We start from the raw sequence: 60,948 nt of genomic DNA, 5'->3' as shown, positions 1-60,948 counted from the left end.
CAGTGTACAGTCCATATAAGGTGCCTGGTTAGGTGCTCAGGTATGTCCAGGCCTCCGGTGCAGGTTACATCATACTCCGCCCACCAGCTGGGGGAAGGGAGGATCTATGTAGCACTCTAAAATACACTAAAGCAAAACATTAACTGAGTAACTTGAAAAATTTTGGTATAACTCAAAAGTTATTCTGGAATTTGTGTTTGAGTCACTTTTCAACACCACTTGACTATTATATATTACTGATGTGGAAAAGGCTTTAGGAACTGGACTGAGTATACACTCAACCTATTTCATATCCTTAAAGGTTTTTCTGAATACTTGGTTACTTGCCTGCTTGCACATTTCTCCTTTTATGTCTTCCTCTCATTAAATGCTGCACAATATTCATTCAGTTTGTGATTTTTCAATGTTTGAATTTCAAATAAATAGGTATTTACTTGGGTTTACCTAACTTAAAAAGAATGTGAAAAATCACTCCAGTGGGGGAAAACTATTCTAAATTGCTTATATCAATCACAACTTTTAGTGTTTGAAGTCTACTAACTTACTGTAAATCAATAAAGGGCAAAAGCTGAATATAGTGAAAACTATTTTTTTATTGCCTTTTATTTTCAACAACGATTACTTGAACTTAGAAAATAAAGTATTAACTAATGGTTATTGAAAAGCCAAACCTTTCCAGCCCACTTCATGTTCTCTTTCAACCATTTCAGGGCAGAACAATGCTCCAAACTATAAACCTGCTCCTTATTAACATTGACCGTCATGTGCTTAATGAATAGCTTTGGGTCTGATAAACGAACAGCCATCATTAATCTTTCCACTGCAGCTTGATAATCATCCTTGCTCCGAGACTTGTTTTCTTCACATCTATAAAGCAAAGACCTCACAGAGTCAGAAACTTGAAAGGAAGCAAGATAGTTTCTTCAAGATATTTACATTTATTATTACTAGTCATGGCAGACTTTTTACTAATTCTTCTACCAGTGGCTTTCAAAGTGTTTTGACCAGACGATGACATGATAAAGATGTTTTGTGTTGGAACCCAGTAAGACATCCTCATACATAAAAATGGAAAAGTTTCAGCAAACAAGATTCATCCTTACGACAATGTACTCTATTTTCTATAGTCTCAATTTTAATTATGTGATTGCAACCCCCTGATTACACCACACAAATGGGCTACAATCGTGATCTGAAAAACACCGATCTAGCACACTGCTAATAACCTCAATCTTCAAAGTTAAAAATTAATAATATTGAATTTAATCAGGTTTGGAGTTACTGACATGTTTTACCTTGACACTGCCTATTTTACTGTAAACATACTATACATGTTTGGTAGCATTTGGTAACAGAAATTATAGTGTTCCTTTATTAAATTTCTGGTTATTTTTTCTTCAGCCCTGATTTAAGGTACTTCACAAATTGCTAAAATTTATTTTTCAAAAAACTTTTCTACTAGTCTCCAAATTTCATAAAATTCATACCTAACAGCTTTTCCCGCTAGGGATAGGGAGTGGGAAGTATTTAAAATAGAGATGTGGTTGTTATAGCAAGCATCACTTTTTCTTTGTGTTTGCTACATCCTGCTCTTGGCAACTATAGGGTCCAGCAGCAAGGCTCCAGAATGAGCCTACCTGATTAACGCACAGTGGTCCACAGAGTGGTGGTAGTGAGGAACAGGAACCCCAAGGGTCACAGAGAGGAAAGACTGGTCAAGAGCTTTCTAGTGCCTTCTTAAGAATTAGTGCCTAGAACCTGGTAGATTTGGCATGTGCCGACTGGGTGCAGTTTAAGGATAAAATTCATTTCTTATAGAGGTTTGTAACAAGATGGGGCTCTGTATGATAAGAGAATATTGGCTTGGACAAAATCAAAGATGGATCACAAATATCCCTAAAATCCAACAATGAGTACAGAGGCTGCATATGTGCGGAGAATGAGAAGCTATGAGAAAACTACATCCTCAGGATGATGGGGAGCCCGATGCCTCAGCCACTGCAGTGCACAGGGAAAATAAGGAAGCCCTCAGAAAAGTACAGAGCTAAAACGAAGAAAAACCACCACCAATTTTAGTTGGTTTAAAAAAGAAGATGGCCCTAGCCCTAATCAACTGTTGAACAAAACAGAAAGAGGTATGGGTACATGGAACAGAATGACAGCTGTCAGAGGGGAGAGGCACTGGGTGAAAGAAGGTGAAGGGATTAGCCACAACATATATGCATGACACACAGACACAATGCCAGTGTGGTGATGGCCAGAGGGTAGGGGAGTGGGGGCTGAGTGGAGGTGGGCTAAGGCGGGGAGGGGGATGGGAACACTTGTTAATAGTGCCAACAACAAAAATGGCCCTAAAATTATTTCCTAATTTGTTTTACGTATGGGCGAGATGAAATGCTTATCACAAATAGAATAAAGCAGACATGACACTGTACAACTCTGGACACTAGGTCGTTAAATAATAATTTTCCACGGGTCCCTTGCATTTCCCGAAGTTTTGAGAGGGGAAACACTGACTACCGCTTCTTCTGGATTTCAATGATGTTTATATAATGAACAGTCTTGTGGGAGGGGAAGGGGGAAGAGTTTCTCCTTCTGGAGCAAAGGGCAGGTTTGTTACAGCCTTTCAGGCAGAGCAGAGAAGCGGCATGCTTATTACCTATGATTTGGGTTTTCTAAGTTCAGGATTCCTCTGCTATAATAAAACCTGCATGTGCAGGTAGCCTCTGGGCCCATCTGTGGGCCTGGGGGACAAGAGAAAGAGATACAGATAGGCAGATAACCATGCTGCTTGCTGTACTAGAAGTAGTAAAAGTCCTCTGTTTCCAACCCGGGAGTCTGGTGTCATGCTAGAGTCCATGAAACAGTTTGTAGCCTGCAAATACGGTAAAATCTCAGTCTTCAGAGTTCTTGACATAGATCATAGAAAACACAGCTTCTTTCTTGCCTTTTCTCTCCTGGATTGCTCACTCTGAGAGCAGTTAGCTGTTATGTCATGAAGATACTCAAGGGACTTACGGAAGGGCCTATGTGGCAAGGAACTGAGGCTTCCTGCCAACAAACAGCCCCATGAGCGAGCCATCTAGGGAACGGGTGCTCTGGCCCCAGGCAAGCCATCAGGTGGGTGACTGCAGCTCCTGATCACATCCTGACTCCGTGACAGACCCGGAGCCAGAATCATCCTGCTTAAGCTACTCCAAAATTCCTGACCCATAGAAACTAAAATAATATTTGCTGTTTTAAGCCACTAAGTTTTGGGATAATTTATACACAGTGATAGCTGAAAGAATATTCAATCTGAGGATCTGGTTGTGACACCAATAAACTGAAGCAAAATTCTTGTCAGCTCTAAAAGAGGAGTCCCATGAGATCTTCATATTACAAGTTTCCTGGGTAAGACTGACAAGAAATGGTATAAGCCTAAATTCTGGGATTTTGAACAAAATTACTTGAAGGAATACTAGTCTGGTTCAATAGTTACACAATACTATTTATGCATTTATAACATTTTAAAATATAGAAACAAGGCTAATTGAATCTAATAAACTATTAAATATTTCCCTTTTAGATCTTTGTGTTGACCAAAAAGATAAATAACTTAGCCATCTAAAAACTACAAAGACATGAAAAAGATTGATACCTAAAGAGGACTCATCTCTTGAACCATTTACAGCATCTCTGAAGTTGTTAATGTTTTTATTGAATGCTTTGGTTTTAAGTCCCAAATAGGTCACATTCTTTTTTAATTTAAATGTTACCACAGTTTGTGAATAATATATAATACACTACACAATTATATAAATATATAAATCATTTATATCCTAGGGAATATGTAGGAAGTCACGATTTGCTTTCAGGATGCAACTATAAGTTAGATCAACCAACCTTTTCAAAACTATCTGCAGAATCTGGGTAGGAGTACCAGGACTCTGAATATTACTAGCATTGGATACTATGAAGATTTCAATAGCTAAAAGCATTTCAACCTCAGATAAGTAAGAAGGAATCCGTAGAAGTTTTCGGTATAAATTTCCCTCTAATGGTGGATAGCAACTCAATGAAAGAGCACCTGAAAATCAAATAATAGATCAAACTTTACTATAGGTAAAGTAATTATAGGTGATAATTACTTATAGTATAGAATAACTTTACATTAGAAGCAGATTTATCTCACAAATTATATGGTAGTGATCTTATCCTGGTACATTTAAAATGAAGCTTTGTACAGCGTTTTCAAACATTAAGTATGAAGTGAGAAATGTTTAAAAAACTCTGAAAAATGACTTTTGAGGCTCATCATGACATCCATATATTTGAAGCTATAGTCAACACAACATAATTTCAGAATAACTAAAAAACCAGAATAGCTACTTGGACCACTGTCTTTGAATGTGTATCATCTGCTCTTTGTAATATTTGAATGTCTGGTAGTAAATATTGTATAAGGATTCAAGGTTAGAAAATCAAAGTAAAAAACAATATATATATAAAAACATTGTTTAAAAACACAACTTACTTTTGTAGTGTGTTCTGGCTTTGAGCCATAAACAACTCCTTCCTAAAGAAGTAATTAATCTTCTAAGAGAGGAAAAATCAATAGGGATACTCTTTGAAATCATGAATTCTGCTACGGAGGATGAAATACCAAGACTATTGCTTTCTACACAGGCATCTAGAAGTTTATTAAAAAGAAGGCTGTACTGTGAGACCTCCACAATTTCTGAAAAGAAAAAAAAAAGATACAATAAAATGGAGCTATTTTAGCCTCTCAAACTTCTCCCTTTTACTAATACTTTCCTTTTTCCTTTGTTCCTCTTTGCATTTTAGGAGCCAGTCACTCAAAGCAATCATCTTACATACTCTCTAAGTAACAAAAAAGCACTCAACCAAAGCAAACTGTTAATTTATTTTACAATGAAGAATATGAAAGGAAGCATGACAATGATTTCAGAAGCTGCCTGAACACCTCTATGACCCCATCAGCTGTGTCTCAGATAGATGATTGCATGGTTTGCATTCTCTCTATAGTTTAGACCTCATATATTTATCGTGAGTAAAAATAAATCATCCCCTTAGAAATATTCACTTTCAAATAAAAGAAAATTCTTGTTGGATAATTCTATTCCTTTCTATTCTTCACTTAGAAGAAAGTGAAGTCACTTTGGAGATTTCCAAGTCTCTTATTCCCTATATTCAGTTAATTCAATCTATAACCTAGAATCCAGGTCTTCAATCACTTTAGGATCTTTTAGTGTCCAGACCTCACTAGAAAATTAATATCATTACCTTTAGTCTCTTCCTAATCATAACCACCAGAGGAGCTCTCCTAAAACACCAACTTTGATTGATGAAGCACTAAGGGGAGGCCCTCAAGTTAACATTTTCATTAAATGCTGTCATTCCTGGACTCCCTCTTCCCGTGCATGCATGATCTGAGCTTTAGAATTCAAGAGCACCACCTGCCACTGCCCACATTGGTACTCTCTTTCTTTGAACTTGTCATCTGCTTAATTTCCTCTACTTATTCCATGTTTACCTATGTTATAAGGTAATAGAAATCAAGTCCATATTTGTTAAATAATAAAAGAAAAAAGTATTCATTATTCCAATGCAATGAATTATTATAAGATGAAAAGCTTGCTGGGGACACTTGACAGAGGTAGGGAAAGGGGAATGATGATCTGCTAACTCCTTAGAGATAAGCATTTCTGCTATTCTTTTAAAAAATATATTTCATTGATTTTTTTTTTTTAACAGAGAGGAAGGGAGAGCGATAGTAACATCGATCAGCTGCTTCCTGCACACCCCCTACTGGGGATGTGCCCACAACTGAGGTACATGTCCTTGACTGGAATCAAACCTGGGACCATTTAGTCCCCAGGCTGACGCTCTAGCCACTGAGCTAAACTGGTTAGGGCTGCTTTTCTTTTTTAAAACCATCAGGAAAGCATATTCAATTTGCAGAAAACAGATTTTACACAAAACAACTAAAAATATATGCTGGAATATAAAACTTAATGAAGTGGAGAACTGTTTCTTATTAACAGTTAAATATCAGATGTGCAAGATATAATTAAGCTGGACTTGTAAAAAACATACCTTGAAAATTATGAAAACCTGGTAAATTTTGCAAAACTTCAAATGTCTGTCTGTAAAGGCTCTTGGCTAAGATTTCATGTGCGATTGTACAGAGCAGATTGTGTCGATTGAGTATATCCAGTCTATCACAAGGCCATTGTGAATCGATTATCCAGTCTGACTCTTTAAAAAAGAAAAAAGTACTAACACTTTATTTACACTATGAAAAATTACACTTACAATCACAACTAATGTTTTTACCTTTTGGAAAGTGACAAAACTAAAATATGTGTACTCAAAAAAGATAATCGTGGCTCAAATTTATTAGGAACATGTATACTTATGTTTTAATTCTTTATTTTCTTAATATACTAATCAGTTATTGATTCAGAAGTTAATGTTTATTTTTTATAGGACAAAAATATTCACATAACATACTTGTAATAATGTAAAATAATATTTGTGTTAACTTCAAAAATTTTATAATAAAGAATACATAATTAGTTTTGCTATTCTTGGGGAACAGCTTTTCCTCCCAATTTAAAGATAATTTTTATCATAAAATATTTGATAAGTATAGAAGAATGTCTAACATATGTAAGTTAAATAAAATGAACTCTTAGGTGCCCATCACACAACTTAAAAAAAGAGATTATCACCTATAATGCTGAAGTTCCTTATTTTTTCTTAGATCTGATGGATATATGACACAAAAAATATATTATGGTCTTCTTTTCATAAAAATTGCATTGTTTATTTAGTACTCATTGTTTATTGTTAAGGTAGAATAATGCATTTTTGAAAGACTAATATATATTTTAGGAGATTCATTTTGAAATCTTACCAAATTGTGTAGGTATATAAAAAATCTGAATCAGTTTATTGTTTTATAGCAAAGTCTAATGTTCCAACCAATAGTTGGAAAGTCATTTGGAAATTAATAAGCTTAATTCAATCAGTTCACAACTTTATCAACATACTTTTATGCCAATTTTATAAGAACATTTATAACAACATATTCTCAAGAATAAAAGCCAGTTTATGGTGTACTTAATACTAGTTTTATGGTGACGAAAGTTCTTACTGCATTAATCCTCATGTTTTCCTGTGTTCCATAGTTGGGAAATATTTCCATTTGTCTAAAAATCTGAGTAAAGGCAATCAAATTTTCTATAATAGATATTCTTGATCCACTTACCTTCCAACATATGCATATTTAGTCAATACCATGAATGTAGGCACTGAGAATGAAAGACTATTAAGACAGTCTGCATTGAACGAATTTCCAGGTTAGTCCGTGAGACAAGCAAATAACTATACTACGGTGAATACTGTAATTGGGGGGAGGGAGGGAAAGAGGTGAGAGATATCCAAACATATCCATTCTTGCCCTAACTGGTTTGGCTCAGTGAATAGAGCGTCAGCCTATTTTGATTCCATCAAGGGCACATGCTGAGACTGTGGGGTTGATCTCTAGTGTGGAGCATGCAGGATATTGGCAGCCGATCAATGATTCTTTCTCATCATTGATATTTCTATCTCTCCTTCTCCTTTCCTCTCTGAAATTAATAAAAATATTAAAAAACCCCAAAACAATAAAACATATCTATTCTCTAAATGTATACATTTATTATAAACCTGACCAAATTTTAAACAAAACTGATTCAATACATCCCAAAGGTAAAACAGTTGAGAATAGTAAAAAATAGTATGGAAAAAGATATATGCACCCCTATGTTCAGAGCAGCATAATTTATAATAGCTAAGATTTGGAAACAGCCTAGGTGCCTATCAACAGATGACTGGATCAGAAACTACGGTATATCCATACAATGGAATACTATGTTGCCATAAAAAAGAAGGAATTCTTACCATTTGCAGCAACCTGGATGGAACTGGAAAACATTATGTTAAGTGAAATAAGCCAGTCAATGAAAGAAAAATACCACATGATCTCACTCATTTATGAATAATAAAGAACATTATAAAGTGATGAAAAAGTAGTATGGAAAAGATAAATATTATTACCTATTCGAAAGCTATATTAACTAAGAAGAATATGGTGCTAGCATAGAAAATGAGATCTCTGGGAGAGAAGTACAGAAACTGACACAAGCAGATATAAGATTCTAATCTATAATAATCTATAGTAATCAAAGCATAATATGCTAATTAGACTGAATAGTCGCTATGATGTGTTCTGATTATTAAGGGGCAGACACTCAATTCAGGACCTGCTCCTTGGTGGTCAGTGTGCTTTCACAGCCAACCTCCCAAGAACCCTCCCCCAGCCAACCTCCCCTGGTCCCTCCTCCCAGCCAACCTTCCTCGCCCTGATCAGCCCCTATCGCTGGCCAGGCCAAGTGACCCCACCTGTGCATAAATTTGTGCACCAGGCCTCTAGTATATGACAAAAGCAACATTTCAAATAAGTGAGTAAAGAATGATTTGAAACATTTGGAGAAAAGAGATAAAGTTAGGTTCCCACCTCATATCAAAATTTAAAAGTAACAATAAAAAAATTTGAAAACCATATGGATGAATATATAATTTTGAGGTAGCCAAGAACTGCCTAAAGCATGATATAAAAACTATTAAAGATTTAAAAAGCAGTTTATGTTAAACAGAAAATGTCAGTTGGGCAAAAGAAAACAAAAATACAAAAAAAAATCATAACTTTTCCTAAGTGTGATATATATTGTACATCATGTGATATATACATCATGAGCTAATTTTAGATGTTACACTGTAACTTTAATAATTTATTTGTGTATTATACAAATTCTAAAAATAAAAGGATCACATTAAATATAAAAATCAAATTAAACCAGTGATTTCATATAATATATTATCGGGTCTAGTAATAATGTCGTTTTAAAACATTCGTTTAAAATCTTGCTTGGCGTTGACTTGTATTGATATAACCTTCAAACACGTGGTATCTACAGAACGTGTGAAGTACAATTAACAAGTTTTGCTTGAAAAAGTTTGTGTTTGGTTTGGTTTTTGTTGCAAAACTAGGGCTAAGAAGATGGCGGATGAAGAGCATATTCGGCACTGCATGCTTTACGAGTTCCAATTAGGAAGAAAAGCAAGTGAGGCTGCAAAAAACATCTGTAGTGCTCTTGGTCAAGATGCAGTTAGCGCCAGAAAATGCCAGCGTTGGTTTGAGAAATTTCGCGAGGGAAATTTTTCGTTAGATGACAAGAGTGGTCGAGGCCGTGTGTCCAATTTTGATCAAGAAGCTCTTCAAGCTCTTTTGGTGCAAAATCTTCCAATTACCCAACAAGAGCTTGCGACAACTTTAAATTGTTCACAAAAAACAATTTCCAATCAATTGCGTGCACTGGGCAAAGTCCAAAAGTTTGGAAAATGGGTTCCTCATGAGTTGACCGACAACAACCGTAATCAAAGAGTCACAATTTGCAGTTTGCTCCTCTCTCGTCAAAACCATTTGCCGTTTTTAGAGCAAATAGTTACCGGAGATGAAGAATGGGTGCTGTATGTTAATCTGAAAAGGCGGCCTCAATGGTTGGACAAAAATGAGGCTCTGCAACCCACGCCAAAACCTGACTTGCATGCGAAAAAAGTGATGTTGTGTGTTTGGTGGAATTTTAAAGGAATTCTTCATTATGAACTTTTACCATCTAACCAAACCATTACAAGTGCAGTGTATAGTGCCCAATTGGAAAGGTTAGCCCAAGCTTTAAGAGAAAAAGAACCCACGCTGATTAATCGGAAGGGCGTAATTCTTCACCACGATAACGCACGACCGCATACTGCAAGAATCACTGCTGAAAAACTGCGCCAGTTGGAATGGGAAGTTCTCCCTCAATATGCATATTCTCCTGATATTGCCCCTTCCGATTACCATTTGTTTCGTTCTTTGCAAAACTTTCTTCTTGGAAAAAAATTTAATAATGAAGAATGCCTCAAAAATGCATTGACCGAATTTTTTGCATCAAAATCACAAGAATTTTACAACAGAGGGATTAAAATGCTTCCTGAGCGTTGGGCACAAGTAGTAGAAAACAACGGCAACTATATTGTTGATTAAATTTTGTTGTATTGTTTAAATAAATTCGATTTAAAAAAAGTATTAGAAAACGACATTAATTATTACTAGACCTAATATTACTTATGATGAGAACATGTTGGTTGATTTACTTTTAAAATAATGTTTACTTTTAAATATAAACTATCCCTATATGCATTTTCAATTTTGATGGATATTTTGCCAAAAAGCTCCTAAACAATGCATGTGAATGCCAGTTTCTATATGCACTCACAAAAAGCAAATCATCAAACTCTGCTCTTTGCTAGACTGACAGGTGTTCTGTTATTTCAATGTATACTTCTAAGTCTTACTACAAGTGAGATTCAGCCATTTGTAGTTCTTTTAAAAAAATATATATTTTATTGATTTTTCACAGAGAGGAAGAGAGAGGGATAGAGACTTAGAAACATCGATGAGAGAGAATCATCGATCAGCTGCCTCTTGCACACCCCCTACTGGGGATGTGCCCGCAACCAAGGTACATGCCCTTGACCGGAATCGAACCTGGGACCTTTCAGTCCGCAGGCTGACGCTCTGTCCTAGGAGTGTCGAACTCAATCAGAGAAGGGGCCAAAATCTAAAATCCAGCCTAAATCGCGGGCCGAATGGTTTACTGAACAGTCATAAACTGTCATTGTGATGGAAACGCAGCGGAGTGCAGTGATGACAGCGCGGTTCGGGCCACATTGCAAGGCCTGGCGGACGGATTTGGCCCGCGGGCCTTGTGTTTTTGACACATGTGCTCTATCCACTGAGCCAAACCGGTCCCGGCCAGCCATTTGTATTTCTTTCTTGAGAAGGGCCTGTTCCCTGCAGAACCCTTTTAAGACAAAAAAAATTCTGGGAAGAACTTAGCATACTGCTGTGGGCTCCTTTTTTGAAGCAAGAATATTCTACATATGAAAATGACTTTCAATTAAAATGCTCATTGCAAAAGAGCATCTTGTACTTAAACTTATAAAAAATTTAAAGATAATCTCAAAATTGAAACATCAAAGTAAAAATTTAAAATCTCCTCAGACCACTCCACATCTCTACCACAAACTTTCCCTCATTCTCTTGTTTGAGAAAAACTAGTTGTGCCAGAAACTTTCAGGCTGAAATTTCCTATCATGGAATGACCCAAGCCCATTTTTATCAACTATTTTAATCTTTCCATTTCTTGCCACATTTCTTCTTTTTAACAGAGCTTGCAAGCTCTTGCATTTCTCTAATTTCTGTTTTTATAACTTACTCTTCCCCACTTAGCAAACCTCACTGGCTAGGTTTATTAAGCTGAAGAAAACCTTTTCCAACAAGCTTTTGATCATGAAGTCTACTCATGACGTCTGTATTCCATGACATCTGCATTCCACTCTCGGCACTGAACCACCAATATGAATATTATATGTGCCAGTATTTGTTTGTGAGTTAGTGTAAAGGTTATCTATTTGCTTTACTTGTGCATATATCCCATCTTCCCACCTGAATTCTAGAGGTCTCTTCATTATTATTATTATTTCTTTTACATTTTAAAATATTCAACCAAGGATTTTATTCCATTGATTTTAGAGTGGAAGAGAAAGAGAGAGAAATATCGATGTGAGAGAAGCATATCAATTAGTTGCCTCCTACATGTGCCAGGCCAGGAAGAAGTCTGCAACCAAGATTCATACCTTTGACTGGAATCAAACTCGGGGCCCTTCAGTCCGCAGGCTGATGCTCTATTCACGGAGCCAAACCAGCTAAGGCATCATTATCCCATTTTATAAAATAAAATCTACCAGATGTCTAAGTAGCTAGAGTTACCATTAGAAACCATGCTGTGCAACTATTACTACCAAACAAACTGTAAGTTGCTTTTGTTGGCTTAATTTCATTTTAATTTCTGCTGGGTGGATTAATTTACCAGGGAAAGCAAGCTCTGCTTATCTTCACTGGAAGTCATGTTTGCTTGCACATGCAAATATAGGATTTATGCAGATTGCAGGCTCCAAACCTGGGTTGTCTGGGTTTGAATCTGGCCTCTACTCTTATGCCATTTGGGACAGTTGCTTCATGTCTCTGACAACATTTAAAAAAAAGATATATTTTATTAAATTTCTACAGAGAGAAAGGGATAAGGATAGAGAGCTAGAAACATTGATGAGAAATATCAAATCAACTGCCTCCTGCACACTCCCCACTGGGTATGTGCCTGCAACCAAAGTACATGCCCTTGACCAGAATAGAACCTTGGACCTTTGAGTTTGCAGGCTGATGCTCTATCCACTGAGCCAAACCGGTCAGGGCAACATTTAAAAAAATATGTATCTTTATTGATTTCAGAGAGGAAGGGAGATATAGAAACATCAATGATGAGAGAGAATCACTGATTATCTGTCTCCTGCATGTCCCCTACTGGGGATCAAGCCTGCAACCCAGGTATGTGCCCTTGGCCAGAATCGAACCCAGGATCCTTCAGTCCACAGGCTGACGCTCTTACAACATATTTTTAATCAATTAAATGGTAATTGTAATAATTCCAAACTCACAGGGTTTCTGTGAAGATTAACTGAGATAATCAAGGTAAAGAATTTAGTATGGTGCCTACAAGAACATAAGAACTAGCTTTTCAACAAAGTTTCATACAATTTATTCTTTAAAGCTAGGTTAACTTTCTCCTTTCATCTTATACAAGTACCTTTCCTACCCACATGAACACTAGGGTTTAGACCAAATTATCACCTACAATTCAATACCGAATAAAAGCAGTGATTTTCATTCAGTGTGACTCAAAAATTTAAAAAATATGCAATACCTGACTATTTAGTCAGGGGTACTGACCTTTTCCCCCTTACATTGTCAAATAAAAAATGACAACTTTTTTTTGAGCAAACACAACAATAGCCATCTGTTGTGAATGAAATAAAATTATACATTTTTTTGTCAGATCAGCAAAAAATATATTTTTTGGTGTGCTTCAAAATTTTAGTAATTAGTTTGCCATGAGATGAAAAAGGTTGAAAATAGCTGACTTAAGGTAATTCATTATACAGACAAGAATTTACATAACACAAAATATTTTATGTTTGCATATATTAGAACTTACCTCTTAATACCCACATGGCACCATCTATGCTTCCACTTTTTAGAAAAATTTCTACTGCAATATTTACAATTTGACATCTTGACGCTAACTTCTCAGGCCCTGTAAGTCCTTTTAAACTTGTAAAATGTATTTTCAATTCATAGAGCATATCTAAGACCTTCCTTCCCTAGATTAAAAATAAAGAGCACTGAGTATCAATCATTTAGCGTATTACAGAAATAAAAAGCCACACTGATTATAGAGAAATCCAATATCCAATTTGAATCATCATTCTAGACAGACAGTTCTCAAACTGCTCCAAGATTCTACTTAAATCCCTTCCTGCCCAGCCACGAGGGTGGAAGGAGAAGGAAAGCAAGCAGGGCTTTGCTCATATTACCCTCACCTACCCTGGGACCCCTTTCGGCAGTTCTCCCTTCATATGTTTTATACATTGTGCTACCCCTAAAGATTTTACTCAGCACAAGGATTCCATGCCTCGCTGTGGAAAATTACTAATGATAAGTTTTTGCACTTTTTTCTGTTGATCATCCTGAGGTCCAGGAGGGAGACGAAGAGAAAATGAAGACAATTTATTATCAAATTTAGATAAAGATAGTGAGAAAAAAAAAGGATAAGATTGGCTGAAAACTGTTTCTTTGAACAGATTACTTCACGTAGACTACATAAAGATTATCTCTAGTCCGCACATCAGAAATGGGACATATATTATTTTATATTAGGGGTCAGCAAACTTTCTACAGTCAGATAGTAAATAATTTAAGCTTTGCAGGTCACATCTAATCAGTTGTACATTTTCTTTGGTTATTGTTTTTAATGTCTAACTCTTTAAAAATGTAAAAAACACTCTTAGCTCTCAAGATGTACAAAAACAGGCTGTGGGCCAGACTTGGCCCTTAGTTTGCAGACCCTTGTTTTATATTATGTTACACTATTTTGAGTCAGATGTATATTATAATGTTAATATACTTTCAATTTGACAATATAAATAGTGCACTTTTAAGAGTTAGCTGCTTCAGTTTAATTTCAATGATTTTACTTCTATGTTCAAAAAGCTATGTTTCATTAAAAAAACCACTAAGCTAGAATATCTGTTCTACATAAGATAGTGAAAAATTTTAATTAAAATAGAAATTCACCAGCCTCTTAAGAATAATAGCCTATTAAAATTAAAACCTGAGCAAAATCAATCTGTGTTTTTAAAAACTGTCTTTTTGTTAGGTAGTCCTTAATTTCTCAAGCATTAAATGTCCAAGATATTAATGCTAAGATCAAGCTTAAACTAGGTTGTGAGGCCTGGGACAAGGTATATTCTGCCCATCCGAGGCCTACTATACAAAGAGTACTAAACCTTTTTTTTTTTTAATATTATAATATGGAATTCTTCTCATATTTGCATGTCATCCTTTCCTCAGGGCCGTGCTAATCTTCTCTGTATCATTCCAATTTTAGTATATGTGCTGCAGAAGCAAGCACAGTACTAAACCTCTTGGAGACTTTAGAGACTGAGGACCTTCTACAATGATTCTGCTGTTTTTAATTTTAAAAAGCTCATGAATTTTGTATGTGTATAAGTGACCATGTACTTAAATGTCATTGAACTCATTCACTTTTGAAATAACCATTTTACAAGAAGAAGGTAATAAAAGATACATATTAATAGTTGATGCAATAGTGAGCATACTCTCAACTGTCCCACTCTCTATATGTTGCTCCACCCCTCAGCACTTACTCCTCATTTTGGATTTCCTTATCTTCTACTAAGTTTACTAAATATATAATCCTACCCACCACTTCTCAGGGAAATCTAAAGAATGCTAGTATAGCATGGTCGGGAATTACTAGACCACTTTTATGGTGAGCTAAACCTCAAAGGCAGACATCAAGATATACAGAATATAGTATTCCAGAGCATTCTAGGAGGTGATTTTTAAGGAGTTCTATTAATTGCAAGTATCCTGGGTTTATCTTTAAAAAGGTGTCTTGAACTCTTGCAAAATTACAATGTTACTCAGGAGCTAAGGAAATAAATTCTGAATTGAAAGTTGCTTCAAATAAAAATATATAGCACAGCTTCCTAAGTGTATCCTACATTGAAATTCTTCATAGCAGTCAGTCTGATGCCATCTTCTTTCCATATTTGCCTAATATAGCATTTAATAATTCACTTACTGGTCTGGGAGTCATTTAGTCACTTGTGATGATTATTAGCAAATTCCTAACTTACCCTATATTCTGTTCAAAAATTTGAAACTAACACTTTATTAATACCAAGCCAAAACAAAAATTTAAGAAAGTACCTTGGCCCACTGCAACAGCTTGTGATAGAAGTATATAGCACTGATTCCGATTCTTCCCAGCAAAGTTTTATCTACTTCACTATTTTGTGGATCTTTGCTAACTGAAACACAAAGAAGGCATATGGAAGAAAGTGGTATAGTCACTTAAAAATGGAAAAGGCAAGTTAATATGAAATTAATGAAATGAACACAAACACCAGGTGTTGGCAAACTATAGCCACAGTCCAAATCTGGCCTGTGGCCTGTTTTCAGATATAGCCTGTGAACTAAGAATTCTTTAATTTTTAAAAGGTTTTTTGAAAAGAAAAAAAAAAAGTGGCGTAGATCGTATGTGATGTGAGCAAAGACTGAAATATTTACTATCTGGTTCTTTTCAGAAAAAGTTTGCCGGCCTCTGATAAAGAATATAGCAGTGAAGAGTTCATGTAAAAATAAAATTTCAAAAATCTATGAATTTTGGTGACTTGTAATAGTGAAGACTGTAACAATTTTAATGATTTAAAAATTCAGGTGCTCCAATATAATTTGCAAACAACAGTTTTACCAATCTGAATAAAAAGAAAAATAAGAACATGAAACATCTGATATTAAGACAACAATTTTTAACCTTATATCATTAACCTAGCTTAACAATACATAGATGGAAAAATTTATAAACAGAAAAAGTATCTGAAACCTGCAATATTAACTTATTCTCAACATGGAAAACATTAAGAGCTTTACATTCCTATTACGAACATTACATTACCCTAACGCAAAAGACTTACCAAAACAGCGACATTTACCTGTTTGAGCAAATTCACAAAATGGAACATTTGGTCTCTCTTCTTTATAGCCTTTTGTTAGTGTTTCAGCAACACAAGTACAAAATCTCTGGAAATCTACAAATTTTTCACAGTCCATTTTTACCTGAAGGTATAAATTTCCCAATTTGGTCCAGTCACCTTTTTCCTTACAATACTATTAGAATTATTAAAAACAAAACAGAAAAAGAAAGCTGTTATTTATGCAAACATATTATGCAGTAGGCATACACAGGCACTAAATGTATAGAAATTAATAGGACTTAATCTCTGCAAATCTTAGAAAGTTACTGACAGGTGTTACAACATTAATAACATGCTACTGTATAGCTTTTCTAACTATTGCAGAGTCTTTTTTTTCTTTATTTTGAAATATATTTTATTGATATTTTTACAGAGAGGAGGAAGGGAGAGAGATAGAGAGCTAGAAACGTCGATGAGAGAGAAACATCGACCAGCTGCCTCCTGCATACCCCCTACCGGGGATGTGCCAGCAACCAATGTACATGCCCTCAACCGGAATCGAACCTGGGACCTTTCAGTCCGCAGACTGACGCTCTACCACTGAGCCAAACCGGCTTCAGCTATTGTAGAGTCTTTATAAATTCTAGATGGAAATTAGAATTCAATTATCAAGTTCCTAATGTATTTAATGATATCACCCTTAAAATTGAACTAGACAGTGGAGATATATTTTATGGGATTTCTTTTACAAAAGGGGGCTCCAAAGTAAATTTTGGAGATAGTAAATTTACTATCTTACTATTATTTTCTATTAAAAACTAAGAAATAGTTTTCCACACCAACAAACAATTATTTCAAGGATATAAATACTAATACTAGACCAACAAGTACTAGATGAGTACAAAAATTATCTTAAAAAGTAAAATAATCCTTAAAGCCCTCTATTTCTTATACTCTAAAACTTGAACTCTGACAGGTTTGGCTCAGTGGATAGAGCGTCGGCCTTCAGACTCAAGGGTCCCAGGTTCGATTCCTGTCAAGGACATGTACCTGGGTTGAGAGCACATCCCTAGTAGGAGGTGTGCAGGAGGCAGCTGATCGATGTTTTTCTCTCATCAATGTTTCTAACTCTCTGTCACAAATCAATAAAATATATTCAAAAATCCCCCCAAAACTAGAGGCATGGTGCAGGGAGTGGGCCTAAGCCGTCAGTCAGACACCCTTAGTGCTGCTGTGGTGGCACGTTCGCCAGCTGTGACCTTGGCTTCTGGCTGAATGGCGCTCTCCCTGTGCGAGTGCACTGACTACCAGGGGGCAGCATATGCCCTCTGGTGGTCAGTGTGCATCATAGGGACCAGTCATTCCACTGTTTGGTCTATTTGCATATTAGCCTTTTATGCCGAAACTGGCTCTTTTGACATCCCAAAGGGGTCCTGGATTGCAAGAAGGCACAGACTAGGCCAAGGGATCCCACCAGTGCACGATCAGGGCCAGGGAGGGACACGGGAGGTTGGCCAGCCCAGGAGGGGTATAGGGCATGTCTGGCCCATCTTGCTCAGGCCCGATTGGCAGGACCCCAGCCGCAAGCTAACCTATTAGTCAGAGTATCTGCTCCCTCGTGGTCAGTGTATATCATAGTGACTGGTCAACTGGTCAACTGTCTGCCTCCTGGTGGTCAGTGCACATCATAGCGAGTAGTTGAATGGTCTTAACATATCATTAGCATATTATGCTTTGATTGGTTGAATGAATGACCGGACAACTGGACACTTAGCATATAAGTCTTTTATTATATAGAATGCTTGGTGAGTGCATGCTGATCTGGGCTTTCCCGTCATTTTACATACTGTAGCCATCCATGGATCATGACAAGTAAGCCAACTTGCTTGTGCATTGAATGAGTCTGCCATTGATAAGAATTAAAGGCTAAGCTTTAAGCTCTGGTCAGGTAGTTTAGTTGGTTAGAGAATCGTCCTGATAAACCATGGTTGCAGGTTCGATCTCCAGTCAGGGCACATATAAAAATCAACCAACAAATGCTGGAAGGTAGCTCAGTTGGTTGGAGCATTGTCCCATATATCAAAAGATGTTGTTAGATTCCTGTCAGGGCACATAATTTGGTTGGGGGCTCAGTCCCTGGTCGGGGAGTGCATGGGAGGCAATCAGTCAATATTTCTCTCTCACATCAATGTTTCTCTCTCTCTATCCCTCTCTATCTCTCCCTATTCCCCTCTCTCTAAAAGTCAGTAAATCATATCTTTGAGGATTAAAAAACACCAATGAATGCATAAATAAGTGAAACAACAAATCAATGTTTCTTCTTTCCTCTTTCTCTATAAATAAAAAAATAAAAAAAATAAAATAAAGGCTAAGCTCTAGATTATTACATCTTAACATAAGTTAATTTTGAAACTAATTATCTCCAGAATTACTTTCTGGATAGTCTACAATTCTAGAACTTATGTTTGCCTTTCAAAGTCTTAAAAAAAAATTAAAACTTTCTTTTCCTTGATCATTTTTTCTCTGTATAACAGTCACATTTCTAAAACATTTCCTAAAATGGGTTTACTATTCAAAGTTTCTGAGCAATGATCCCAGCAATTTATTTAAAAAATAAGTGTCATACCTTTATTTCATTCAAGGCTAAATCTAAATCACAGGTCCAGTTATTTTTAAATTGCCTCATTTGTAACCTTTAACAATAAAAGAAAGTGTTAATTAAAGTGCCATTTGTCCCTCCAAAAATCACTATTGCTCATAATTGACTTATTTTACAGTTTATATCTAAGAGACTGGAAAAAAATGCATTAATATACTATAAAAATTCTTTAGAGCTAAAAAAATGTCTACTGCATAAATATCTACATCACACTATTTTCTCCTCAAACAATGGGCAACAATAAGGACAAAGGATATCCCACACAAAACCATACCTTAAGCCTAACTTGGAAGTCAGAATGCCAAAGATTCAAAATAATTGTGAATAAAAAGAGAAAAAAACATTAAATCACAGCACTTGATGCCCTTGATCTCTATTGTTCCCATTCCACTTTCACTGCTCTACAAGCAAAGTCAAACCAAAATAAAAACAATGCAAAAAACCAAAACCAAAACCAAAACTGAAAAACAACAACACACCTGTGGGGAGAATAAAAAATGGAAATACCAGAGGGTTCTAACATTGATTAAAAAAAAAAATACCACTACAGCCTGGCTGGTGTGGTTCAGTGATTGAGTGTCCACACCTGAGCCAAAGGTCACTGGTTTGATTCCCAGTCAGGGCACTGCCCCAATTGTGGGCTCAGTCACCAGTGGGGGGCATATGTGAGGCAGACAATTAATGTTTCTCTCTCATTGATGCTTCTATCTATTGCTCTTCCCTTCCTATCTCTCTAAGAGTCAATAACAAATATATATATATATATATATATATATATATATATATATATATATATATATATATATATAAACTACTACAAAGACTAAATCCACACTAAGTTTAAAGCTCAGTAGCACCTATCTTTAAGTCAATCAAAAATGAAATAGGGGAAATTACTACTGAGCTTACAGAAGTTAAAGGAATGTAAGAGAATACTATGAGTAACTGAACGCCAATAAATTGGATAACAAATGAAACTGACCCACGAAGAAAATTTTAAAAATCTGTCATGTATCCACACAATAGAATACTATTCAGCAATTATAAGAACTGAATTATTATCTTTTATATTTTTAATTATAAGAGATGAATTTAGTGATAAATGCACATGGATAAACCCTGAACACATTATGTTAAGCAAAGAAAGCCAGTCACAAAGGGCCATCTGTTGTATGACTTCATTTATATAAAATGCCATAATATGCCAAATCTATAGGGACATAAAGTGGATTAATGGCTGGCTAAGGCTGGGGAGGGAATGGGATTTCTGGGGGGGGGGGCGGAGAAAATAAAAATACTTTAAAATTGAAAAAAAATGATGGAAAAAAAAGTGTATGGGTAAGTAGAACACAAACCACACAGAAGGAACTTAAAAAGTTTATATGATTTAAAGAAGGCAATTTGAAATGCATAGCTTTTGGGAAAGGACAAAAAGACAAAAATGAAAAGGAGAAGCACCCTTTAGCAATTGCAAAGAGGAAAAGAAGAAAAAAGAGAAAGAAAAAGGTACCATTAAAATAAGTGTTGCAATACCTATAAAAAATGCTCAATGTCACTAAACACCAGAGAGAATGGCTACCATCAATAAATCAAGTGCTATTTTTATTACAACAAATTGGAGAGAACTGAAATACCCATTACTTATCATATATCCACACAATGGAGTACTTTGCATTTATAAAAAGTGATGAATTTCTCTATGAATTGATTGATTTTCAAGACCTGGCTGCAATGAGCCTCTAGCTCAGGGGTAGAATAACATAATTGGTAGGCTATTCTCTATGTGTGTACAGTTTAATAATTAAAAAAATACTAATGGCCTTTCTTTTACTCAATATAGATATATTATGGTACTACTCTTATAATTATCATAGTTTTTTTTAAAGGGCTTTGGAAGGCCATAAGTTGGACAGGAAAAGTAAGCAGTGAGAAAAGGAATGGAAGAGAGGCATTAAAATATTTTACTTAGCTTACATGACAAGAGTGAAAGAGAAAAAAGAATTAAGGTAATTTATATACATATATGAGAGCACAATAAGTGGTTGTGAACCAGAGAATAAGAGAGATTTCTTTTACACTTAATGTATCAGGCAGTGAGATGAAATCAGGTACTGAAAATGATCTGGTGATGCTGGCCAGGAGAGCTGGCTAGAGGCAGCTTGACTAATGACAATAACTAAGACATGAACAAGAGATGGGAGAAAGGCTTAAGGCATACACTGGGCAACTAGATGTTTGCACATGTAAATGGTAATAAGTGCTTTGCCTTCATCTTTTAAATTCTACACACACACACACACACACACACACGCACACGCACACGCACGCTCACACCTTAATTATAATGATTTTTCTTACCTAGATTTCATTTCTAGAACTGCAGTTATTTCTTGTTGGGGAGCTTGTACTTGGTGTAAGAGTTTAACAATATAGCTAAAGTGTTCTGGGTCAAGCAACATCCCAGCTTCAACAAGCTGAAGAAAAGAGGAAAAAAAATATTTTTAGCTTTATCATAGTCCTTGTAAAAATATGAAAGTGTTGAAAATCAAAGTGTGTGAAACAACTAAGAGTGATGGGAAAAGTGAAACAGACAAGTAGGATTAACACTCCTTAAAAAATTGAAACCATACTTTCTTCAAATACTTTGGAACCATAATAAGACACCTGACTTCAAAAATTTAAAGCAAAAAGAAAACTGATTTGAACTTTAAAGTTGAATATTCTCTTGTTCTCCAAGTTATCTCAACAATTTTGTCACTTTACCCCTTATTTGGTGTGCATTCCACTTGTAGTAAAGCACTGATGTACACCTTATCCCTGACTGTAGAAGTATACTAAGGTTTTCTACAACTCCTAGAGGTGATTAGTAATTTCTGGTTAAAACATTTTCCGGGCAAGTAATTCTGTCAAGTCAAGTTTTGTAATGTGGAACTAGAGATATTCACTGAAATATTCGTTCATCTGCTAGAGTAGTTCCAATGCTTCCCAAAGAAAATGAGGGGTTTTCTGGCTATTAGGCCTATTCAGAAATGGATGGCAGGGCAGTATCAAATACAAGGAAGTATTCAACAAAAGTAAAAATTTTAATATATTTTTAGAGAACCATAATTTTGTTGTTGATGCCAAATATGAAATTAATTCCTAGCCACCATTTTCTATTTACTTTCTTTGTTTTGGTCATGATTTTCTATTTGTATATTTACTTATACATTTATTTTTATTAGAAATGACCTTAAATTTTTTGTAAGAGGAAATTTTTCTATAATCATCCTTAAGGTGTAGATATGAGGATAGTTTATGAATCAGAAAGAAGTCACCTGAAGTGCTGGGAACTACTTATTTAAAGGGAAGGCCTGTCAGTCACTGGAGTCTGTTTATAAACCCTATTTTGGGAGAAAAGAAACATTTCTAAAAATAAAGTTCTTTGGCATTAAAAATGTGAAAAGGCAGTTTAATTGTGTAAGTAGAAATCATTTTTTTAAAAAAATAATCATACTTTCTAAATAATTTTCTTTTAATTGATTATTCACTACCAGAGAATAAAAGAGATAAAATAAAATCATACCTTGCAAAAGATACCAATTAAAGCAGGTACAGCACTCCTTAATTTCATGGTTGCCACATACTCAAATATTTCTAATAATATTTTCAGAGCAGGCTGGATAAAACAAAAAAAAATTACACTTATTCCCATGTCTTCTTTCAGTACATTTAAAGTGTTTCAATTTATGCTGAAAAAACACAAGTGTTTTCTAGGAAGTATTCAACAAATGTGGAAATTATAACTGTTAAATTCTATAAACAAGAACTAAAATAGAGGAATTAAATTATTAAAAATTATATATTTTCAGGTTACTTACCAGCATGTTAACCATTATGCTGAGGTTCAATACCTGAAATACTTCTTTTAATAAGCAATGCTTGAGTAAAGAATTCAGGAAGTCATTTAGCACTTGTAAATCAAAGTGTATACCAGGAGGAAACTTTCTGTAGTACTCTGTAAACATGATTACTGACAATAAAAAAATATATTAAAGTCATTTGCTACTTTTAAGATATTCAGTTTTCCTAAATTGGACAATTCTTATATTTTTAAAGATTGAGTAGTAGAAATTCATTTTCTTAAAAGATACATTTCCAGTATCAGAAATATTTAATGGAAATACAGTCAAACCTCGATTCTTTAATGTCCCCCATCTCAAAAAGTTCACTTCTCAACCTGACAATCCTTTCATGCTGATGCCTGTACAATAAGTCATGCATCTCCGGGGACAAAGGAGAGAATGGGTGAGTATGGGTCAGTTTACCACTATTGTGCTGTGAATATTTTTTTTTTTTTTTTGCTTTTGTTACTGTTTCATTTTTAACATTTCCTTTCTTTTTGTTAAAATTTCATGTCCTTTTTGTTTTTGAAGTGTTTATTTAGAGATTAAACAGTACATTACACATGTACTGTATATAAGAAAGGATAAAACAGGAAACCATTTGGGAGTCTGGAATGGATTAATTAAATTGATTATTTCTAATGGAAAAAAATAGTCAGTTTTCCAATAGCTTTTTGGAATAAATTAAGTTAAAAAAAAATGAGGTTCTATTGTAATTTAAAGCAAAAGCTAATGACAATGACATTTGAAGTCAACCAGCCATGTTAGGAACTAGATTGAAAACTAACTCATGTGCTATCCACAGAAAATAGGTCCAAACTATCTCATACATCATGGTCTCAATATGAACTCCCAGGAAGTCTCACTCCTAGGGAGTCTTTAGGCAATGGCCTGGTAATGTATGAGAAACTATAAAATTTGGGGATGGATGCAGACTATATTTTGACATATACCCCTTCTTGTTGTTTTAAACCCATCAACATGTTGACCCTGATGATATTTTTTATTCCATCTTATGATTATGAACATTGTACTAAAAATGTATTAATACATAGTACTAATACATTATGATAATATTAGAGGCCTGTTGCACGAAGATTCATGCAATATGCCTTCCTTCCTCTGCCTGCCAGCACCAGTTTTTCTCTGGCACCAAGGACCCAGGCCTTTGCTCTGGCTGCAGCGGAGAAGCCAAGCTTCTTCAGTCTTCGCTCCAACTTTTTGAGTTAATTTGCATACTCACACCTGATTGGCTGGTGGGTGGTGCAGTGGTACAATCAATTTGCATATTTCTCTTTTATTAGTGTAGATTCAGCTTTATTCCAAAGTTTCTTTATATACTACAATGTTTTTTTCCTGACACATACAGAAAAATTCTTCTGGCTATTCACTTTGCAGTATCTATGTAGTTGCCTACCGTATTTTCCGGCGTATAAGACGACTTTTGAAATGAAAAAAAGTCAACCGAAAATCGACGGCAAAAGACCAAAATTGCACAAAAATTACCTGCAGATCTTGATGGCAAAGTAAGTCTTTTCTTTGAAGTGGGGGATAGTCTTACACAGCGAATATAGGCCTAAACCTATGTTTTAACTTAAATTAGGGGGGCGTCTTATATGCCGGAAAATAAGGCATATAAGAAGCAGATCACAGATATGGGAAATTCAATGTCTGCTACTATAACTTAATAAACTGCAGATATTTAAAAAGGAAGGTATGTCAGTAGTTTCAAAGATTTTGTTAGCTTGTGTTTTACTCCACTAATTGACATGCATCCCTCCTTTTTTGACATTAAATACTTTAAAATTAAAATTATTAAAATGTTAATATAGTTTCTCCTTTTATTTTTAAACTAGAGGCCTGGTGCATGAAATTAGTGTGTGGTGCTGCCCCTAGGCCTGGCCGGTGATCTAAGTGTGAGTGTCTGGTGTGAAAGGGCAGGTCCCAACTGATCTCTGGGCACTGTGTAGCACCTGGGTCCCTCGGTCCCTGTGCCCCTCTCCACCTGAGTCATGGCGCCTGAGTCCCTACACGGAGATGCGGTGAGTGTGGCTGGACGCCATGGGCTGGAGTGCAGCATGGGCTGCCCAATGGTGCTGCACAGAAGCCGAGTGGCAGAGCACCCTCTCCCAGCCGGCCTCCCAGACTGGCTTCTGCTCGAACCCAGGAGGAGCCTGACTGGCCCCTGTGGTCCTGGTGGCTGCAGCCTGGCTCACCTGGAAGATGCTGCGTGGGTGCAGGGTGGGCTCCTCATGGGCGCCCAGCACCTGAATGCAGGGGCTTCCCCACTGTGTGAGCCCTGGCATCCCGGTGGAGGAAGCAGGGAAAAGTGAGTGAGCTTGGTGGACACCCCCACATTCTCACTGCACCTTCATCCCCGTCACCCCTATCCCCAGGTAGCTGGTGAGAGGTCATAGCATGTTGCCAACACCCGCCATGTTCCACATCACCCCCTGATGGTCAGCGTACGTCATAGTGAGCGCTCAAACTCTCAGTCGCCTGGTCAAACTCCTGGTCTAACGACCAGTGGAGGGGATAATTTGCATATTAGGCTTTTATTACTAGTATATAAGATATACAGGATTTTCACCCAAGAATATGTTTTTATTGATTTTTTAGAAAAGAATGGTGAGACAGAGAGAAACATCTATATGAGAGAGAAACGTAGACTGGTTGCTTCCCCCGTACATTCCCTGACTGGGGATCAAACCCTCAACATAGGTATGTGTCCTGACTGGGAAACAAACCTGCAACCATTTGGTATACAGGATAATGTTCCAACAACTGAACCACCCAGCCAGGAGACTTATTTTTAATTCTAAGTCCAACAGAACTATTCCAAGGCACTTGGTTTTCATCCTTAAAAGTACTAAACTACTTTCAAACTATAAGATACAATAGCACATTGTTTGAAATACATTAATGCATTTACAGTAATCATTCCATTGTCTCATACCTGCACGTTGTAGCAAACACAGCTCATTGATGCTTATATATTTTTTAAACACATCCATGCAAACCTGTAAGTCATGAAAAATGTAAAATTACCTTTTGATATTTCATAAAAACTATACAAATTTCAATCCTATCTTTATGCTTATTCCATTTGTTTAAAGTGAACTTACAGCAATAGGATAAAGAAACTGACGTTAGGTTAATTCAGATCTGAAATTCATGCTGAATTAATTACAAAAACAGTAATTAGAGAATCTCTATCAAAGAAAGAGTCAAGGAAACAGAGTCAAAATTATAAGCAACTACAGAAGGGAGGAAAATCCTTGAACACTATAATAAGCCTTATTTTGGTCATTTAAAAATTAACTATTTATTCACTCAAAGATAAAACATTGACCAGACTTTACATATTTTACCTTTTCATCCCCTTGCTCAGGCACGTGAGCAAACTTGCACTGTGATCGCTCACAGCCACGTAATGTGTTAAAATGAAATTTGCAATATCTATTGGGTATCATTAACCCTAGGGACTTCTGAAACACCTAGAAAAGAAAACAAATTCCCTTTCTGTGTTAAATATGAAATACTATAGTCAAGTGAGAAAACATCTGAAGCAATCAGAAATAATACACAAAACAGTATGAAGACAAATTGCTTGCTGACTTGATAAAAGTTTCAATTTACATTTCAAAAATTATGAAAAATCAATTAGAGTCGTCTAAAGTTTTGCAATTTCCTTTAGTGTAAAATATTCATCAAAGTTAGTGCTTTACTTTATATCTCTTAAAAAGCTTACATATTCCCTCTTCTTGTGTACCTTACCCCTTTGGCTTTCAGAAAAAGTTAATTCTATTATGAGATGCATCATATTCCAAATGTATTTATTAGAACCAAATTTCCTTTAGTTTTCAGATGAACAGAAAAAAGTCAAATGACAGTAATATCTATGACAAATTTCTATAAATTGCTCTATACCACTATCCCCTTCATCACAGGAAATACTTATCCTGTATTTTTTGTTTTGGATATTCACACCCTCTTCTGCTTTTGACCTCTTATGCTATTTGTGAATATCTTCTGAATCATGACAAATTTTCTGCCTCTTACTACCACCCCAATTCAAAATCCATACAATGTCTGGAACTGATTAAAAAATGATAGGGAAATACAACCAGAAAGGCCCAAAGTATGTGCTTTATAGGATTATTATTTTTAACCTTCACTGAGAACATGTTTAGAGAGATGGAAGGAAGAGAGGGAGAAACACACATATACATAAGTGTGAGAGAGAAACATTGATCAGTTGCCTCTGTACGCTCCCCGATGGGATCAAACACGAAACTCAGGTATGTGCCCTGACCTTTAATGGAACCAGCAACCTTTAGGTGCACGAGTTGACACTTAAGCAACTGAACCACTTCAGCTGGGCAGATTACTTTTTTAAAATGTGGAACTTACCCTTACAATCTTTTCCCTCTTAAATATTTCACAGGTTTCAGGATTCTGCAACTTTAGGACAGAATGTTGTCCTGAAAATCTGAAATCTAAAAATGATTAAGAATGACATTATACACCAATAGGTTACAATTTATTTCTTTTGTACAATAAAACGGATGACGACTACTATCTGCTTTTAAAGTTTTACTTCGGACTATTCATGCTCAATTCACAGACTGTGCTGCCATGGGTGTTCTGTGAAATACAGAATGGTTTACAGATTAGGTGCTCTTTAAATATTTTCAGACCTAAATTTAAAATTTATTATAAGCTAAAGATTCTTTTTTATTATTGAAGACACTTAAAAGCCTTACATAGCATCATTGAGCACTGCGTTCAAATGATTATATCCAAATTAAGCAGACAACTATTATATACAATAAACTTTTTTTTTTAATTATTGTTGAAAGTATTATGTATGTCCTCTTTTTTGCTCCATTGACCCCCTCTAGCCTGCCCCCTCACCCCGGTCCCCCTCACGCCTTCACCACCCCATTGTCTGTACCCATGGGTTATGCATATATGCATTATAAGGTCTCTGGATGCACAACAAACTTTTTAAGGGAAGAAAGCCACTGACATCCCAAGTGCTTCAGACTGAACTGTGATCTCCCCTCAAATTCATATGTTCAAGCCCTAATCTCCACTGTGACTTCATTTGGAGATAGTGCTTTTTACAGAACTATTAAGGTTTAAATGGGAGTCAAAGGGGTGAGGCCTGGTCTGATAGAATTATTGTATGAGACACCAGAGAGCTTACTTACTCTCTCTACGCACATGTACCAAAGGAAAGGACTTAGCAAGAAAGCAGCCACCAATAAGCCAGGAAGAGAGCCAGGAACCTGCTAAAACCTTGATCTTGGACTTCTAGCCTCCAGAACCATGGGAATTAAATTTCTGTTTAAGCCACCTAGTCTGTGGTATTCAGCTATTGCAGCCTGAGCTGATGAATATACCAGGCATCATATTCCTTAATGTTGGTCTATTTTATTTATTTATTTATTTATTTATTTATTTATTTAAATGTTGGTCTTTTTAAATAAGAAATAATTTTCAACAACTTCCTCCTCTTTTTTCTTCTTCAGCATTCAGATATAATTTGGAACAAGCTAAAACTTTTGCTGCATAGCTTTGCAGTAATTTTCATTATGAAATCTGTAGGCTTTTCAAGATAAAACACGTGACCATCACGGCCTTGTTGCTATAGTATATAACAGGTTGTACGATGTCAGTGGTGTGAAGGTACAGGAGAATTAGGTGTTGCACAAAAACATTTTATTATTTCTAAATTCATTCCTCAAACTAGCTTATTTTTATCAAAGCATTATGAATTATTAAAAGAACTGGCACACCTAAAATATATTCTAAATAATCAACAAAAGTATGAAATTTTAGGTATAACCTATAATTTACTTGTATTACTAATATCACATAAACCTACATATTCAGAAATTATTCCATAAAAAGTACTAAATGTACATATCCTTTAATTTTAATATAGTCTATCTTGACTCTTTTACTTTTTTGCTTTTAGTAAAAATCTATATAGTTTCTATATTATCAAAAGCCAACATAATTTTATTGAGAAAATAGTACCATTCATCCATGGCTTTAGTGGTGTGTCTTCTTGAAAAGCACTTAGATTCAAAGGCGGCAGCGATAAGCACAGAGGTTTTGGGTCCACTGTTGCTAACTGACATTCGCCAGCCATAATCTCTGCATTTTGAGAATCTTTGCTGTGCGAGCAAAAAAAAATAAAAAAAAATAAAAAAAAATAAAAAAAAAAATAAAAAAATCACAACGTAAATTTATTCCAAAAACAGACTGATGAGAATAAAATTAAGTAGGAACACAACCTAATACTACATATTCCTTTATACTATGATTACCTGGTATTTATAGGTTATTAGCTCGAGAGAGGAAGGGGGGGGGAGATTGAGACATTAGTTGTTCCACTTTAATGTATTCATTATTTTAAAAAACATGTTTTTATTGATTTCAGAGAAAGGAAGGGAGAAAAGAGAAACATCAATGATGAGAATCATTGATCAGCTGCTTCCTAAACATCCCCTACTAGGGATTGAGCCTAAAACCCAGGATGTTCCCTGACCAGGAATCCATCCGATACCTGCTGGTTCATGGGTTGACACTCAGCCACTGAGCCACGCTGGCCATGCCACTGGCTGATTCTTGTATATGCTTTGACCAGAGATCAAACCCACAACTTTGGCATTTTATGAAGACGCCCTAACCAAGATACCTGGCCAGGGCCAATTATTCAGTATTTTTAACAGGTTGTTTCTATCTTCTTAGCTAGAAAACCAAAGCTTGTTAAATGACTGGGGTAGGGGTAGGAATTAGGTGGTAGCATTAAAACTAAAGCAAAATATTCTTGATCATGCTAAAGTTTTGAGGAAGAACTGGCCTAGTGTTCCAATCCAGAAAAGATAGTTCAATTACTCTATTGAGGGTGCAATAAATTATAAATTATTCTTCAGGACAAGTACATATAATAAATTTTTACATGTATTAGTATTTGAGTGCTTCCTTTGGGAAGGAGTTTAAAAATGTTTTTCTTGGTTGCTCACTTAAACAGCTTTGATTATATTCTAATACGTGAGATTCTATAATATATAACCAATTTTAGAAAAACTTAACCTGGAAGTCACTTATCTAGAAAAATAACATAAAACAAAGAAATAGGAAATATGGAATTTTATAGATGGAAAAAATTCTCTAGTAAAATTTATTTTTGATTGGATGACTGAAGCACAGGTTAATGACCTGTTCAGTGTCACACTCCTGGTCATTATGGCAGAGCCAAAGTGATGACACAACTCTGCAGGTTGCAATGACACTTTTTGGTTTGTAAGCAGAATGCTTTCAATAGAAAAGTTAACCCTGTTAGTTTTTCTTTAATATCTCCCAAAAGTCATGAATCAAAAGGGCTTCTGTGCCAATCTAATTTTTACCTAGGCTTTTCCTTAATACAATGGTTTCCAAACTTCAGCATGAATCTGATCAGCTGATGGCCTTATTGAAACAGATTCATGTGCTCCATCTCCAGAGTTTGGGAGGTCAGGAATGGGACCCAATAATTTGCATTTCTGACAAGTTCCCACCATGATGCTGCTCAAAGAATCACACTTTGAAAACCACTAGCTGTCCTAGCTGGTTTGCTCAATGGATAGAGCATAGGCCTGTGGACTGAAAAGTCCCTGGTTCGATTCCAGGCAAAGGCACATGCCCGATTGCAGACTCGATCTCCAGTTGGGGGCATGTAGGAGGCTGATTTTCTCTCATCATTGATGTTTCTCTCTCTCTCTGTCCTTTCCTCTCTGAAATCAATAAAAATATATTTAAAAAGAAAAGAAAAAAAAAAGAAAAGAAAAAAAGAAAACCACTGGCTTAACCTAAAAGACTTGAATGTATCATCACCTGATCTGAGTGTGCTCTGGCCACAACAGTGAAACGGGGGTGGAGGATGGGACCAGATGGTCTCAAGTATCCTCCAACTCTAAACTTGGTACCTACATATGTTTTAGTAAGTATACTATAACTCTCAGTACTAATCACTACAGTCATGTAAATACCTGCAAACTGCAATGTTCATCTGACTTCCATCACTCTTACCATTATAAGTCACATATTTTTTATTCTTTTATCATTATTTCTTATGCCTTTCTCAAAAAATATTTTAAGGGCTTAAAAATCTAAGTGACAGTTTTAAGGCAACTTACAATATCCCTGACATCTAGGTACAACTGACATATTAATTAAATAATGTCCACGTGTGGATTATGGCATAGTAGGCCAAGCACATATAGCAGATAATGAAAAACATACTCAAGATGCAAATCATATGAATAATTGTCTTAAAGTTATAGATTTAAAAATTGTTACAGACCTTTTGCAAACTTCGTGCATATTTTCTTTTTCTTCAACAGTCACTTTGTCTGAAAACTTACACTGTGAAGATATGGTTAAAAAGTTCAAGCTTAAATATCTGTATTCCATATTAAGCTATGAGGCTTACCAGATTTATTAGAAATGTATTGGATGTTAATTCAACAACTGGTTAATCGCCAACCTAGAAAACAATTCTACTCTACATTATTTAAAATACCGAAAGTTGACTTCAGAATTTCCACTGCTGCTTGAGAAAAACAAATATAAATCAATTTATTTTCTCAGCTTTTGATATCACCTCTTTTACAAGCCAACATTTCAAATTATTATGAACAATTAAAATCATGCAAAAAATAAAGTCATGCTTTTTAATATATTGATTTTAGAGAGAGGGGGAGGGAAAAAAGGAAGGAGAGAATGATCGATTTTTGTTGTTCCACTTATTTTTGCATTCATTGGTTTATTTTGATCCTCCTGTATGTGTCCTGACTGGGAATCAAAACACAACGTTGGCTTATTGGAATGATGCTCTAACCAACTGAGCTACCTGGCCAGGGTTATGTCTCATTAAGAAAAAAGACTTTAAGTAATTTTTATTTTTAGGTGGTATTTATGAACATATATTTATTTTCCATTAGAAATATTTATATGCCTGGACGGTGTAGCCCAGTGGTTGAGCATCAACGTATGAACCAGGAGGTCACCGTTTTATTCCCGGTCAGGGCATATGCCCAGGTCATGAGCTCAATCCACAGTGTGGGGTATGCAGGAGGCAACTGATCAATGATTCTCTTTCATCATTGATGTTTCTATCTCTCTCACTTCTTCTCTGAAGTCAATAAAAATATATTTTAAAAAAAGAGAAATATATGTATTTAGGTCTCAATTCTATTTGGCATATAGATACCAAATTTAGAGTTGGAGGATACCTTGGGAACCATCTGATCCCATCTTCCACTCCCATTTTGCTGTTGTGGTCAGACTGAGGTTCTTTGCTGAGGCTCATATTGAACTATGAGTGGCTTCAGGGGCATCTTTAGGAGTCAGCAACATGGCAGAAGACATCAAGATCAAAATCAAGAACTACCACACTACCCCTTTTGACAACTGCTTCCCCAACCAAAACCAGACCAGAAACTGTTGGCAGAAATACTTGGACTTCTACCCCAGGAGAAGACAATGACTGCTAAAGGGGTTGATGTTTCCATGTGCGAATGGTACTGGTGTAAGTCCCTTTGCCTCATATCCTGGGTGTTGACCTGGGATGACCAGCAGGCAAAAGGCATATTTTTGGGGAAGATCTAAACTGGCTGTACCCCACCTGTCTCTGTCCTCCACCCTTCTCCCAGGGAGGTGAAGAGAGACCTAAGACCTAGGATCCTGAATCGTGGCTTAAGTGATAATACTTGTTGAAAAAGTATAAAATTTTATATGTGTAAAAGATCTAGATGATTGGGCAAGATACTGGGTTGGAAATGCTACCTGGACCAGAGGGTTTTCAGAGTGAGTATTTTTAGTTTATTTTAGAATATATTTTTATTGATTTCAGAGGGGAAGAGAGAGGGGTAGAAACATCAATGATGAAAAAGAATCACTGATTGGCTGCCTTCTGCACACCCTCTACTAGGGATTGAGCCTGCAACCTGGGCATGTGCCCTTGACCAGATTAGAATCTAGGACCCTTCAAGTCCACAGGCAGACATTCTATTCACTGAGCCAAACCGTCTAGGGCCAGAGTGAATATTTTTAAATTCTGTTTTGAATTTTTATTTTATCAAAATTTGACCACTTCCTCTATGTCAGACAATAGAGTATATGATAATATGAAACAGACGCAAGTCCCTGTATGTCCTAAAATTTATCTGTATTTTCCCTTAGTTATCTGTGTAATTTAAAAAACTTTTCTTAATTTTTGAGCCAAATGAAAATAATATAATAATATGTAAAAAATGAAAAAAATCAATAGTTAGGTGTATTTAAAACATTGTACTTAAAACATTCCACAATTAGAGTTTTTGGAATTGTGATTTTCTAATTATTATAAGAAAGTTATATATGCTTAAATATTAAACTTTTGAAAAAATAGTAACCAAGTAATTCCTCAAGTCACCCATTATTTGAATAGTCACAGATAATACATTATATCTTTTAAAAAACCTTTTAAATTTTATTGTTTTTTTTCCTAAAATTTTCCAGTTTTATTGAGAAACAATTGACATTGTCACTCTATAAATTTAAGTCATATAGCATCATGGCTTGATTTATATACCGGGGTTGGCAAAAGCATGTTTTGAGAAATTAGAAATTAAGAGTAATGCAAAAACCCGAACACGAATGTTTATAGCCATTTTATTTGTAATAGCCCAAAATTAAACAACCCAGATATCTTTCAAAGAGTGTATAGCTAAATAAACTGTGGTAAGTCATACCATGGAGTGTTGTTAAGCAATAAAAGTAAATGAACTATTGATACATGCAACAAACTTGATGACTACATTGTACTGTCTGAAAAAACCCATCTGAAGAGGTTCCAAACTGTATGATTCCATTTATATAACATGAACTGACAAAACTATAGAAATGGAGAACAGATTAGTGTCTGTCAAAGGTTAAGGCGGGATTAGGGGTAGGAGGGAAGAAAGTAGGCATGGCAATAAAAGGGCAACATGAGGATCCTTGGGATGACAGAAATGTTTTGTATCATCATAGCTCTAACAGTGCCAATATTCCGATTGTACTCTAGTTTTGCAATGTCATTGGGGGAAATCGGGTAAAGGGTACATGAAATCACTGTTATTTTTTTTACAACTGCATGTGAATCTGCAATTATTTCAAAATTTAAAAAAATGTGGGATGCTGCTAAATCACAATTTATGGATAAAATCATGGCACTAGATGCCTCTTTTAGAAAATAAGAGGTTTCAAATCAATGATTCAAGAAACTGCAAAAAGAAAAGCAAATTAAACCCAAAGTAAGAAGAGGAGAAAAGGATCAGAGCAGAGAAATAGGAAATAACAAAGAAATAGAAAAAAAAATCAATAAAACCAAAAGTGAGTTATTTTGTAATAGTAATAAAATCAATAACCTTCTAGCCAACCTCCAATGAATCTACCTTTATTGCAAAATACCAAAATTACAGAGATGGAAAACATTAGTGGTTGCTAAGGTTAGGGATGTTAGAGGTAGTGAGGAAGGTGTGACTAAACATAGGGAAATCTTTGTAGTGATAGAATAATTATCTTGATTGCAGTGGTGGCTACAAAAAATTGCACACTTGATAAAATACACAGAACTATATACACTCATTATACTAGCAAATTCTTGTTTCTGGCATTGTACCTTAAGATGTAATCATGGGAAAACTACGTGAAGGGTACACAGATCCTCTTTACTACAATATAATAATAAGGCCTGGTGCATGAGATTCATGCACTCTGGGAGGGGGGGGTGTCCCTCAGTCCGGTCTACACCCTCTCGCAGTTTGGAAGCCCTTGGGGGATGTCCAACTGCCTGCTTAGGCTCGTTCCCAGCCAATAGCAGGCAGCCAGACATCCTTAACACTGCTGCAGAGGTAGGAGAGGCTCCCACCACTGCTGTTGCACTCACCAGCTGTGAGCCAGGCTTCTGGACTTCTGGCTGAACACCGCTCCCCCTGTGGGAGTGCACTGACCACCAGATGGCAGCTCCTGCATTGAGCATCTGCCCCCTTGTGATCAGTGCACATCATAGTGACCGGTTCTGGTATTTGGTCTATTTGCATATTAGCCTTTTATTATATACGATATACATACCTAGGTATAAAATTAATAAAATATTTCTAAAAATTCATACACACACAAAAACATATATAAAAGTAGAAAGGTAGTAGGATAGGCATATATTCTATAAATCAACTTATTTACCCTCTAAAGTTCCTAAAATTGTTATTGTGCTTATGTAAAACATTAAGCAATATATCCTAGGGCCAGAAGAGTATTATTCTTTTAGTCAATAAAAAGGAGTTACACTTATTTATCTGATTACACTGTTCAGAAGAATTTTTGTATTACCCCCATTTCACACCAAAAAATAAGAAAATGCAAAAGATTCCCTAATACCTTTTCATCCAAGTCTGAACTTTTTATGTTTTCATTGAAGTCTCCCAGTTTTTCATTTTGAGAGGTCCTATTAGTAACTTCTCCTAAGGAAATGTTTGCATCTTTTAAATCATGTTTTATCTCACTTGCTGGAAAGAAATAATATTTAACTGTAGAAACTATAGATGACAAAATAAACAAGATTATTCTAAAAATAAGTTAGAATTCAGAGAGTTTTTTAAAGTCCAATATAACAAATTTAAAGTTTTCAGCAAATTATACAATTATTCTTCTTTATCAAATAACTCCATTATATGGTATAAAAAATGACAGTAAGATCAAATTGAAACAAATCAAGATACTTTAAGAATCTTTCTTGATCATGTCTATTTTCAACATATCTTGAAACTTGAAAATCAAAGTAAAATTAATTTTCAAATTATTTCTTGTAAACATCTAGGTATTTAAACCTATAACTAGATATAAAAATTTTAAAAGAATTCAGATGTAAAATGTGATAAAGCTTAAATATATATTTAAATTTCAAAATAAGACTATAAGAATTATTAAGGCCAATCATCTATCTTTTGTAGATAAAGGCTAACAAAGTTACTTATGATATAATAAAATAAAAAATTTTCAAAATCTGATCTACCAATCAGGCCATTGCAACTTGAGAAAATTAACAAATGAAAGAAAAGATTTCTGTTTTAATGAACGTATTTTGACTATGCTTGGAGATATGAAAAGATACCTCAATATTGCATATTCTGAAAATGTCAAATTTTACCTGCTGGCAAGGAATTACAGATCTCTGACTTCAATCCAGGATCCAGTACAGGAAATTCTCTATTATAAAACAAAGAGAGCTTAAACATTATAACATATTCTATGCAGAACTATCTACCTTCTCTAAAAATTATACAATACTAGCTTTAGCAGCTGGTGAACATCAGCTTAGGTCCTCCAAGGACAGAGAATTATACTGGGACTCAGAACCTAGCACACCCAAGCAGATTCATTTGGTTCTTCAATTCCATGTACTTCAATTGTTACGAATGCTGCCATTCAAACTTCGTTACTCAAAGAGAACCCAGTGGCATGTACCCAGCATTTTAAAAAGTTTTCAAGTATTACACCAATACAAAATAATGTTTAACTTCGACTCCCAAAGTATGTGCATGTATGTCTTATTGCTACTGAGAGTAGCTTGAGGTGTTTTTTTTTTTTTGTGGTGGTCTCTGAAAATAACAGAGTTCAAAGGTTAAAGCTATGAAGATCATAGTCCAACTTGGGTTTAAATGTTGTTCTGCCACTTTGTGTTAACTATGGCAAAAATATTTAACTTCTCTGAGTCTAATCCTATCTGTAAAATGAGAATATCACATACCCATGAGGTTTTGTAAAGATTTAATGAGATAAAATTTTCTTAAAGCCAATAGCATAGGCTTCAACAACTCGAAAACAAAAGGCTAAATACTATTCCGTTTTTTTTAAAAATTTAAATAAAAATATACAGAAGTACATAGAATAAAAACCCATAATCCCACCATTTATTCATTTAATGGGTTTTATTAAAGTTATCCTAAATAGCCAAGAAAAAGGGAAACTGAACAAAATATTTTATATGCACCATTCTTTTTGTTTTGTTAATCTTCACAAGAGGATATATTTTCATTGATTTTTAGAGTAGAAGGGGTAGAGGTAGGGGTGGGAGGGAGGGAGGGGGAGAGAGAGAGAGAGGGGGAGAGAGAGAGAGAGAGAGAGAGAGAGAGAGAGAGAGAGAGAGAGAGAGAGAGAGGGAGAGGGAGAGAGAGAGAGACAATGATGTGAGAGGGACGTTATTTCTGCTATTCAGATGTGACATGCTCTTCCCTGTGGCTTTCTTATAGGCTATTCTTTCTATGACAAAATTCTACTCATTTTCTTCACCTCTTGGTGAATTTCTAATCATCCTTTAGTGTTCATCTTAACTGTCACTTTGATCAGGACATCTTCAGTATCTTGCACTTCGTCATATTTTATTGTACATGCTTAATATTTGCATCCCTTGACCGACTAAAAGTGCTATGAAAATAAGGCCCACAAGTATCTAGTTACTCTCATATACTCAGCACTTAACATCCTCCTTACTGGCCAGACATGAAGGAGAACCAAATGAAGATGCCTCTCTCCTGTCTAGAAACTCCCAGTGTACGAAGAGACTTACATACAAGCAGACATAAGATACTGACCTATATGCCAAGAGAACTATTGGAACAAATCCCTAGAAAAATATCTCAGATGTGATTTGAAGGATAAGTGAAAGAAAATAAAGGGAATTTCAGATAAACATGCAAAAGGATTCAAGTACATGACACATTATGGAAATAGTGAGCTGCTGCTGCTGCTGCTTCTTCTTCTTCCTTTTTTAAATAAATCTTTATTGTTCATATTATTACAAATGTTCCTCCCCCCGCCCCGAAACAGTGAGCTTCTTGCTTTGCTTATCTCTTATTAGCTTTTCACTCCCCACCTCTTTCCTCTCCCCTACCACACAGATGTAAAAAAAAAAAAAAAAAAAAAAAAAAAAGGATGCGGATCTACGAAAGAACCTTACAGAGCCATGCCAAGCAATTTAGCCTCTACCCTCAAGTGGCTGAAAGCTAGAGCAGCACTGTAAGCAGTCACTGACAGATCAATTTCTGTTCCATAGTAAAACTATGGAGAGGATATACTAAGAGAGTTCAGGAAGATTAACTAGGAGCTCATTACAATAATCTGAGGGAAAGATGAATAAGATACCAGCATTGCAAATTGAGAGGAAGAAAAATTGTGAGATAATATTATGAATAGGATTAAGTGACTCAATAGAGAAGTGAGCTGTGTTTCTGTGGTTTCTAATTATCCTCAAGTTACATTCATAATAGGTTATTAGCTTAAGACATATAGGAAGTTACTGACAAAAATAAAATAAAAAAATAAATAAATAGTATAGCAAGTATACTGTTTAATTTCAAAGAAGTAAGATCGAATTTTAATATTGCTGATATAGTTCATAAGTGTGAGACACTTTTTACTATAGTTTACAAGGAAAGTAAAACTGTATATGCCACTTTCGTTACAAGTAATTCAGTTTTGTTTCAAATTTGAGAGACTTTAAACTCATCCAAGTTAACAAAAAATAAACTAAGCAAAATTGCAATCCACATAAACATTTTACAGTTTTGCATTTGTGGAGTGGAAAATTACACCTCTGCCTTGATAGAGCAAAAAGGAAAACAAATGAAGGGTAGGAGGAGCAAAAGAGAAATAAATATGGTTGAGGCTACAGAAGTAAAGAAAAGCAAGAGAGATGATTTGAGCAAAAAGGAGAGAACAAGAGAAACTTCTGAAAAACTATACAGAGTACATCAAGTTTACCCTCCAAAGAATTTTTCAAGGGGGTGATAAAATTTAAGGAGTTCCAACCAGCATTTAAAAAAATAAAACAGACTAAAATACAAAATATGTTATACCACTTGTAGTAAGGAAAATTCTGTTTTTGTAAATCTATTATTTCATGTATTCATAAGTATAAACTGACTGGATTGTAATGTAAAATATGTCTTGGCTATGGGTAATTGACAAAAAGTTTTGAAGATGACTGCTTGAGAATAATTACTAGCAGAACAAGTTCAAAAATAAATAATATATAAAGCTCTTAGTCCATTTGACAAAGAAAGTACTTTATGTGATTATAGGTTACAAATTCTTGTAACACTAAGAACATCAAGAATATGGCATTATAAAAGTAACTAAAATGTATAAATACCAAATAAATTTAAGTCATGTACCACTTTCTTAGTGGAAAGTATTTTCATGTTTCCTTTTGAGTTTATTCACAGACCATTACAATATTCAAGTATTGCAACATACAAATATAAATCAGAGCTTGAAGAATTATAAAAGTTTAGTAAAATATGACATACTATTAAAGAATATTTGAGCCAACCCAGAATAGCTCAAGTTCCAAAGCATGAAGGCTACTTACTTGGCTCCATTTAAAGTTGCAACAGGCAAACTTGTCCTCATTGGGGGCTAACTCATCATTTAAAACCATAACCTTAAACGCACAACAAATTTCTTTTCTTTTCTTCTGAAAATTAGTTTAACTCCTGATTCTACTTTCAGATCCTCATTACGTCAAATAAACTTTTCCAAAACTTCTCTGTTCCTCAAAAATTAGTATTTTATTTAATAAAAAGTCACAGCCCAGCTGGCGTGGCTTGGTGGTTGAGCATCAGCCTATGAACCAGGAAATTATTGTTTGATTCCCAGTCAGGACACACGCCTGGGTTGTGGGCCTGATCCCCAGTGTGGGGTGTGTAGGAGACAGCAGAACAATGATTCTCATCATAGATATTTCTCTCTCTCTCTCTCCTTCTCACTTCATCTCTGAAATCAATAAAACTTTAAAAAAATTATAGAAAGTGGGTTAAAACTTAAGTATTGTTCATAATAAATAACTAGGCTGAAATAAAAGCACATTTGTATATTGATAATAATTAAAGAACATGAAAATAAATTTAATTGACTTTGAAAGAAGCAATCTTAATAATTTAAAAAGCCATTTCCTAAATCATCATTTTTATTTTGCACAATCTGCTCCAATATATTTTCCAACATATATATGTATATACACATGTGTATATACATATTATTTCAATTATAAGTTTTAGCATAATGACATTTCCATGTCTCAGCAATAATATGCTATATTATATTTATTATAATAACATGGTTAAAAAATGGAGCTTCAATGATCACTGAATAAATTAGTGACACCTAAGAGTAGAAAATGCTTTTAAAACCCCCAATAATGTGTACCAAAAGGCATACTTGAACATGCATACCTCAATTTATCACTCGGTTCTTTTATTTCTGGAAGTTCCATGTGCTTGGAGTCTGTTGATTGCTGCTCTTCAGCAACATTGGGCTCCTGGCTTACCATGGGGACCTCTGAAGTAAATGAGAGCTCCCCTTCATTGGAGCCTCCAAAGAGGTCTGGGTCATCTTGAATTACATCAATTAAGAGGACATCATCTTCATATGCTCTAAGAATATCTGGGATACTTTTAATGTCTGAAAAGTTCTTAGTCGTTTTTCTACCACTAACTTCAGAGGAAACTTGTTTGAATGTTTCTTGTTCATCAGAGCAGAGGGCAGGACTTTTCTCTATACACCCAGGATCACAAAAGAAGGTATTCTTTTCAACCGTGAGAGAAACGGTTTTCTCATTAGAAACAATATTGCCTGGTTCAGAGCTATAGTTAGGTGGTTTATTATTACCTTGCTTTAAAAAACTTGAAGAACTATTATAGAAATTCTTATTGCAGTGTAAGTCAGAACTAGATTGCACTGGAGCAACATTATTTTGTATGTTCAAAGACTGAAGTCCTGAAATTACTGTGGAGATGTTTTCTTTATTCCTATTCTGTCTTATCTCTGTTCCAGACATATTGTCAAGAAGCTCTAGGGGACTACATGCTTCTCTCTCTGATGACTTGGCATTTATTTCTTTTCTTTTTTCTGTTTTATTCTTAAGTAAAGGAATTTTAAAATTAGTCAGCCGTCCTGTGTTCAATATTTTAACCAAGTCTGGAACCACAACTGTTGGCTTAGCAACACATGTTTTTCGGTGAATAGTTTTGCCTATAGAGTTGTTAGCTTCCTGGCCATGCTGGGAAGCCAGTGTCAAATTAAGTTTTGTTAAAGTCCCTCTATCTTTTCTTTTATTTCCTGTTAAGTTTTGAGTCACATTAGTTAACCGAGTATCTTCAGTAGCATTAGAAACTACCTCTGACCCACTTCTGCTCGGTTCCTCATACTTCATCTTGTCATCATCATCGATTACAGGTTCCTTTTTAACCATTAAAGTGGGTTCTATAGCAGAGTCTACTTCAGAGACTGCAGACAGACAATTTATATTAGAATCCAATTTTTCTTTACTTGAAGATTCCCTGCTTGTTTCTTTTATGGAACTTTGTAATGGTAATTTGGAGTCAGTTAAGTGAGTCTGATTTGCTTGGTGTTTAAGAAAATCATCTTGACTAACACTTTCCCCAGACCCAGGAAGAGAGTCATTTGATTTTGGCAAGGAAGACTTTTTCCAACAATAGGCAGTTACTCTAGCACATGAATAACACGGCCAAGTTCTTTTACCAGTCATTGGTATTGTTCTGTGACAGCTGAACTTGGATTCTTCTGCTTCATTTCTTAAGTTTTCCTGTGATCTCTTTTCAATAGGATGGCAATCACTAGGTGATTTCACTGTTGAGCTTTGCACTGCCTTAAAATATTCTTCTGGCTCTGTGTTTTTACATCTTAAGGGCTCTGAAGCATTCTTGGTTTCTTCTTTCAAAACTGGTGCTAGGGTTTTCTGAGACATAGTATTTACCAGATGCTCAGGACTTGTCTTTTTTTCTACTGTTTCTGGAAGACTTGGTAAGTGATCCATTGGAGAAAGTGATTTATGGTTTGCTTTTCTCAAAATTTTTAAAGTTTTTGCTTCTTTACTTTCAGCACCCATATGGTTTTCTTGTAACAGCAACTCAGACTTATTAGGCACATTAGAGAAGTTCATTTTGACAATCATTTTATCTCCTTTTCCAGACAACTTCATCCTTTTCCTGGGTTTTCTCCCAACACTGCTTTCCTCTATTGAGTATTTATTTTTTTCATTTTGATGGCAGGGAAGCAAGCCATTATTTTTGCTTTTGTATAAATCAGTTTCTTCAAGCAATAATTTATTTACTCCCATTAAGTTTTCTTCAGTGTTTGATAGGTGAGGAATATTATTTGTGTTACTCCTATCTGAAAGACTCCTAAGGTCTTTCTTTAACTCTGAGGAATTTTCCGATACATGGATACATCCACCATCAGGTTTATATGTAAGGCTGTTTTCATCATTATAATCCTTGGAATGGGGGAAACAACTGCAACCATGTATATTTAAAATGGAATTATTTTCTACTCCAGGTGACAAGCTGTTACAAGAATATTTTGGAGTATTCTTGAACAGTTCATCTTGAAATTCAACCTTTATATTTTGTGTAGCTTTATTTTCAATTATCTTGAAGAGTGGACTTGCTAAGTTTTCAAGTGTTTTAATTCGACTTCTTCTCTTACTACCGTCTACCAAAACTTCCTTACCCAAAGACTGCAAGAGAGTTGGACTTTGAAATTCACTGCACTCCAGTGTTTGGAAAGATTCCGAACTGGTTAATGATTCCTTTCTTACCAGGTCAGCCCCTGGCTGTGGATCATCACTTGAGGCTCCAGTAACTTTTCTTTTTTCCTTGGCTGATCAAAATGACAAAAATATATCAGAAAATATTTTATATTGAGGAGGAAAAACCAACAATAGTTAAAAAAAAAAAAAAAAAACCCAAAGGGATGCCATCCATTTTCGTTTTCCTAATTTCTGTTAAGGAACCACATACAAACCTGTGTAAGTTCTAAGACAGCTGAATAACCTTCAGCATCATGGTCATTTCACACTAGCCAAAATGGATCACTAGCAGGAATTCCTTTTACAGTGATTCTGACCAAGAGCTCCTAACTGGGCAAACACCTCTCAAGAGAATTGCTGTTTCCTCCCTCTCACCCTGTCATCAGTAAAGCCGGTCATCAGTAAAGCCCACGCTGGTTCAAATTAAACGCTAGTGGTAAAACCAAGATGGAGCGGGCTGAGGTACAAAGGCTAGAGCGGGAGTGGCCCCTGGACGCTCCCTTACTGTGCCTTCCCGATGGCAAGAGGACCCGCCTCCTCCTCTGCTCCTCAGCCCTGCTGGTCCCACAGGCGCGAAGGGCCTACCTGCCCCCGACCCGCCACGGGCCGCCTCGCCTCGGCCTTCCCCGCCCCGATGCCTCACCGGACTTGTCACTGTCCACCTCTTCTCTCTCGGACGCCCGGCCCACCATCCTCCTCTTTCTCCTGCCCTCCTCAGGCCCGGCGGCGTCCGGGCCGCGGGCTCCCGCCTCGCCGGGCCCCGGCGGCCGCGGCCGGCCTCGCTTCCTCAGGCTGCGGGCCGGGCCCTCCCGCCCACCGGAGACCGCGGGGCCCGCGGGCGCCTGCCGCCTCATCGGCCCCGCTCCGCCTGCCCTACACGCCGCCGAGCCTAAGGGGGGCACCGAGGCTGCTCCCGCCGCCGCCGCCGCCGGGGATCTGAGGCCCGGCTTCCCGTCCCTCATCTGGACGCCCTGTGGCAGACCGGAAGCGGAAGTGGGCAGCGAGGCCCGCCGGGCCGGCGCGCGAGGCGGCAACGTGCGTGCGGAGCGCGGCGGCGCCTGGCAGGCTTCTCTCGACGTCTCCGCGGCGCCTTCCGGCAGCTCCGACCTTTCGGAACCGCCCGGAGCTCCTCTCCCGCCAGGCAGCTCGCAGAGACCATGTCTGCCAGCGGCTTTAACGCCACCGCAAGCCTCTGGACACCCCAAACGGGCATCTTTCCTCTCAGCTGCTCCTCGAGGGTTGACAAGCGCGCCGCCGCCCGCCCAGCTGCCCAGGCCAGGAGCCCAGAAGCCATTGACGCCTTCTTTCCCCGGCGCCCGCCTGCACGTGAGCTCTGCCCGATGCTCCTTTCTGTGCGTGTCAGCCACTGTCCCCCCAGCCATGGCCCCGGCTCCCGGCTGACGGACGGCACCAGCCTCCGGAGTTGTATCTGTGCCTCCATGCTTGTGCTGTTTCGGTCAAGCTGCCACGCCATGCCCCCCAAAGAGAGGCAATCCCGGCCACTCCCCAGCTTGACCCTCGACACCCTCCTTTGCCCAAACGCTAAAACTGACGACAAAGTCCGAATTTAGTGCGGTAGTTGCAGCTCTTGGTGATGTGATATGCGAGGACTGAATATTTTCTTACTGCTGTTTTAGGGGAGAAGTTGGGCTTCGGTGGAAAACCAGGCGCAGGAGCCTCCCTTCTGCAGGAGCTGGTTCTGAGTCGGTGGGACCTGCTTTGCAACTATGTAAGTGGTAAGTGGTAACAATGCAAAATCCTGCTCTCTACACACGCACGTTTTGTCCTATAGAAGCTCTGTGGACTTCCCACTCCCACTGTGGAAGAAGCCGGCTTTGTATCCATTTCAATATCCCTGAGTTATAAATGTATCTGTTTCTTGGACTTAACCTTTGAACTGGTGGTTATAAAATCTGCCTCAGGAGAGAACATCTCTAACACTTGTGCATGTTTAGATCTATATGAGGATCATGATTTTATCTTTTTTGGGGGGGAAGGTTGCCATCTTTTAACCCCACATACCTTGCCTTTAAACCACACCGGATTGCTACCTGGAGTCCCCCAGATTTCATATGCTGTCATGCCTTTGCCTCTCTACACGCTACTCCTGGAAGTTCTTTGTTTTCTGTATCTGTCACTACATATCCCTCCGCCTTCAAGATTCACTGCACTGATCATCCCTCAAGGAAGCTTTTCTGTTACTGTTCTCCTTCTGTTTGGAGAGGGCGGCAGCTGTCAAGCCTGCCTGCTAACGCATTGCTTTCAGCTGCTTGCTTGTGTGTGTCCTTCGGGGTACATACCTTCTGTTAACCTTTGCGTTTTGTGTGTTTAAAATGGAACTTGTTGATTTTGAACACAATGTTGTGTTATTCATTAAAGGATGGTAGTGTGATGCAGAGAGAGTGTTGCAGTTTGGATGAGCAATTTAAATGGAGTATCCTTAGGAGCTTTTATAAAAGGGGGGGATAGGAGGAGATAGAAGAGAGCAAAGGGAGGGGTAAATGGTGATGGAAGGAGACTTGGGGTGGGGAACACACAATACAATATACAGATAATGTATTGTAGAATTGTGCATCTGAAGCCTATATAATTTTATTAACCAACGCACTCTAATAAATTCAATAAAAAAGTAAGCACATGTAAAGGATCTTAAACTTTATTTGTTTCTGTTTGTACATACTCCCAGGAAAAGGGAAGCAAGTTTAAGAATAGGAGAATTTAGAAAAAAAAATTACAGATTTCAGGCTACATATTCATTCCAAGTTCACTTTGTGCCTCAGTTTCCTCATCTGTAAAATGAAATAAGAGAATCTCCTTAAGGAAACCAGAGTATGTAATCCCCAAATATGCCTCTTTAATAGAAAAACCATTTTGAGCTGAAGGCTTTCTCTGGTTGATCCTAAACTAGAAGTAGAGACAAAAATTAGGGAAGTTGTCAGATATTAATTCCTGGCCATTTGGGTCTGATTGTTACAGAAGTTGTTGGTTAGCTTTTGGAATTGTTACTAGAGTAGCAATCTGACTTCTCACAAGTTTGATTTATAGCAGGCTGACTTCCTGGCCACTTATTGTAGTGGCCATTAAAAGGGGGACCCAGAGCCGAAACCGGTTTGGCTTAGTGGATAGAGTGTTGGCCTGCGGACTGAAAGGTCCTGGGTTCGATTCCGGTCAAGGGCATGTACCTTGGTTGTGGGCACATCCTCAGTAGGAGGGGTGCAAGAGGCAGCTCTTGCCTCTCTCATAGATGTTTCTAACTATCTCTCTCCCTTCCTCTCTGTAAAAAATCAATAAAATATATTAAAAAAATAAAATAAAAGGGGGACCCAGAGTCAAGTCCCCGCCTACCCACATGTGCCTCAAAATCTCTTGAGACCCAGACCCTGCTGGTCTCCCTCCCCCCTCTCCCCCCCCACTGGGCTAGATCCAGACCCGGCCAGTCCCACCCTGTCGAGCTCCACTGGGTAGAGGGCGTAGCCTTAGGTCCCCTGGCCCAGTGCCAGGAGGGGGGGAGAGGAGGGGGTTTGTCCTGAGGTCTCCCAGATGGGGTGGGGGGCATGCCTTGAGGTCCCCCGTCAATCTCTGCCAGGTGGGGGACACGGCCTGAGATCTCCTGTCTTTTATGAACTCAATGGCTGCAGGCAATATAATTGTGTTTGTAGACACTAAAATTTAGGGAGACCTTATTTGCTTGCAGTCCTCCCTTTCCTATGCATAGTATTTCTTCCAGTGAGAAACATTCTTGACCAATAAGAACAGCCTCAACTGGGAACTTGCAAATTCTTGGATGCTTCTCCAGACCTCCTGAATCAGAAACTCTGGGTGGGACCCCACAATCAGTGTTTTAATAGCCCTGCAGGGAATTCTGGGATGGGCTCTAATTTGAGAATCATGTTCTGTAGGCATTTCCTTCATGCCTTGTGAGACTGATTGAGGGTAAGGTTCTGTAGGGTGCTTGGCATCCACCTGCTCCAGCATAACATGCCCATGCCTCTGGCTTCAAGAGCCCTCCAAATTTATTTGGGGGGGGGGGGGCGTAAGAGGAGGGAGAACACTGGGCCCACTTAATTACTGCCGGAGAGGCCAGTGCAGTGGGAATCCAGCAGAGGGCACCTGGTCTCATTGCTCCTCAAGCCCTATTCAATGAGCTATATTAGGTACAGTCCCTGAGCTCACCAGATGTGCCTGCTTGGTGGCCAGCTTTCTAGGTTCCTGCAAGAGGGAAGCAGATTCAACAGGGAAGCAATTCCGAGGTTGTCATTAAATGTGTCCTTTTCTTCCTATCTTCTGTCACTCCCAGTTATCCTAAACTTACTCTTACTGCTCCCTTCACTTAAAATGAGAGAATAGCAGGGATTCAGGGAGAGGTAGAGGCACATAGGCACTGGGAAGTACATCAGGCTTTAAGTGCATGTTGTTGAAAGTAAATGTTAACTTCTCCATCCCAGCCCTTCAGCCTATCCTGCTCTTAGTCCCGTGCTCAGAGGTCTGCCTTCCCTCAGTCACTTCATTCTTCATTAACATCTCCAAGGGAATGAAGAGTTGGGGTTTCCACTGGGATAATTTTGAGGTTGTCAATGAAAAGAACCTGGTTCTCTGAAAATATTAGGATGATTTTTCATTTGGGCATGCCTGAGAGGACGGTAGCCCAAAGGCAGAGCTTAATGAAGCCTTGAAATAGAGCTCTAACTTTGGAAAGGGGGGCACAGGCAGAGAGATAAGCAAAAAGTACATTAGTGCATTAGAAATTTCAGTCAGGTCACACATAGTTTAATAATGAACAGTTTTACAGCAAATGGAAGGAAAGTTAGGTTGGGTCATTGTGCCCCTGGCGTCAGGGAATCTGGGGATAGGGTCTAGGCGGAATCAAATCTTTAAAACTCCTTTAAATTTTTTTTCTAAAAGTTGATTTCAGAGAGGAAGTGAGAGGGAGAGAGAAATAGAAACATCAATGATGAAAGATATTTACTGATAGGCCACCTCCTGCACATGTGTCGCCCCCCCCCACCCCCCCAACTGGGGATTGAGTCTGCAACCTGGGCATATGCCCTGACTGGGAATCAGTCTTGGCTCACTGTGTCCACTTGTCAATCTGCCATCCCTCAAGCCCACAGGTCCCCAACTGCCAGATTTCTTTAAAAAAATATATTTTTTTAATTGATTTCAGAGAGGTAGGGAGAAAAAGAGAGAAACATCAATGATGAGAGAGAATCATTGATTGGCTGCCTCCTGCAAGCCCCACACTGGGGATCGAGCCTGCAACCTGGGCATATGCCCTGACTGGGAATCGAACTGTCATATCCTCTTTCACAGGTTGACACTCAACCACAGCATACCATCTGGGCCAGATTGGTTAGTTAACCTTCAATTCAGCATAGCTCAGAGTTTGACATTCAGGCAGCCCCTTGCTTTTTTCTCCATGGAAATCCCCAAGCCAAGATAGACATCTCCTCCCCAAGAATCACTATTTTCCTCTTAGAAAAAGAAAACACAAGTTCTGACCGTTGATTTCTTTGAACAAGATTTTATAAAGGAAACTTTTTGGGGAAGAAATCTGATTTTCAATATTAGATGTTATGATTTTTATAAGTGTGGCAAGTCTTGCTTCCAAAATTCCAGCAAGTCTCTAAAGTCCCCATAACTCCCTCTCACTCCATCCTGTGTAACTTTTGATAATGATCTTTCCTCTACTAGTTGAGACAGCATGAAGGGACCTGGAAAGTATCAAGCTATGTGAAATAAGTCAGTCTGAGGAAGATAACTATCACATGATCTCACTCATATGTGGAATCTAAATAACAAAATAAACTGATGAATGGAGGGGAATCTTGGAGGAAAGGCAGGGGAGGATGGGTGGACGGGAGGTGATCAACCAAAGACCTTGGGTGGTGAAGGCCGGGGCGGGGGAGGGGGGAAGGGCAAGGGTCAGTGGGGGAAAAGGGTACATATTTAATACTTTCAACAATAATTATAAAAAAAGAAAAAAAGAAATAGAGCACGGTTGCTCAGATGAAGACTCCGTCATGTGAAGCAGCTGAGTAGAATTGTGGATTGCCCTCCTCCTCAGGTTTTCCTGATCAATCAGTCAGAGGTTATAAAAGCTCTCTCTGAACCAGCAGTCTCTGCCTTCAAGGGTGGTGGAGGAATCCAGCCTGTGCCTGGAGTCCTTTTTGAAATCTGCTGTTCCAGTAGCTGTGACCAGAGCTTTATGACGTCTGGAAGGTAAGACCGGGATAAACAGAGCATTTGTGGAAAAATCTGAGTTCCTACAGCATGGAGGGACCTGGAAAGAGCTAAGGTCAGCTGTGTGTCTCCCTGGCGCCATGGAAATGCATTCCCCTGTGCATTTAATCTGCTCTGGAGGATATGGTCTCCAGCCGCTGCCTCATCTTTGCTCTGAAGAACCATGGTGTGTCATGTCTAAGGTGACCAGACGTCCCGCTTTTGGCGGGGCAGTCCCGATTTGTAACAATTTGTCCCGTGTCCTGAGGCGTTTTTAAAAAGTCCCGATTTTTTGGAAAGATTTTTCAAACGCCGTGGAATGTGGGACAAATTGTTACAAATCAGGACTGTCCCGCCAAAAGTGGGACGTCTGGTCACCTTACTTATGTCGTTATGTGGGGGAAGAGAAGATTCCTAAGTCAAATGTTGTTTCCATGGGGTGTTTGAGAAGCCCCTCAAGTCTTTGGTAAATTGCAGTTTCCTCAGTGAAGTAACTTTTGGTTCCAAGCATACCAAGCTTTTCTTTTGTATTTTAGCTTTATGCTTTTCTAAAATTACTAAGAGGTTGAATCTTAGCTTTGTTTTTAAGTCCTAAGTTAAAAATTACTAAGAGGTTGAATTTTAGCTTTATTTTTAAGCCCTAAGGGGGAACTCTGCATCTAACTTTAGAATCATCCCTAGAAGGGCACAAGGCCTGGGGTTATTTAAGCCGTGCTGCCTGCCCAGGATAATGGCATTTGAAAGGAGTTTGGACTATTAGTATATAATACTTCATGGGCTCTTGAGGCTTTGGTTGAAACAGAAGTTTAAAATTGAATTGTAATGATTAGAATACACAGGTAAAGTGTAGTATTATATGGGGCTCATGGGATCTTGTCACTCTACCCAAGGGAACAGGCCTGTCTACAGTGGTAGTAACTAAATCACCATAGCAACACCGCCCAGTCATTTTAATTTTGGTCGTGGCTATGAAGGGGCCAGATGATTACTATTTTAGCTGATAGTAAACTCCCAGGTTTTTATTTTCAACTCAGTTCAGGTGCTAGGTCTTGATTCCATTTCAAGGCTATAATGTATCTGGATTCAAGCCAGGAATGAGTCCTGTCAAATATGCATTCTATATAATAAGGAGCTAATATGCAAATGGTTGCCATGCCCTGTGCCCCGGTGCCAGGGCCAGGGGACCTGATGCTGTTGCCCTCTCCCGGTGGGGCTTGACGGGGGACTTGAGGCGGCACCCTGCCCTGCGGGGCTTGACGGGGGTAGGGCCAGCTGGGTCTGGGTCTCGTGGGATTTTGAGGTGTTCTTGGGTGGGTGGGGACTTGACTCTGGGTCCCACTGTTCGCCCCAGACTATGACAGGAGGGAGATTTTCATACACATTTTACTAATTTTCTTTCATCTTTGACGCTTCTATTTCAAAGAAAGGGCTAATAACAATATTAAAATATTTCCTCTAATTAATTTTCTTTTAATATTCATGAATTTAGTTGCTAAATAAAAGGTAGTGCTTCTTTGGGCACCTGGTCTGGTTTGTCAGCTCTGGCGTAAAGTCACTTCTACTGGCCACAGCCTGGATTATCAGTGCAGTCTGCCAACGCACCCATACAAAAATGATACAGTGCCTAGTCTTAAATCCTGTTTGACAGCTCCATCTACACATCAGAACCTCACTGGCTTTTCCTCTTTCCCTTCCATGGCAGGTCACTGCTGTTCTAAAGACAATTTTCAGTGAGAGAATACCATTGACTTTAAACCTAGGGATGTCCTTGTACTTCTTCTCTAGTATTGGGTTGGCTTATGAGGCTGGTTTATTTCTCCACACTATCTCTCCTCTTTCAGAGATAGTCATTTCCTTCTGGCCACTCTCCAGCTGTGGCTCCACCTACCTCTCTTGTCTTCACTGGGCGCAGGTTCAGAACCCCCTGAAAGACTCCTTCATGATCCCAAAGACTGTGTTGGTTCAGGAGCCCAGCTCATTCTGCCCTTCCATGTTGATTATATTTGTTTTTTGGCAGAAAGCATTTGACTACACTCTTGGCATTGGTCCCCAAGAGCCAGTTGGCACACTTAAAGCTAGAACTTTGAGTGGCACCTCCGTGGGGAGCTGCAATCTACCTCCGTCACCTTTTAATTATAACCTTATGAATTATGCATATATGAAGATGGCAACCACTATGTGTGAGATGTATGTTTTTTCTCCATCTAATTTTCTGTAACATAGAACTGCTAATGACCTCCACCCTTCCTTTTACACTAGATTGATTTTGGGAGTATATTTGTTTCTAGATGTCTGAAGGCTATTCTGAATACAGGAGTAATAAGACTATCTGAAGCAATTTGTGGAAGGGAACTCTTTGTTTAGCACCTATTTTCTGCCAGGACTATGTTAGTCTAGATACGTTTTCTTTACAACCTGGTCTGAAGTGTCTTAGTTAAGGCTCAGAGAGGTTTAAATCACCCAGAGTCACATTCTTTTCATGGCAGCCCTTTGTTTTTCTAAATAATATATTTATATGTTTTTCTATATTTAATATTATATTTCTAAAACCAATTATGGGGGAATGTTGAGTTGTTATCATAGCATTAAAGTAGAAACCAAACTTTCCATTTATGTCCTTTCTTTTTACTCAAAAGGTATACTGTTAGGGTTGCTGGTCTTAACGGGGAAAGAATGGGAGCTTTTTCTTTATAGACTTCTTGCCCTTGCTCAGTGGAAGCACTGCCTCTGCCCACTGCTTTGCTGCCTACATTTATGGGTGGTTGTTGAGGGCAGCTGACAAGCTTGGATGGCTGGGTTTAGCATAATGAGTGGTGAGTTGAGTTTTTAAGTGTAGGAATTTCATTGGCTATATACCACTGGATGTTGGCAAAGATATTTGAGTGCTTCCCCTGCACAGGCTTGGTCACAAGCTTGGGTGAGACATTTTTATTCTCACAACAATCTTAGGGATAGTTACTATTATCCTCACCTGAGATAATGGAAGGCGGCATGATCATTCAAATGAGGGCAGTCTGCTCTGCCATTATTAAATTCCAATGAAGTGACCCCTCTTTAGAGAGGACCAAGAATGCAAATAAAACAGGTTCCCAGGTGCATAAATCTCCCCCTCCAGTGAGTTTAAAGAAAAAAAAAATTTTTGAACTTTTTGGGTTCTTCCTGATTGCCACTAGATGGTGGTGTGCCAAAGGCTATTTTATACCAGGATGCTTGCTGCCAAGGAATGCACATGTTTGCCCTGGAGTGTAAAAATGTACCTAATGTTTGAAAGAAGAGATCCAGGAGTGAGCTGGGGACCTATCCTAACCTCCTGCTCCCATCCCTAGCTCCTTACCTCAGAACAATTGAAAGTGAATGTTTTACAATTTGGTTAAATGTGGTACATCCTGCCTGCCTTTGTCCCTTGGCATAATTCTGGGTTTTTATCTGCAGGACATCTTCACTGGGTGTGACAGGTGTGATAACTACATCTGCAGCAAGCTGAGACAGTTCCACAGTAACGGTAAGTCACTTTATCTTCACATCTTTACAAAGTTCTTATGGTGCAGAGATTCCAATGCATTGAAGTCTTAAGATACACAATAGTGCTGAGCCTGTGAGCGTGTGTTGAATTCTTTAATTTCTGAAATTGAAATTAGACAAGGATATTATGACTCTTCACCTTTTCCTCTATTATATACCTTGTCCTCTTAAAAGAAATCTGCTTGGGTATTCCCTGCTGTTATCAGTAACTTTCAGAACCTCCTCAACTGTAGGCAAACAATCAAAGTGTATTTTATATCACTAGTAGCTAGCGCTTCCCAAACTACATACACGTGAGTACTATAGTGAGACCAAAGCAGTCTCATTCAATTATGAATTTTTCTTTAAGTAGTAGTACAATTTTAATGGCTACTGCTATTTCCATGGGGCCTTAAATGTAGTTTTATTGTACCCCGTCTAGCAGTTAGATGCTGAGATGAGTCTCTAGTTGAAAGAGTCTAGTCTAAAGTCACATATAATTCACATACTAAAATGCTAAACCATATCTCTTCTACACTACATAGGAATTTAAAACAATTGGGTTATCAACTGGTTGGATCTTCTTCCTTCTCACATTTGCCTGATAAAAATGTCCTACAGTTTTGACTGTTTGTTTCTAGAAGAGAACTGGAGGCCAAGTATGAATCATTGCATGTGATCTGAGTTCAGGACTCTGCAGTTTCTATACATATCTCTAGCAGAGTTTTTGGGTAAATGGAAGACAGTCTCAATGCTAATGTTCTTTTTTTTTTTTTTTTTTTTTTGAGGCTCCCATTTAATAGCACTTGGGTTATCAGATTAATATTTCCTGCAAACTTTCCTTTGAAACATGTAGAAAAGCACTATTGTGCCTTATGCTACTTTTGCATCTAAGTATCAAAGTGCTTTCTGTCAGAGATGAAAGAAAATTAGTAAAATATATATGAAAATCTTCGTCCTGTCAGAGTCTGGGGTGCGCTGTGGGACCTAGAGTCAAGTCTCTACTCACCACTGCATGCGCTTTGAAAATGCAGGAGATCCAGACCTGGACGGCCCCACCCCATTGGGTGAGACCCAGGCCCAGCCAGCCCCACACCTGTCAAGCCCCTCCAGGCAGGGGGCACAGCCTCAGGTCCCCCAGCCCAGCACCAGGGCAGGGGGTGCAGTCTGAGGTCCCTGTTTAGCCCCGTGCAGAGGGGGCACGGCCTGAGGTTCCTTGCCCTGGCCAGGCGCCTTGCAGCCTCAGCTCCCTGCTGTTTAGTTGTGACATTACAGCGTGCCATCTACTTTGCATATTCCTCTATTATATAGATATATATGGGAAATTTTATTGATTACTTTTCAAATCTTATACCAACTTTGCATTCTGGGCATAGACCTCATTTGTTCACAATGTATTGACTTATTAATATTTTGTTAAGGATTTTTTTTAATGAGAGAAATTGGTCTGCAGTATTCTTTTCTTACATTGTCTTTCTCTAGTGTTGGTATTAGGGAAATGCTGGCCATAAGATAAGTTGGGAAGTGTTTCCTGCTCCTCTTTTTTCTGAAAGAGTTTGTGTAAGACTGGTGTTTTTTCCTTGAATGATTGCTCGAACATGCTAATGAAACCATCTGGGCCTGAAGTCTTGTTTGTGAGGACTTTGATATTATATACTTTACAAAGTCTTCCTTCCAATATTTTTAGTATCCATCTGCACCATATATAATTATCACGATATTATTGACTATATTCCCTATGCTGTATTTTATATCCTCATGACTGTTTTGTAACTACAAATTTATACTTCTTAATCCCTTCATCTTTTCACCTACTCCCCTCTGGCAATCAATTCTCTCTCTGTGACTGAGTCTATTTCAATTTTGTTGTTTGTTTTGTTCTTTAGATTCCACATATAAGTGAAATCATGTGGTATTTGTCTTTCTATGGCTGGCTTCTTTATTTAAAAAAAATTTTTTTTATTGATTTTAGAGAGAAAGGGAGAGGGAGAGATAGGAACATCATGATGAGAATCGATTGACTACCTCGTGCATACCTCCTACTGGGAATTGAGCCATTTGAGTCTTTTTGTGGGAAGTATCTTTTCTTTTTTTGTCTATCTTTTGGAGGTGTTGAAGTCAGGATTTTGTTTGCAAATATTCACTCTTAATAGCAATCAGAAAAGAAAGTAATTTGCAAGGAAATATAAAAAAGACAGATTTGGAGGCTACACAGTCAGGAAAAATGCCCAAAATAACGTTATAGAACTGGTCCCCAGAAAGACACATGTGCCATTGTGCACAATCACTTTTCCAGACCCTGAATGGTGCAGCCACTTAAACCACTACCATGCCACCATCATCAGAGTAGAGTTCCATGCTGGCAACTCCCATGGTGCTTAGGGGGACCCTAGCAGAGGTATAGAGCCCCTGTAATTAGCTATCATTCCCCCAAAACAGAACAGGCAGCAGCCTGGGCAGCAAAGTGAAAGGGATCCATTTGGCTACATTCAGAGATATACAGCTAGATTTGGTGAGTCTCCAGATGCCATATCCCCTCATTTAATCAAAAGTTCACTTTCACCCGTTCTGTACACTGGGACTCATAACTTTGTCTTTAGAATAAGTTTAGAAACCACTGCCTGTCAAAAAAAAAAGCATCTTTAAATGTCAGGAGGCCTTGGAAGGAATATATATAGGAGGCTCCCCAAAACATCTTTCCAGGTGTGTGGTCTGACCAGGGAGACCCCTCTGGACACATCCCTGACATGTTCCTACTGAGAGTAATAAGACAGCTTGCTAACCCAGCCACCTCCCACTCTCTGAAGTGGACATGGTAATGTTAAAGATCCAGTTTGCAGACCTCACACCAGGGAACTGAAGGAAATGGACTGTCTGTTGCCTCACAATCCTACGCTTGCTCTGGTGACATGAAACCTTTCTACTTGTCTTCAAGCACAGGACAGAAATGAACGTTTCTCAGATTTTTTGCAATGATTCTAATTTTGAGTGGAGCAGGTTTTGACAAGGCCGATGTGTTCAACCACAGATTGGATTCCAAGGGAACAGATGGAGTTAGGGATGCAAATGGTTTCAGGAATTCCCCTTCCTCGAGGGACTAGAGCCGTGCTCAGCTCTGCTGAGAATGACCTTCTCCAACAGCTGTGTCCCACTCTGTCCTCTGGGCCCTGAGCAGCTCTGCCTGTGTCCTGGGTGCCATTAAGCTTCTCATGAACTACTCACATTGGCCCTTACATTTCTCCCCACAGGTGCTCAGAACCTTTCAGGGAGCAGCTGTCTCCCTGACACCCTTAGTCCTTGCCCTGGTTGCTTTCTCTACACTCCTTTATCTGCCCAGACTTCTCCTCTTCCTACAGGTAGAAAACAAACTGTTGACAGCAGAGGTCACACCAGGGAACTAAAGGAAATGGACTGTCTGTTGCCTCACGACTACTGACATGTAGCCCCTGCATGTCAGTGGATGCAAAGATAGACCGAAGGCAGCACAGAGACTCTGCTATGGCCATCAGTCCAACTCAGCCCATCCAAACACCCAGGATAAAGGCCACTGGCCATTCATTTTGACCTTTTCTTAACACTTGACAGAGGACACTCATTCAGTTGCCCTTCCCCAGATACCACAAGCTCACATTTAGTACTTGTCTGCTTTCCAGCTTCCAGACAAGAGAGTTTAAAATCAAACCCATTCCTCTGTGAATGGATGCCTTGTCTCAAGGTTAAAATGAAGGCTTATTGAGTGAAGGTGATGTCAAGGCACCTTCTTGAGAGAAAGCCTGTGCTAATGTAGAGAAGTCCTTTATGTCTCAGGATCCAAAGTGAATCTGTTCAAGATCATAAACTCTTCTAGTGGAATAGTGAGCAGTGGTGGAGCTACCTACAATCCATGCTTCAGGGAAGTCACTGATGCTGTTCCGGGAGCACCCTCCTGTGGGATGTCTCCCAAGACAGAAGAGTGCCTATGGGTAAAAACAGGTACCGGAAGTCTCTGCAGAGAGGATTGCATTCCAGCCCCGCTTCTCCAGCTTCTCTTCTGGGTTCTAGTGTCTCCAGTTTGCGCCCAGTGGCTTCATAGACCATGGAGAACAAATATCAGGCACACTGGGAGATGAAGTATTGGGTTAACCCTTTAGTGCTCTGGTTATAACCACTTCTGGCTTGTTATTGGCCTCAATGTGGTGCTAAGTGATTAATGGCTACTTGGAAGATCAGCAAATACCATAATACTCAGTTCCCAAATGATAAGGGGGCAGATGCGAAGTCTCTAGGCAATAAAAAACAGCAAATGTTCCCCCTTCTGTGTAAAAAATGTGTGGGAGAAAAGAGAAGTGTCTTGCAAAGATTTGCTGCTCTTAAAAATTAGTCTTTACCTTAAATCACCCAATGCAAGTTCCTGTGCTGCCCAGCCTGTGGGGCTTTGGCTTGAAGCTGCCGGGAGAGAGGAGAGAAATTGAGAGGGAGGAAGGGAGAAGGAGAGAAAAGGAGAGATTGAGTGGTAGAGAGGGGGAGAGAGGGAAAGGAAGTGAGAAAGGGAGAGATTGAGAGATTAAGAGGGAGCAGTACTGTGGTAGTCAATCTGATAATCGTGGTGGCTATTAAGTGACTAAAGGGGAGGACACACTGCAGCATGGACACACTGGACAAATGGCTGATCCAAGTTGAGGGCAGGATGGAGCAGGATGGTATGAGATTTCATCACATTACTTACAATGGTATGCATTTTAAAACCTATGAATTGTTTATTTCTGGAGCTTTTCACTTGATATTTTTGGACCATGGTTGACTGGGGGTAATTGAAACCATGGAAAGTGAAAAAGTGAATAAAGGGGGATTATTGTATGTACTTTTATAATTCATTTGCAAAAGAAGCTAAAGAGATCCTTATTAAATGGAAATACGTATTCTTTCTATGAATTTAGTTTACTCTCCAATATAGGCCTCATTTAAGGAAGAAAGTGCAAAGGCCCTGGGGCAAGAGTGTGTGTATGGGGGACAAAGTGGAGAAAGGCAGTAGGAGATGGGGCCAGAGACCTCATAGGAAGCCCAGGTGTGACTGGAGATGACAGGAAGTTGTCAGACTCTGGGGTTGCCAAGGGATTGGCACTTGCGTTGGCTCAATCTAAATGAGGTAAACAGGATTCTGGAAGCTCACCTTTGAGAACACTCCAAGGAGAAGATGTAAACACACCTTTAATTTTCTATGTTTTCCTATCACTCTCTTGCAGAGCTTATGACCTGAGACCACAGGAAGTTCAGCAACTTGCCCAGGATCATATCAATAGTTAGCAGTGCTCCGCTCTGGGCCTTCCCATCCAAAACACAGAACTTCTGCACTCTCTGGGGACGACAGTGGCCCCATAGGCTGCCCAGCCTTGTTAGAGGAATGTGGAGCCTCTGGGAGTCAAGGGGCTGTTTCCCTGTCCCTTCCTTGCTGGCTAGTTAAAGCAAGCTGGCAATTACACAATAACCCATTTTCTTGATTCACAATCCCTGCTCTTTCCCTGCCTTCTGGTTTCTGCTGTTACACCCCTTTGTCTAGAATGACTCCAGTACAGAGCTGTTTTGACTTTGGAGGCAGTTTTGCAAAATTAAGAGCCAGCTTTGATACAGCTTCAAGGAACACCCCACAAACCACAGCAGTTGCTTCATTCAATCCTCAATACAACAAATGCTCCTAATAGGGCCACGAATGCCTACCGCTGCACAGCCACCCAGCAAGTGGCCATTTAATCTCAATTGCCCCCCACTGTGGGCCAATTAAAGAGGAAGCCAGCAGGGCAAGGACCACTTGGTGAATCTTTTGAGGGAAGGAGACCCCAGGGCTGCCTTGCCAAAGGCTCTCTCCCTCCATTCACACACTGTGTGGGAATGAACACCATGGGCTGCAAGAGGGATGGAGAGCTGCCCCAGAAATGGGAGCCAAGATGCAGTCCAGATGGCAGAGAGAGTGACAGCGACACAGAATAATATCCCCAGGCCGTGAAACTTCCAAAATGAGATTTACAGTTCTGGCCCTCCCTCGTTCGAAAGGAAACACCTGCTCCAGCAACTCCCGAACAGCCTCTGATTATCAGCTTCTGTGCCGGGATCAGAGTTTTTGCAGCTAACTAGTGCCTGGTGTGAAATAAAAGCTATTTTGAGGTGGGAGGAGTTCTCATGCATTTCCTCTTTACATTTTTCGTCCTGATTAATTTCTCTTTCATCCTTTATTCTTAAGTTTCCTTTCTCACACAATTCTTCCTTCTTTAGCTTCCTGTCTACCCTATTCTCCTCTCTAAATATTTACAGCCTGTGAATTGGAGAACAATCCAGAGCTTACCAAGGGTTCCCATCCCTATCTGGCCATCAGTCACCCGAGGCCCCAAAATAGTTGTGCCTGGGCCACTTTCCAGATAAGTCAGAATTTCTAGGGGTAGGGCCATGACATAGAAATGTAAATTCCCCAGCTGATTCTTTTTTTCATTTTCATTTTGTTTTTTTAAATTAAATGCATTGGAGTGACATTTGTTAATAGGATCAAATAGGTTTCAAGTGTACATTTTTATGATACAAGGTCTGTATATTGCACTGTGTGCCCACCACCCAAAGTCAAATCATCTTCTGCCAGCCAATTCTAATGTGCAGCCAAGGCTGAGAATGGCTGGCTACAGAAATAAGGAAGATTTGACTGTCCTGATCCACTGAGGCTGGTTTAATGCCCACACATGAGTTTCTAGAAGCAGGATTTAGTTCTAAAGATGAGCTATAAGGAATCAGATTATTTTTTATAGTTGTTCTATTATCCAGATGATACATGTTCATTGAAAAAGACTTAGAAAATGAAGACAAAAGACTTTATTATCTAGCCACTCATAACCACCATTAATATTTTTGTGTTTGTTTCTTTTACTCTTATTTTTGTGTACATATACAGAGTTGTGTTTTTTTAATAAATAAAAGTGGGCTAACACTATATAACTCTTTTCTCTTAGAACCATGAACATCTACCATGTAAGCAAATACGAAATAGAACACAATTTCAATTAATGTTATGATTTTATTTAACCAGTCTCCTATTAATGGATTTTGGGCTACTATTCTCATGATGCTCACTATTGTAGGTAGATCTTTCCCCACAGCTGTAGTATTGTTCTGATATTTTCTCTATGCTCATTCACTGTGTCATCTTGTCTAGTCCTATGCCTTTAGTTAGGCCAAATAGTAACCCTTCAACATTCAAGTCACTCTTATCCATAAAGAGCTCTTATGATGTCCCTCTGGTTGCCAAACCTCATTTCCTTTCTACCTACCTCTTGTATATTTGTTTTTCCTTCAAGCCAAGAATCTAGACATTACCTTCAATTTGTTCTTTATCTCCACCAACCCATATACCAGACATTTTGTTTGAGCTCCATATTGTCTTGAATCTACTTACATCTTTCCATCTTCCTATTTTCCAATCAAACTGTCTTCATCTCTCATTTGAACTAAACTTTTCACTCTTGACGTTCTTCTACCTTTTCTCCACATTGCAGCCAGTATGGTCTCCTTCAGGCATAAATCACATTATAAAGTATTTCCTACTTCAAAGAGTTGCTCAGCTCCATATCTTCAAGAATAAAATTCAGAACTTACCATGATCCACAAACCTGCAAATATGGGTCCTGCTCACCCTGCTAGTCTCTTCATTTGAATTCTCCTGTTGACTAGGCTCCAGACACACTTGTAAACTTTCTGCTCTTAGACATACTAATGCCTTTCCCACCTTGTGACTTTCCCACCTTGACATCAGCCTCCATTTGGTGCAAAGGGATTATGCAAACATGTAGCTTATGTTTCTTGTTCCATGGGTAATAAGGTCCCTTGATCCAAGAGTCTTGTATCTTCCACCATGAAACTGTAGCAGATTAATTTGTTAGCTTGAAAGTAGGGTAAAATCTCAGATCTTTGGCACTCTCCATTCTAGTGTGCTTGGGAAGAAACCCTACCTCAGGGGAAATCAAATGTGCTTGTCCACTTACTAGATACACTGCTACTGAGCATGCCTGGCAAGCATATACTATATTTTCCCCTCCTCATCATATACACTTTAAACAGAACATTAAACAACAATGCCTCATGGAAAGGCACTAAGGATTTTCAGCTTCAAGAAAATAAAGTAAAAGAAGCAGGACTGATAATTGCTCTGCTCTTCTAATTGTTGTCTTTGACCTATGGGTAAAACAGGCAGCTCCCAGAGACTAAATATTGGCTATCATGGCTTTTCACCAAACCAGACACAGTGGAAACTGTTTGGGAAGTCCGACAGGCTGAAATTAGCTAATGCTTGCTTTCTTATATGAATACTGGAGAGAAGTCAGGCACAGTTTGTTTTCTTAGGGAAAGAATGTAGCATGCATTCACAGTCTTCCCACGGGGGTACATGAAGTTTTCAGTACCTGCTCACAACTGGATCAGAGAAGATTTGGAGTTGATTGCCCTTAAAAATCAGTTTTTTAAACTGACAGTATTATGATGGCCTCCTTTTCAGTAGTAGCAGTCAGGGAATTCCAGTAGCACATATGACCAGCTAAAGATAATCAGTTCACCTGGCTGAAATGCAGGACCCAATTAGTTTAATTCTTGGGAATCACTTGGGCCAAGACCATGGAGACAAGAGGCAGTTGCTCAGGAAACTATTTCAAATTCTTGGAATTTGTGCTTTGTTCTAAAGGCAGCAAGTGCTGGATAGTGACTTCGTCTAATAA

The 60,948-nt window shown here is 38.2% G+C and overlaps 1 protein-coding gene, 1 non-coding gene and 1 pseudogene across 2 annotated transcripts; 1 reads left to right on the top strand and 2 right to left on the bottom strand.

The window, feature by feature from the left end:
* Positions 1-590: 590 nt before the first annotated feature.
* On the bottom strand, positions 591-43,359 carry TOPAZ1 (testis and ovary specific TOPAZ 1). Its single transcript, XM_036432025.2, is given in 22 exon segments — positions 591-867; positions 3,886-4,069; positions 4,517-4,720; positions 6,100-6,261; positions 13,206-13,371; positions 15,506-15,606; positions 16,291-16,465; positions 18,899-18,965; positions 21,290-21,405; positions 22,497-22,589; positions 22,792-22,943; positions 25,772-25,835; positions 26,187-26,312; positions 27,229-27,314; positions 28,864-29,003; positions 31,175-31,236; positions 35,275-35,402; positions 36,044-36,102; positions 40,128-42,576; positions 43,011-43,036; positions 43,038-43,123; positions 43,126-43,359. Coding segments are annotated over 22 exon segments (5,100 nt in total). The 3' UTR covers positions 591-647.
* Positions 14,575-14,681, bottom strand: LOC118715839. Its single transcript, XR_004986983.1, has one exon. It is a non-coding gene; the product is annotated as a U6 spliceosomal RNA (small nuclear RNA).
* Positions 32,158-32,481, top strand: LOC118715556 (annotated as a pseudogene).
* Positions 43,360-60,948: the final 17,589 nt, after the last annotated feature.

Source organism: Pipistrellus kuhlii, unplaced genomic scaffold, assembly GCF_014108245.1.
Source record: "Pipistrellus kuhlii isolate mPipKuh1 unplaced genomic scaffold, mPipKuh1.p scaffold_m20_p_11, whole genome shotgun sequence".
NCBI lineage: Eukaryota > Metazoa > Chordata > Mammalia > Chiroptera > Vespertilionidae > Pipistrellus > Pipistrellus kuhlii.
This window is presented reverse-complemented; position numbering and strand designations above follow the sequence as displayed.